Source organism: Papaver somniferum, chromosome 6, assembly GCF_003573695.1.
Source record: "Papaver somniferum cultivar HN1 chromosome 6, ASM357369v1, whole genome shotgun sequence".
Taxonomy (NCBI): Eukaryota; Viridiplantae; Streptophyta; class Magnoliopsida; order Ranunculales; family Papaveraceae; genus Papaver; species Papaver somniferum.
In genome coordinates this window covers 56,981,130-57,053,218 of record NC_039363.1, presented here as the reverse complement: position 1 = coordinate 57,053,218, position 72,089 = coordinate 56,981,130, and the positions used below count along the sequence as shown (strand labels likewise).

At 37.3% G+C, this 72,089-nt stretch overlaps 3 protein-coding genes, 1 non-coding gene and 2 pseudogenes across 5 annotated transcripts; 4 read left to right on the top strand and 2 right to left on the bottom strand.

Annotated features, from left to right (window-relative positions):
* Positions 1–219: 219 nt before the first annotated feature.
* Positions 220–1,670, top strand: LOC113290825. The gene is made up of 4 exons (XM_026540419.1): positions 220–324; positions 518–999; positions 1,141–1,295; positions 1,387–1,670. The coding sequence occupies exons 1-4, from the start codon at positions 220–222 to the stop codon at positions 1,668–1,670; spliced, it is 1,026 nt and encodes a 341-aa protein (XP_026396204.1).
* A 13,956-nt stretch (positions 1,671–15,626) lies between these two features.
* LOC113287642 (trafficking protein particle complex II-specific subunit 130 homolog) lies at positions 15,627–25,655 on the top strand. Of its 2 annotated transcripts, none has more exons than XM_026536441.1 (21): positions 15,627–15,870; positions 16,186–16,415; positions 16,767–16,948; positions 17,141–17,324; positions 17,631–17,721; positions 17,985–18,136; positions 18,711–18,800; positions 18,888–19,055; positions 19,642–19,703; positions 19,829–19,919; positions 20,238–20,401; positions 20,553–20,763; positions 20,878–21,423; positions 21,535–21,747; positions 22,448–22,838; positions 22,945–23,035; positions 23,124–23,208; positions 24,112–24,301; positions 24,634–24,923; positions 25,014–25,107; positions 25,187–25,655. In XM_026536441.1, exons 1-21 carry the CDS (start codon positions 15,807–15,809, stop codon positions 25,360–25,362), a joined length of 3,765 nt encoding a protein of 1,254 aa, XP_026392226.1. In that variant the 5' UTR covers positions 15,627–15,806; the 3' UTR covers positions 25,363–25,655. The 2 variants fall into 2 exon arrangements, with proteins under 2 accessions (XP_026392226.1, XP_026392225.1); XM_026536440.1 differs by having other exon boundaries at positions 17,973–18,136.
* A 344-nt stretch (positions 25,656–25,999) lies between these two features.
* Positions 26,000–26,617, bottom strand: LOC113285793 (annotated as a pseudogene).
* Positions 26,618–26,731: 114 nt separating this feature from the next.
* TRNAQ-CUG lies at positions 26,732–26,803 on the bottom strand. Its single transcript has one exon. It is a non-coding gene; the product is annotated as a tRNA-Gln (tRNA).
* Positions 26,804–26,896: 93 nt separating this feature from the next.
* Positions 26,897–28,946, top strand: LOC113287641 (pentatricopeptide repeat-containing protein At1g03560, mitochondrial-like). The gene has a single exon (XM_026536439.1). It carries the CDS (start codon positions 26,900–26,902, stop codon positions 28,805–28,807), a length of 1,908 nt encoding a protein of 635 aa, XP_026392224.1. The 5' UTR covers positions 26,897–26,899; the 3' UTR covers positions 28,808–28,946.
* Positions 28,947–47,759: 18,813 nt separating this feature from the next.
* Positions 47,760–50,077, top strand: LOC113285685 (annotated as a pseudogene).
* The last annotated feature ends 22,012 nt before the right edge of the window (positions 50,078–72,089 follow it).

Below are 72,089 nucleotides of genomic sequence, written 5' to 3'. Positions count from 1 at the left end.
ACGAGTTCGAAGCTAAATGATAATGATAGTCAAAATCTATGTTCTTCAAGATCATTTCACTCTATCTCAGAGAACAAACAGGATTGAACTACAAAATTGAATACCAAAATTGATGCTTAGCTAAGTTTCGATAAGAAATTGGGTATCTCGATTGATCATCCAAATATGAGATTAATAGTTCAATAACTCATTATCAGAGACTTAAGACCAGTAACGGATATGGAAATTCTCATGAAAGAAGACGTGGATGGGTTAGGATCTTTTGATCCAGAAGAAGCTACTGATAATAGTCGGTTACATAAGGATGATGAACAGATTGAAGCAGTACATGTTTCTTTTGAAACTGAGAATTTGGAATTGGATTCTGCGTTTAATCCAATTTCTTCTAGGGATTTTATTGATGCTGATGGATCATAAGATTTTGAGCTGGAACATAAGGGGTTTAGGTCATGATTCTAAACTAATTGCAATTCGAAATGTTATTTTGAAGCATAACCCAACTATTTGTACTATTCAGGAGTCCAAGACCGAGAAGGTTGATGATTGTCTCATTCGTTCTCTCTGGGGGAGCAATAGGTATAATTATATATACTTATCTTCAGAAGGTTCTTCAGGAGGGATAATAGTCATGTGGAAGGAAGGCATTGTTCATATGGAAGATCAATTGATAGGTGCTTTTTCAGTTTCCATTAAGTTTAGAAATGCTTCTGATAACTTTGTATGGTTGTTTACTTCAGTTTATGGTGCTTCTGATTCGGGATATTATAATCAATTCTGGCAAGAATTGAGAGACATTCGAATTCTTTTTGATGAACCATGGCTAATTGGAGGTGATTTTAATGCCATTCTATCTGAAGATGAGAGAAACATTCCTGGTGGTGCTATGAGGAATATAAGATCTTTTAGAGCCTTTGTTAACAAATATTCTCTAATAGATTTACCAATGGCAGGTGGAAGATTTACCTGGACTAATTTTCAACAACAACCTTTTCTTATCAGGTTAGATAGATTTCTCTTATCTCTTGATTTCAGTGAGCATTGTCCTGCACCAGTTCAGTTGAGATTTATAAGACCAGTCTCTGATCATACACCAATTTTATTGTGTTGTAACTCAGGTGATAAGTTTAAATCTCCTTTTAGGTTGGATAATTTCATATTATCTCACCCTGAATTTCTTATTAACCTAAAAATTTGGTGGAATTCTTTAATTTTCACTGGCAAACCTATTTTTATCTTTGCTAAGAAGCTCCAAGCTTTAAAAGTTTTCATTAAAAAATGGCAGAAAAGTACTTTTGGTAATTTGCATTCTCAGCTTGATAATTTAGAGTCTACCATTGATGTTCTGGATTCTTTAGAAGATGTTATGGGTCTTTCTGATGGATATAGTGGAGAGGGAGCAAGCCAAACAACATCATTCTTCAATTGCAATGAATATAGCTAGAAAAGCTAATCAGAGAGCAAAGGAGAAATGGTTTAAAGAAGGTGAATTGAATTCTGCTTACCTACATCAACTGGCTAATTTCAAATATAAGTGCAACACTATTTCTTGCCTGTCAGTTGATGGTGCTCTCACTTATGATAAGAAGCATATTGCTACTGAAGCAAAGAATTTATATTCTTCCTTATTTACTGAAAATCATAAAGTGAGACCAGGCTTTGTCAGCTTATAATGCCTACAATCTCAGTTGGAGACACTATAAAGTTGGAGAAACCTTTTACTGAAGAAGAAGTGTATTCTATGATTCAATATTTTGGAATTAACAAAAGTCCAGGGCCAGATGGTTTTACCATAGAATTTTATACGGTTGCTTGGAGTGTGATAAAACAAGATTTCATGTTGGTAGTGAAAGAATTTGAAGATACTTGTATGCTGGATTGGAGGATTAATTGCACTAATTTGACTCTCATTCCCAAATGCAATGGAGCTGTGTCTTTGCATAACTTTAGACCAATTAGTTTAATTGGGAGTGTTTATAAAGTTACATCTAAATTGCTTGCTGAGAGAATGAAACTGGTACTCCCTAATATAATTTCAGACTTTCAAGGGGCATTTATCCATGGAAGACAGATTCAAGATAATATTCTAATTTCTTCGGAACTTATTGATTCTAAAATAAGACAGCAAGATACTGGTTTAATATGCAAAGTTGATTTTGAGAAGTCTTTTGACAATTTTAACTGGAATTGTGTGGGTATCACTCTGGCAAGATTTGGCTTTGGGGTTAAGTGGAGGTCATGGATTAAATGGTGCATATCTACACCGATATTTGCAGTTCTTTTAAAAGGGGAAGCAACTGACATGTTTAAGAGTCAAAAAGGAATAAGAAAAGGTGATCCAATATCACCTTTCTTATTTATCTTAATAGCTGAGGTGCTTTCTTTATTGATAAAAAAAGCTGCAGATGAGGGTCTTATAGCTGGATTTTCTGTCTCCCAACAAGGTACTCTAATAACTCATCTTCAATTTGCTGATGACTTGATTGTTTGTCTTAAAGATGATGATACACAAATACAAAATTTGAGAAATGTTCTGATGGGTTTTGAGATTATTTCTGGTCTTAAAGTGAATTATAGAAAAATTACTATGGTGGGCTTAGGTCAATTACACAATGCTGGAGTTTGTGCTGACATTTTTGGATATTTTGTGTCTCAACTTCCACTGAACTACTTAGGTATTCCTCTTGGCAGTAAGTCCAAAAACAAAATTATTTGGAATGATATCATTAATAGACTGCAGCAAAAACTTTCAAGATGGAAAAGAAGATATTTATCAAACGGTCAAAGGCTAATAATGATTCAGAGTGTGCTCTCTAGCTTACCTATCTACTACCTCACAATGTTTCAAATTCTTGTGTTGGTTTCTAAAGAAATTGAGAAAATTATCAGAAATTTTCTTTGGGGATCAACCAATTCTACTAAAAAAAGAAACTGGGTATCTTGGGCAAGAACTTCCTTGCCTAAAAGTAGAGGTGGTATTGGTATTAAGAAGCTGCAGTTTATGAACTAGGCTTTGCACTCTAAATGGATTTGGAGATATGGTTAAGAGAAGTTTGCATTATGGAGAAGAATTATACATCAAAAATTTGGAGGTGTTGTGGAGGCTTTTTTTCCTTCTATGACAAGGAATTCAGTTTGTCACAATCTTTGGTCTGGAATTTTGAAAGCTAGAGACTTTGTGAAGGATGGAACAAAACTGAATATTGGTGCTGGTGTGTGTATGCGTTTATGGGAAGATGTGTGGATTTGGGAATTTCCATTGAAACAACTTTTTCCTTCACTCTTTCATATTACAAGACAGAAACATGCTATGGTAAATGATTTGATCCCTGTTGAAGGTGCCTGGATTCCAAACTTTTCTAGAACTTTAAATGAGCAGGAGGTGTTGGAGGTGGCAAATTTATTGCAGATTATTGGAGATCCTTCTAGGCCGGTGAATTAAGATTCAAGACAGTGGCGCTGTGGAGGAGAATTTTCAGCGGCTAATGCTTATGCTGCTCTTGAAACTGGTGGCTTGTTAACTTTCCCTGATAAATAGTTGTGGAATTCAAATGTGCCTTTAAAGGTATCTTTTCTTGTCTGGACTCTATGCTTCAATGGCGCATCAACATTTAATTATTTATACAATGCTGGATTAGTGCAAGATCCCACCTGTGTTCTGTGAAGCTTGTCTAGAAACAAATGAGCATCTGTTCTTGCACTGTAAGTTTGTCTTTGATATTTGGGTATATTTTCTTAAAAGCTTCAACATCAATTGGGTTTTAGCTAGAAATGTGAAGTCAAACCTTTGGGAATGGGGTGATAGATGCCAGACAAGATCTAGAAGCAGAAAAAAGAAAATCTGGAGTATCTTGCCATTTGCAATTTGGTGGTGTGTCTGGAATGAACGAAATGCAAGAATTCATAATAATGTGAAGAAAGATTTGGATTAGCTGATTAAGGAGATTAAATGTTTGATGTTCAATTGGGGTTTGAAGTCGCAATTTTTTTCAGGATTTTAATTATCCACTCTGCTATGTAATTGGAATGCAGTGATGCATTGACACTATTTGTAACTTTTTGTTTATCTTGTGTCACTGTTTTGGTGACATAAAGATCATTCTAATCTATTTTTCCCTTTAGTAAAAAAAAACCCTGTGAATCTAATATAAAACAAGAAGAAAAGTCATTAAATTCTTGAGGTTCGTCATTTATTGAAAATAGTAGCACCAGAAAGACTTTTAAAAACGTGGGGAATGAAGTATACTAAATGTATTCAGAACTGTATACAAAACAACAAAAACGACAAACCAAAGTGTAGGCCACAATCAACATCAAAAAGATCAGAATACATTTACAATGAAAAATAGCACGAGCACGGACAGTTATAATAATAAAAAAAAGAAAAACATGAATGGAGAAATAAAGAAAAAAATACAGAATTTGAATGAACAAATAACCGTTTATAAACATGTAAATAGATATCCAGAGTATTAATTTACCCTTCCATACAAAACCCAACTAATGCAAAGGGAAAGAATGAATGCAACATATATGAACAAATGCAAGAAAACAAACAAGCATGTACCAGACTTGAAGAACAAAACCGGGATCAGTTTTACCCCAATTTTTTATGTTTAGAGAAAAGTAAAAAAATAAATAAAAGAAAATATGGATACCATTATTCACATAAAGCATTAACGTGCCAAATCATCATAACTAACGCACACATAGTAAGAGTTGTAACATAGCGACCACGGTCTTTGAGATGTACTAGATCATGTAGGATTTGTCTTCATGATTACTATAAATATGAACCATTAGCCTCAAAGTTAGGTGGAGGTCAATCCTTGATTAGCACATGTTAGTTCTACTTTATAGTGTCTCTATTTAAGACTTTACTAGTTATAATCAGGTGTATGCTATCTAGATAATAACATCAACAAAGTCATTACGAATGAGAAAATCTTGTTATATGACGTTGACATCCTCACATCCTTGTTCAATTAATGATCTTCATAGTTGTTGACTTTGATCTTGGAATCACAACTTATGTTAGACGTCGTGAGTTGTACTTATGTGGTCATACTCCTGGAAGATATTCATATTCGACAATCATATTACGTTAGATAATACAAATTATCGTTACTTAAAAAACTACCTTCAAATTCATGTTGCATTCTCTGCAGTAAGGGCTGTCCCGTTGGTCTGCCTGTATTAACTAACTGGGTGTGTTTATCAATTTTGTTATTGGTTACTACTGTCTGTTTGATAGAGGACGCGTGCTCTTCATCCATTGTGTAAGAATTAGGTTTAATTATTGGTCATTTAAGTTGTAAGAGAACCCTGTGTTGAATCTATCTGAAAAGTTAATGAAACAAACCCGTTTGGCTGCTTTGCACAGAGTTTTGGCATGGATCTTCGATTCAGGAGGTGTTCAACACCATTTTATCCCATTTTTCTATCAATTTGTTGTCTAGTCGTTGTGTTATCACAACAATTGGCATCAAAGTTGTTCGAAATCCATTAAAGAAAAATTTCCAATGACTTTGAAGGCAGTTGAGGAAGACGTGGCTCAATTGAAAGCTTCTCAATCCAAACTACAATCAAATTTCGATACCTTCTCAACCGAGCTAGCAGCCAAGTTTAATTCTCTGGCAACCAATCTCAATAGCTCTTTACAGGAAAACAATCGCAATCTAGTGAGATTATTCAATAGACCTTACAACAACCAACATCAAGCTCATGCTAAAGATGCTAGTGGATATAATATACTTAATATTGATGATCAGGGTTTCGCTCATGATGAGCACGAAAGTGCGGCGCATTTTCACCCATAACTACATTAGCTGAGACTCATTTTATCACTAATAAACTTGTTTTAGTTGTTTTTGGAAGAATAAGCTCTTGTGGAGAATTGGCTCGAAAAATGTTATTTGCACCCGGAGAACACGTGTTATTCGGACTCTTAGTTTTGGATAAGGGCACCTCAATTACTAAGGGACACCTTTTTTTACTATTTTCACCCCAATGTGCCAACTGCTATTCGCACCCCTACTCTGGTTAGGAGGCCACCAATCTTCATCGTTCAAATTCCAAAATTGGCGGGAAATTGGTTGCAGTAAACTGCGTACTTTTTTCGAAGAATTTGGGAGAGTTTTAGTCAAACTCAATCACTGGAATTCATTGTGTTGACTCTATTCGGACAAACAGGGTTGGTAAGAGTGATAGAAACGGTTAAAATTGGCTGGATAGTCGGATAAATACAAACAGAGGAGTATGAGATATAATGGTTTAAATTTCCGTGATTTTCTGTGGATGATTTGTGGCTGATTCCGTGAGATTTTCTCGAGGATTTTAATTGGAGATATCCTGTTAAGATGAAAAAGGAACGGTAAGTCTGTTGGATTCAAGGAAAGAAGAATATTTTCACGGTTAGGAGAAAAACAGGACACGAGGATATCTCAAGTCTTTCATGAGTCAGTTGAGATATGTTTGGAGGATTTTGCGTGCTGAGGCGACTTATACTGGATAAACATACGTGCATAATCTTGTTGGGAGTGTGTTGAGCTGTAGAAGACGCGTGAAGATCAAATAAAAAGAAATTATTCCCATGCAGCAGCAGAAAGGAAAGAAGATCAGATAGAGTTATTATGTTTGATCTCTCAGCCCTCTTGAGTATAAATAAAGTGTTGAGGTCCATAGGAAAGATATCGAGAGTTGGGGAGAAGAACAAAGGGTTGCAAAGCAGATTTCTCTGCTGCTGCAGAGAAGAAGAAGAAGAAGAAGAACATTTGACGCCTACAGACTGTCGCAGAGAACTTTCGTTTATTAACAGTACTCGTAACAGTCAATTTGGCACGCTTGTTTTGAATTTGCAACAATTTCTTGTAACGGTGACGTCTGTAACGCCAATACAACGTTGCAGAGTCACTATATTATTACTCTTCTTCAATAAAAGCACCTTTTGATCTATGAATTATATTTTTGAGCGTGTTTCCAACCTAATGAGCTAAACCCCAACACTGGGACGACGGAGGAAGCCGAATTTCATACATGAATAAATTTATTTTATTTTCTATATGACTTTTGCACTAATTAAAATAGAATTATGATTTGAATTAATTAGTTATTATTTTATTTGATGGATCATGCTTGCTTAAATGTTTGATATTCCATGCTTACGATTTATAACTAATATTTTGAGAATCTACTTTGGCAAAATAAGAGTCTATGTTATTTTTATTGAGCGATAATTGTTGAGAATGAATAATTGAGCCTTATGATATGAATTCGGTGGAATCCTAGTCCCAGTAGCTATATTTTATTATTTTCATTAAACCTTTAAATTTAGTCTTCACAAATCTTAGAGTTTGAATCTTATATTACTACAACAACAATTAAAATCTGATCATCTCACCACCGTCAACCCATGTATTCACACCGTATTCCTAAGCTGGATTTCCCAAGATTTGATGGTGGCAATCCTCGGGGTTGGATTCAGAAAGCTGAGCGATATTTTCAACTCCATGGCATTGAAGAACACAAAAAGGTTGATATTGCTGCAATCTACCTTGAGGATAAGGCTGAAAAGTGGTTTTTAAACTTTCAAGTTAATAGACATAGAATAACTTGACATGATCTAGCTACACATCTATGTGCTCGTTTTGAAAATCCTGTGGATGAGAATTTTGTTGGTAGGTTTAACAAATTAGTACAACAATCATTTGTAGATGAATGTTATGAAGAGTTTGAATCACTCAAAGTATTGATGCTTAAAATGAATCCATCCCTTAATGAATCTTACTTCATTATGAGTTTATTAAGTGGCTTAAAGAATGAAATAGGTAAATATGTTTCTATGTTTCACCCTCAAACCCTATCAGATGCTTTTTCTCTAGCTATACTACAAGAACAAAAGCTATCTTTAACAGCTGCTGCCACCGAACCATTCACCAAGTCATTCAATAGACCATTTACTTCAAGTAGACAGTACCCTTCTACATATTTTGTACCCAAACCAATTCTTACTTCACCAAAATTTGCACCCACCACTCCCAAGTCAATTTTCACCCCTACACAAAAGTACAATCCACAAACCCCTATAGTTAAAAGACTTTCTTAAGAGGACATGGACAAAATAAGAGCTCATGGATTATGCTACAATCGTGATGATGTCTATAGACCTGGGCACTTTTGTAAGGGAAAGCAAAAGATTTACATGCTCAAATGGATACTTCTGAGTCTGTAGATACCGAGGAGGAAGAAAAAATATTTGAAGAAGCTAATGAATCTCTAGTTTAATCTGATGTAGAGATATCTCTTTATGCACTCACAGGAAATGCAACTAGGGAGACAATCAGAATCCTGGTGTTATCAACACACACAAAGTTTCCATTCTTATTGACACTGGTAGCACAACTAGTTTCATTTACAACAAGCTAGCAACTTCTCTCAAGTGCAACATTGAACCAACTGCTGCCATGATGGTCACAATTGCTAATGGTGACAAAACAGTGAGCACTGTAATTTGCTTAAATCTTCAATGGAGCATGCAGGGCCATAATTTTGTGGAAGATCTCAGAATCCTACCACTAGGAGGTTGTGACATAGTTCTTGGAGATGATTGGCTCAAGACTTTAGGTGACGTGCTCTTCAATTTTTCTAAATTAAGAATTTCTTTTAAATACAAAAATAAAAGGGTCACATTGTATGGGAGCTCCCCAAAACCTTTAGTGTTTATGACCAGTGGTGTTGCAATTAAGAGGTTCCTCTCTACAACCTCTCATGGCTTGGTGGGTCATTTTTTCTCAATCTCAACAACTACTGCACCACCCACTCCTGAAATAATACATCCCTTATTACAAGAATTCACAAACATATTTCAAGAACCTACTCAACTACCACCCAAAAGAAGCTTGGATCATAAAATCCCCTTACAACCCAACTCCGTTCCTATTAACCAAAGAGCTTACAAATGCCCATATGTTCAAAAGGAGTAGTCGAGAAGATTGTCTCATAAATGCTTCATTCTGGCATCATTCATCCAAGTCATAACCCTTTTGCTTCACCTATACTTTTAGTCAAGAAAAAAGATAATTCTCAGAGATTTTGTATGGATTATAGAAAACTCAATAACATCACCATCAAGGATAAATTTCCTATTCCCATTGTTGATGAACTATTAGATGAGATCAAAGGATTTAAATTCCTCTCCAGGATTGATCTTAGGGCTGGTTACCACCAGATCAGGGTCAGTGATTTGGATATCTTCAAGACAGCATTCACAACCCACCAAAGTCACTATGAGTTCAAGGTGATGCCATTTGGCCTCACAAAGGCCCCTGTTACATTCCAGGCTTTAATGAATGAGATATTTCAGCCATTTTTGAGGAAATTTGTATTAGTCTTCTTTGATGACATCCTCATTTACATATCTAGCATGGAGGAACACTTAGAGCATCTTAAAATTGTTTTCTCCCTGATCACAACATCAGCTTTTTGCAAAAATGTCAAAATACAGCTCTGGTCATTCCTCATTGGAGTATTTGGGTCACGTTATTACACATGAAGGAGTATGTGCTAATCCTAGTAAGATTTTTTGCATGCTCTCTTGGCCTTTACCTGAAACTATTAAAGAGTTAAGAGGTTTTTTGGGACTCACTGGCTACTACAGAAAATTTGTACAAGGATATGGCTCTATCAGCAAACCATTAACTGACCTACTTAAAAAGAATGCTTTTCTATGGAATTCAGCTGCTACAACTGCTTTTGAGCAACTCAAACAAGCCATGATCAACAATCGTATTTTGGCACTTCCTGATTTCACTAAGACATTTGTAGTGGAAAGTGATGCCAGTGATTCATGCATTGGTGCAGTATTACTTCAAGAAGACAAGCCTATTGCTTACTTCAGCGAGCCATTAGGCCCTAGAGAAATATATCTTTCTACTTATGAAAAAGAGTTTCTAGCCATTGTCCTAGTTGTTCTAAGGTGGAGGCATTATTTGCAGGGCAATAAGTTCATCATAAAGACTGACCACCAGAGTATTCAATATTTTCTTCAACAAAAAATCACTACTGCATTACAACAAAGGTGGCTGATCAAACTATGTGGTTTTGATTATGAGATACAATATAAAAAGGGAGCTGAAAATGTGGTTGTTGGTGCTATTTCTACAAGATCTCATGACTCAGTAACTTGCAATTATTTATATGTCTCTACTCCTTCTTGGGTGCAAGAGATTCTCCACAGCTATGCACAGAATCCAACATCAGACTCCCTCATATCTCAGTTACTTCTTAATGCTGCTAGTATGCCACATTTCACCTACAAGGAAGGCATTTTGAGATACAAAAATAGACTTTACATTGGCACTGGAGGTAATGTCAGGAAAACTCCTTTACAGTCATTCCATGCTTCATCTGTGGGAGGGAATTATGGCATGAATGCCACTTATGTTAGAGCCAAGAGCCATTTTTACTGGCCAGGAATGTTGATGGATATCTTACTCTTGTTGTCCCATTGTGACATTTTCCAAAGGAATAAAAGTAATCATACCAATGCTGCTGGCTTACTCCAACCACTGCCTATTCCTGACCAACCATGGAAACACATTACTATGGGTTTTATTAATGGCCTACCTGTCAGCAATAAAAAGAGTGTCATTTTGGTCATTGTTGATAGGATCAAAAAGTATGCTCATTTTGTTGCTCTGTAACACCCCTATACAACTGCTTCTGTGGATCAAGCATTTATCAATAATGTATTCAAGCTGCATGGGTTGCCCTCTTCTATTGTGTCTGACAGAGACAAGGTTTTTACAAGTCATTTTTGGAAGGATTTTTTCCAAGCCTTGGGCACTAACTTGAACTTGAGCACTGCCTATCACCCTCAAACAGATGGGAAAACTGAAAGGGTGAATGCATGCCTAGAGAATTACATGAGATGCCTCACTGGCTATAAACCAAGCAACTGGAGTCAATGGCCAGCACTAGATAAATGGTGGTATAACACAATATTTCACAAAGGGTTGCAACTTTCTCCATTTTAAGCTTTATATGGCTATGTTCCTCCACACATGGCTTTCCCTACTACTTCCACCACTTTTGTAGCCGCAGTGGAAACTTACTTAAGGGAAAGAGCCTCTATGCTAGACTTACTCAAAGAATCTCTTCAGAAGGCACAAGAAAGAATGAAGTTATATGCTGATGCTTCTAGAGTCGACAGAACATTTGAAGTGGGGGACTTGGTATACTCGAGGCTTCAACCTTACAGACAGGCCTCTGTTGCTTTAAGAAAGAACTTCAAGCTCCCAGCTAAGTTTGAAAGGTTGAATGCATGCCTAGAGAATTACCTGAGATGCCTCACTGGACATAAACCAAGCAACTGGAGTCAATGGCTAGCACTAGCTGAATGGTGGTATAACACAAGCTTTCACGGAGGGTTGCAAATGTCTCCATTTTAAGATTTATATGCCTATGTTCCTCCACACATGGCTTTCCCTACTACTGCCACCACTTCTGTAGCCGTAGTGGAAACTTACTTAAAGGAAAGAGCCTCTATGATAGACTTACTCAAAGAATCTCTTCAGAAGGAACAAGAAAGAATGAAGTTATATGCTGATGCTTCTAGAGTCGATATAACATTTGAAGTGGGGGACTTGGTATACTTGAGGCTTTAACCTTAGAGACAATCCTCTGTTGCTTTAAGAAAGAACTTCAAGCTCTGAGCTAAGTTCTATGGTCCATTTCCAATCTTGCAAAAGGTGGGTAAGGTAGCCTATAGATTGGAGTTTCCCTCTAACTCTCTCATTCACCTAGTGTTCCATGTTTCTTAGTTAAAGAAACACATTGGCCTCAGGTACACTCCTTCTCCTGCACTGTCTGTTGTTGATCTTACAAGAGATATAATCATGTTGCCAGAAAAGGTGTTGGGCCACAAAACTGTGCTCATAGGTAAAAAGCTCGTACCCCAAGTGTTCATCCAATGAACCAATTCTTCCCCAGAAGACGCTACTTGGAAGGCCACAACAAATATTAAAGCTCACTATCCACGGTTTATCCTTGAGGACAAGGATCTTCGGGGGTGGGGGGTGCGCAATGTTGCATTCTCTGCAGTAAGGGATGTCCTGTTGGTCTTCCTATAATAACTAACTGGGTGTGTTTATCAATTATGTTATTGGTTACTACTGTCCGTTTGATAGAGGGCGCGTGCCCTTTATCCATTGTGTAAGAATTAGGTCTAATTATTGGTCATTTAAGTTGTAAGAGAACCCCGTGTTAAATCTATCTGAAAAGTTAATGAAACAAACCCATTTAGCTGCACATATTTGCACAGAGTTTTGGCCTGGATCTTCGATTCAGGAGGTGTTCAACACCATTTTATCTCATTTTTCTATCAATATGTTGCCTAGTCGTTGTGTTATCACAACAATTCCACAATCACATTGGCCCTTTCAGTATGGAAAAACAAGCCTGAAGTATCCGAAATGCATGTTCCACATCTTCTCAATCAATGGTTTCAACTATAATTCACAAGTGGTAGATAAATTTCATTGGTTAAATAATAGGACTTTGCTAGAGACATGAATAAACCATTAAATAGTTGTATTTCATGAATCCAGATTCGGTACAGATTACATCATGTTTCCCTCGATTTATAAAAATGTACGTAGCTCATCGCTCTTACATCAATAAGATCTTGAAAATGTGCGATCTATTTAACACATTAATATCATTGTTGGATCCTGACATTACAAAGAAAGCATTCCACGTAATAAGAAATCACCTCTAATATTATAGTTGGGATTTTTCTTTGCCCATCATATACTTTTTCATATACCGATGGACAACTTTGTGATGCCCAATGCATATTATCATTGATGCTACCTAGTATGGCTAGATATCCTCATTGTTTATTCTCCTCGATTGTCAATGCAACATCTATTATAGTTGTTGGCCTTAGGTTTTCAATACCGAACATATTTCATTGTAATTTTATAAAACCTACGAGTTATTTGCAAGATTGTAGTTTCTCTTATATGTAAGTATTCATCCGATACCTTAGTAAGTTAATATTTAAATGGATACATTGTGTTTTTGATTGGGTTCAACGCAAGAACTCCAACTACATCTTTTTTTGAACCAAAATATGAATTATGCAATATTACGTCAATTAGAATTCGACTAAAGAGGTCTTGGAATCTCCTTGGAAACATTTTGGGGATAAAACTAAGATTCTTATCAAATTAGTATTTCCATAAATGTTCGCCATATCAATTTGATGGGTATTGCAATCCAACATATGATTTTGAAACTTTCTATAGTAGCGAGTATAATAGCAAGCTAGGTCTGTCCCGCAGTGATTGTGATCGAGTGATTATCGATTCTAATCGATATTTAACTGAAAGTTTAACAACCTATTAAGGAATCATTATCCATAAATAAAAACGAATAAAAACGCTGATCAAACGAAAATAGATTACTTATTTACCTGAAACCTTTTTCATAGAATGTAAAAGTAGTTAAATTAACATAATTTTATTGGATGTTCCATTCATCTAAGATTTGGATACTTTTCCCTAGGTTTTCAATCATACAATCCTTTATAATAATGATTTACGAATTATTTACCGATTAAGTTGTTGATTTCGGACGAATTAAACGATACGAGTTAAAAAATTAGTAAATTTAAACATAATTGAACAAAATTCTAACCTAGGTTAATAATATTTTAATGGGTTTTTAGTGAAAACGAAGAAGAAGACAAATTAGAGTGGTGACAATTATAGTCAGATTTAATTTGACTTTTGTAGGTGGTAATTAAGAAAAGTAGAATTGAAAGTAGATTTACTTTAGACATTCTGATGGAGTGGTAAATAGGAAAAGTGAGGGTGGCAAACAGGTGGAACCATTTTTTTCCATAAATTATTTAAACGAGTATAGTGAAGTAAGAGTCCGATCTCACATAGAGAGCAAGGAATTCTTGTTTGTTAATTGTTATATTTCACTTTCCAAAAAATATTTTTTGAGTTTTAAACCAACTTATTCCAATAAAAATAAAAATAAAATAAATAAATGGTTGTGACTGAAAAAATAAAATACTGGTTAAGGTTTTAATCTTCCATCACCAAACATGTTCATCAATTGATTTGAAGTAACATTTGATCTCTTCCACCAACAATCCTAGAGTATCTCATCACGAATTTCCTCCGAGCGATTCCCTACCTTATATTTCACAGTCTAAACAACATTGTTTATCTAAGTCTTCGTTGAGTAAACTCATACGGGAAGTAAAACTTCATTAACGACTAGACAAAAACGAAACTCACAAGAATTACGTGTCATGTTAAAAAAGTTGGAGCCTAAACTAAAAGGGGAAGAGCGAATAATGCTACAATGACCGGGAGAATCTACGGGGGATTCTCCAGTGTTTCACAAAAATAAGAGAGCCCCGGGGACCCACCACCAGGAATTATAGGGGGCCTAGTTTTTGTGGGAGACACGGGAGAATCCTCGGTAGATTCTTCCGGTCAACAAATCATTACTGTCCGTTAGGGGTGTGCAGAAAAACCGAAACCATGGTTTTCACCCGCAACCGTCCGCAAAATTGCGGATGAAAACCAATCCGCAAGAGTCTATGGATCGGACACGGTTGAGTTTTCAAATCCGCAAGGTTTAGCGGTTTGGTTGTGGTTGGACTTTGAAATCCGCGGATTCACCCGCACCCGAAAAAATTGAGTTTTAGATTTTAGATTAGATTAAATATCTCTAATTTAATTTACTAGGAATAAGAGGTTCGTCCTCTTCAGAGAACATTTCAAGATCTGCATAATCTTCTTGAAGAAACTAAAGGTTTTGAAGCTTCTCGATGCTTGCATGTGATCCACTCCGTGCATTGTGAGAACTACTGGAAAAAGAAGCTGTGCCCTCCTCTTGATACTGAATATAAACACAAAACAAGGTAGCAGTTAATTATCCGCCAAAGGTGGTCTACTGTGGACAAGGATCCTGCTAAAGTACTAATCCAGGAAATTTATCCTGTTGTTTGTCAATTCATAGAGGAAATTAAATTCGTTTTCAAAAACAAGGTGCTACATAAAATGATTAAAGATCACTACACTTATCAGTTGCAGTGTTAATTAAGATTACTACCTAGTAAGTATATATTGTACTCATAATGTTGTGCAACAAAACTTTGGCATTTGCTTTATTGTTAGTAATTTATTATCATGGGAGTGAGACAGTGAGTTAACATAAATAGAGATATCAATTACCCATACGAAGGGATTTTTTCAGATAGGCTGACTTTATTTTTTTTATTTTTATGTTAAATTCTAAATTCGCGGTTAATCCGCATCCGGTCCGCATCACCCGCTAATCCGTGGATGTCAAATCCGCGGGTGATTGAGCCGGTTACGGTTCAATTTTCCAAATCCGCAACTTTGACGGTTTGGTTGCGGGTGACCCCTAATCCACAACCGTCCGTCCGTTGCACACCCCTACTGGCGGTAGCCATACCAGACCCAGAGACCGTGTTACAAACCTGTTTCGATTGCCAATTGATGCATCCCATGGGCCCGTAGAGGGCACGGGCCGAGGTACTATCATACTAGTGCAATTCTAGTGCGGAAGAGTTTCCCACTGAAATTGTCTCCAGGACAGCAAATAATTCTCCCCGCTCCTCCTCTCTTCCCCTTCATAGATTGAACTGCAACTACTTCGATTTTCAGTTTCAGTACATTAATGAACTCTCTCAGTCCTCTTCCCAAACAGAAAAACCCCTAAAAATGTGTTTAAAATTCTAGATCTTTAGCACATGATCGATCATGGCGAATTACTTAGCTCAATTTCAAACAATCAAGAGTGTTTCTGATCACTTGGTTATTTCAGGTAATTCGTCATCTTCCGTTTCATAATTTTCGTTCAAATTTTTTGATTATTTATGTAATTTTTTAGCACCACATTTAGTATCTTCCGATCTTGACTCCATTATGAATTACTTGATGTTAAGGTCAAACCTAATTTTTAGATTGTGAACGAAAAGCTCATATTTTAATTGTAGAGACTTCAAATGCTACACTTCTATTAATAAGACGGTTAGATTCTTAATAGTGATAAAAAAAATGTAATTATGTACTCAAATGAGTGTTTGTGGATTCAAATTATGTAATTATAACTCTGTTTGGATAATGGACTACTGTACAGTTGAAGATGTGAGCGATTTGTGGAACGTGGTTAAAAAGGAATTTGAAGAGCGTTTGCCATTTAAAAGAGCTTGTTTAAACAACAAGGCTCGGAACCCCGTGTATGTGGAAAAATTACCTGCTGAGTTCATTTTAACAACTGATGCAAGACTCAGAAGCCGATTTCCTCAAGAGCAGTCAATATTTTGGTTTCGGGAGCCATATGCAACTGTGGTCCTAGTTAGTTGCGAGGTATGTTCTAACTACTTTGTTTTAGTTCTTGTAGCATTGCTCAGGGTTTTATCAATTATATGTAGCAATCTTCATGCCAAATGTTTACCCAATATCCTAATTTTTGATCATCTGACATTCTTGCCATATAACACATGCTCACCTGGATTACTGAATGTGTGCATCTTTATGCAAAATTTGTGTGAAAAATTTCACATAATTGAGCTACCAAACGTATATGTATGGAACTTCACATACATTTAAAGTTTGCTAGTGTTCCTTCTTTGTTCTATATATATGTATGGAACTTCACACACACACATATGTATTCTACTATCAACGCAATAAAGTAGATTATTTCTGTCTTGGCAGGATTTTGATGAATTCAAGAACATTCTAAAACCGCGTCTAAAGTTGATTGTGCAAAATGATGAAAGGGAGTGGTTTATTGTATTTGTGTCAAAAGCTCACCCCAGCAATGACTCGGCTACTAAGTTGGCAAAAAAGATATATTCGAAGCTTGAGGTGGATTTTAGCTCAAAAAAGAGAGAAAGGTAAATAACAAAATTTTAGCTTTTTGACATGTCGTGTTTTGAATAGCTGGTTTTGTTCTGTCACCAGATTCCATTAAAGTATTCATGCCAGTAATATTTTCCTTAAAATGCGTTCTTCTATTTATCTTAATCATTCTAAGTCATCACTGAAACTTTTAGTTCTTTGTGGTCATCTGATCCTAAATTACTCAGGTGCTGCAAACTAGATTTGCATGGGCCAGAAACAAATTTTTGGGAGGATTTGGACTCTAAGATCATGGAGTCTATAAGAAATACACTGGATAGACGTGTTCAGTTCTATGAAGAGGAAATTCGCAGGCAAAGTGAACAGCGCTTCATGCCAAGTTGGAATTTTTGTAACTTCTTCATTTTGAAGGTTTTTATTTTTGTCTCCCATAGCTTACTATTCTTGTCTCTATGCTGCTAAAGACATTTTAAACTAGGTGGTGTTTCAATTCAGGACACACAACTGAATCCTATAGAAGTGCAAGATATTTTCTCTTAACTTTAATGTTCCAGCGGGGGAGGGAGGAGGGGTGTGTTGGGTTGTAAGCATGGGCTTGGGACCGTTGGTGTTGTGAATTTCAGGAGCTATACCCCATTCTGTTATCCCTCCCCAAAAAGAGTCGCTTATCATATTTGCTTGCCGCTGACTCTAGCTTTTACTTAATTTGCTTTGCAGGAAAGCTTGGCTTTTATGTTTCAGATGGCTCATTTGCATGAGGATTCGTTACGCGAGTACGACGAATTGGAACTTTGCTATTTGGAAACAGGTTCGCACTTCCTAGAAATATTGCATTCATTAATTATGCATTCTTTTTATATACTTCCAGACTTCACTATCGCTGCAGTATCATATACAGGATCATGAACATCGAGTTTGACTTTTTCTTTCTTTTAAAATAATGGTAATTATGCATTGAGCACACTACCTGGATAACAGATACAGATACACGGATCAATGCATATATTAATATGTCTATTTTCAGTGCTCTGTAGAGTGATATATTTCTCATATTTGCAGTTAATACTTCAGCCTTGAGAAAGAGGGATTTGGGAGGAATGGACCAAGGAGATGATCAGGCAGCACTCCTAAAACCCGAATATAAACCACTATCGCAGATCGTCCAAGATGATTCATTTAGAGAATTTGAATTTCGGCAGTATCTGTTTGCCTGTCAATCCATGGTGTGTAAATGATCCATATAACTCCGATTTATCTTTTGCTGAAAAGAAACCAACCAACCAAAGTTAGGACTTTGTGTCTGACCATGATGTAACTCTTTCCTGTTTTACTGGTCATCTCTCAGTTACCAAGTTCCTGCTTGGATCATACCGCAGTTTCTAGTACTGTCGTAATTCATAATTCTGTTTGAAAGTTTTCTATCTTTTCTTTAACAGTGAGGGTTTTACTGATCTTACGTTGCCAAATAAACACACTTCGGTTAACAATAACACTCTTCTGGTATCATTAGATTTTTACATAAGTATCTATGTAGTGATTAGTGAGCATGTTGTTGGATACATAGCATGTTCTTGACATTGTAATTGAGATCCTTGTTCTGTAAGGTTTGATTCATCTAGCATGCAAAAATTCTTTTCCAAGTTGGCCTTTCCACCAAGTATCCTGCTCTTTTATGGTCAACCACGTGTATTTGCTAGAAGAGAAAACGTTTAACTGTTAATGGGGAAGTATCTCTACTTCACTGTTTAGACATTTATGTTATAGTTATCTAGGTGGCTCATTTGGTGCATTTTGCAGTTGTTGTTCAAGCTAAATCGTCCGGTTGAGGTTGCTTCAAGAGGTCATTCTTTTATAATCAGCTTCTCGAAGGCCTTGGCATCACGAGAAGTATGTATTTATTTATCTGCCAATTATTAGTTATCAATGTTTTCTTGTTGCAGTTCCTTACTCTTTTTTTGCTCGAGCTCCTTGCAGCATCTCTTACCCTTCTGTTTGCGTGAAGTATGGGTAATAACCGCATGCTTAGCTTTAATTGATGCAACCAGTTCCCATTATAAGGATAAGGATAGGCTTGTGGCGCCTGATGTTGAGAAGGAGTTCCACCGCCTTCAGGGTGATCTTTATTCACTAAGTAGGGTTAAGGTATGCTTCTATGTATTTAACTAGTAATTGTACAATTAAGTGTTTGATTTGATCTGGGCTAGGCTGGGATGGGTTAGGCTTGATGTTGTTGGATTGGTCAGCCACACAATGTCTACGAATGCAGTAATCCAAGTCGCTTCTAGGGTTCTTAAGTTCGGCACTTTAACAAAAGATACTACTAGGTCTAAGTTCTAAAGAACCACTTCCACTATTAAAAGATTTGTACCTAGGGTTGCAATAAAAAATTGCGAGTTAACATGTCTAAAAGTTAGTTTCACATACTAATGGCACTAGTTTTAGTTTGCCAATGGAATTTTTTTATGGTGGTCCCAATGGTTCGATAGTGGGTGTGACAGTGGGTTGAGGAGAGCAATCTGTTGTGATTTTGTAACCAATATTTGTGCACTTCAGAAGTCAAATTTGGACACTTTTTAGCCCTTGTGTAGTTCAGGATTAACTTCTGGGAAGTTAATTAGTTGACATTCTTTACTTCTTTTATATGTATGTAAGAGCATACTCTTTAGTATATCACCCTCAATGAATTATAGTTTGTCAGTTTCTCTAACTATTACTACATTGATGGCAGTTCATGAGGCTTGCATATTTAATTGGATATGGACCAGAAATCGAAAGGAGTCCTGTTAACAGGTAAGATCAGATCTATTTACCTCAATTCAGTGTAAAACATCTTGTTGGTCATCAGGGTTGGACTTTATTGCCATATATGTTTAGACTGTGAACATCTTTCTATTTTTAACCTCCCATTTGAGCAGTGCTGCATTAAGCATGCTACCTTGGCCCAAGCCAACAGTATGGCCTTCACTTCCGACTGACGCTTCAGCAGAAGTGCTTACAAAAGAAAAAGTAAGTACATCTGTATAATCTATGCTAAAATTACTGATGAGGTGACTGTGAGCAAAATTAGGGTTAAAAAAACGCTATGATGAATGCATTATTTCGTAGTTGATCTACTTGGCGCCGATGTCATGAACACGGAAAAGAAGGACCTTTATAAACAATCCAAACTTATTTAGGGTCTTTATTCAAGAATCATGAACAAAACCATTATTGTCAGTAAACTTCATGTTCGATTAAAATATCGTTTCTAAAAATAATGGATATTGGTGTTACATGCGATACATTATAGGCTTCTTTCTTCCATAAACGTTTGTATCATTGCAGATGATTCTTCAAACAAACCCCAGATCCAAGCACTTTGGTATACAGAGGAAACCATTGCCTCTGGAACCTTCTGTGCTTCTACGAGAGGCTAATAGGCGAAGGGCTTCTCTTTCTGGGGGAAATATGTTTGAAATGTTCGATAGTCACCCAAGTTTCATTGATGGGTAATTTCTTTCGTCTCTGCTTTAATTTTGGCCTTCGGGTAAATTCTAGTAATATCTGAATTCGATGCAGTACTACCTTTTCTTTTTCTTTTTAGTTAAAATGGCATCTGTTTATTTTCTTTATTTGGGTACTTGCATAATATGTTGACAGCTCAGGAGTGGATGCAGCTCTGGGGATGCCAGTATCAAATAAGGTTAATGCGGGTATGCCCAGAACCAACTCTATACCAGGAAATTTTGAGAGCTTAGTTGATCGGCCTATGCGAATATCAGAAATTCATGTCGCTGCAGAGCATGCCCTGCAGCGTACAATTTCTGATCCTGATTTGTGGAAGTTCTTATCATCTGTAAACGACTTTGAGGTAAGCATTCTACAGAATTATGGATTTTTTTATTTTCCATGCTTTGTCATTGCATTGTGTTAGCACATTTTCTCTAATCATTTTATACCAGACATCTAATGCTGTTCGTTGCAGCAAAAATATCTCGAGCTAACAAAAGGTGCAGCTGATAATTATCACCATTCTTGGTGGAAAAGACATGGTGTTGTCCTAGACGGCGAGATTGCTGCTGTTTACTATAAACATGGAAATTTTGACCTAGCAGCTAAGTCATATGAGAAGGTTTGTGCTCTTTATGCTGGTGAAGGATGGCAGGACTTGCTGGCTGAAGTTCTTCCCAATTTGGCCGAGTGTCAAAAGATACTGAATGATGAAGCTGGTTATCTATCTTCTTGTGTAAGGCTGCTGTCACTGGATAGTGGCTTATTTTTAACTAAAGAACGCCAATCATTTCAGTCAGAGGTTGTTCAGATTGCCCATAGTGAAATGAAGCATCCCGTTCCTTTGGATGTGTCATCATTAGTAACATTTTCTGGGAATCCTGGCCCACCACTCGAGTTGTGTGATGGGGATCCTGGTACCCTAACTGTAACAGTCTGGAGTGGATTTCCTGATGATATAACACTTGATGCACTCAGTCTGTCTCTGATGGCTACATATAATGCTGATGAAGGTGCAAAGGTATTCATGTTGTCAATGTTATTTACTCTCGATTATATCATTGTAGTAGAAAGCATATGATATTTGCTAAGGTATTTATCAACAGTTTCTTGTTTTTCTTTTAATTTTCAGCCCATAATAAGTTCCAAACCGACCATATTGAAGCCCGGCAGGAACTCCATTACTCTTGCCATACCCCCACAAAAACCGGGATCATACATCTTGGGGGTTCTCACTGGGCAGATTGGGCACCTAAGGTTTCGATCGCACAGCTTCTCTAAAGGCGGACCTGCAGACAGTGATGATTTTATGAGCTACGAGAAGCCAGCACGGCCAATCTTAAAGGTAGTATTCCTTAACCAAAAAAGAGATGTTCAGGTGTAGACTCTGTCTCTTTGGAACTAGTGACAAAGCAAACTTGTAAGCTACAATGAATCTCGTTTCTGTCAAATAGATGATTTCTCCTTGGCCCTCAAATATGTACTTATGATTTTCTTGACCCTAGTAAGAAAGGGGCTCGATATTTTGCTGCCATGTATGTTTAAATGACTTCTCACTTGACATGGCTCCCTTTTTGCTCACTTACTAGACGATTCAAGGTTGTTTTGATAAAGATTTAACATGGACTGATTTTTGACAATACAATGCATTTTGTTTTATTGACACTCTATTGTGGATCTAGGCATGCAAGCAGGGTAGAGGAGTCAGTTATATCTAGATTGTGTAGCTCTTGAATTGTTATAAAGTTTGACACTCTTGAGGCTTGGTTGTATTTTGGGTGTTTCTTTTGCTGCAGAGCACCATCCTGGTGTTTTGTATGGTTGATGAAGTCTCAGTGTTTTGTATGGTTGATGAATTTGCTTCTGTAATTTTTAAAGAAATGTTGCTAAACGATATGAATATGGATATCTTCTGTTGTGTATGTTTGTTTGCTTTTTGTTTCTATTTATTATTCATTTACAAGCCTGTTTAAGTATCTGTTGCAGTTTGTGACTAACTTAACTATCTTTTCAGTTTCGCATCTAATAAACTTTCTCCTTGGTAGGTCTTCAAGCCAAGACCTCTAGTTGATCTTACTGCTGCCATATCGTCTGCTTTGCTGATGAATGAACCACAATGGATTGGATTAATAGTAACGCCTATTAACTACTCCCTTCGAGGTGCTTCCTTGCATATTGATACTGGTCCTGGCCTGAAAATTGAGGATTCACATGCTATTGAGATGGAGAATCACAGTAAGGTACTACAGAACACTGCTCGGACAGGGAACTCTGACGATTCTAAAAATGAAAGTTCTTCTGTTTCTGAAGAATTTGCGCAGCTGATGCTTAAAGATGGTAAAATAGAGTTGCCAGATTGGTCTAGCAATTCCGCCTCTGTTTTGTGGTTTCCTGTACATGCGACTGACAGTAGGTCGGCAGATGGAATTTCATCAGGTTAGAGAGTTTCCGATTGTTTATTAGTTAGAAGTATAATATAAGTGCATCTTGTTGATGCATCTTTGGGTGTTTAACTATTGTGGTGTTTTCTGCTTATGGACAGTTGCTGCTCAGAGACAAAGTATAGTTGATGGCATGAGAACAATAGCGTTGAAACTTGAATTTGGAATTTCTCGGAACCAGACATTTGAAAGGCAACATCTCTTTCATTTTAGTCATACCTTTTTATGAAGCAATCATATTACCAAAATTTAGGCCTCAAACACCTGTCTCCATGTGCAGGACTCTTGCTCTGCATTTCACTGATCCTTTCCATGTGAGTACACGTGTAGCAGACAAGTGCAATAGTGGTACTTTACTTTTGCAGGTAATTTAACAATTCAAATTATTCATTTTTCTTCAGTAACTCCTATATCAACAAATCGGACAAAGCATGCCAAGTGTAAAATGTCAAGCAAAGGATATTAATGTTTATTTTCTTTTAAATTCCTGTTCCTATACAACTTTAGGATTGGCATATACATATATAGGTTGTGAGCTATTTGTCAAGAATCCGTTGTGCCCGGTTGAGTTTAAAGAATACATCCAGTAAACTATGCAGTATTGGTTTCACATTCGTTGGTATATTTTAAGTTTGTGAATGTGGTTTGACTGGTTTCTTTTCTGGTGTATCAAGATAATCTGCAAAACTAGCAAATCAAATAGGAAATGTAATGAGACTTCCTGTTTTCTTGTCAAAATGTTGAGATGTTAAATATTTGCTGGTCTTGAAATTGCACAATTTTCTGAACTTCATTTTTTTAATTGGAAAAGTGTTTATATTGATGATCAAGAGAAAAGGTGTACAATAATAACTTGACTCAGCGAACTGAAAAAGGATTTGAAACCAACCAACGCAACATAGGACAGACAAAAACGAAATGAAGAACTTAAGGAGGCATAAAAGGCAACCTTCCCACACAGCCACAACCCAATCAGCAGATAAGCCATTCATTTTTACTCTTGGTTCTGCCCAGAAAAAAAACTTGTTAATCGATCTTGTTGATGATATCGGTAACTAATCTCTCTCCCCCCTGCATGGTTTTTCAAACTACTATGAACCCTTATAAGGGAAAGGGGTGCTTAGGAACATGGGGCAGCTGGAAGAACAAAGTCTATTGAGTGACCTAGATATTTGGGGTCCATGAGTTTGTTGATTTGTTTGCCCTACCGGTTTACTGAGATTGATTTCAAAATCTTCCTTCCTATGCTGCTACTTTTGTTTTTCTAGGTCACTCTGCATTCCCAAGTGAAGGCCACATTGACCATATTTGATGTGTGGCTTGATCTGCAAGATGGATTTGCTCATACAGGGGAGGGTGATGGCAGGCCAACTTCAAGCTTCTTCCCACTTGTCATTTCCCCATCATCTAGAGCTGGAATCCTGTTTGGGATCTGCTTAGGGAATGCAACAAATGGAGGTAAGCCAGATTTGGTGCTATTTTCAGCTTTTTAACATGAAATGAACAAATGCTCTTAAGGAGATGGAGCACATAGAAAAAATGAAGCAAAAGAAGGCTGGGGGTTTTGTTTATTTGCTGCTTTTATAAATTCAATATTCTCTATCTCCATGGGTGATTTTTTCTCAATGATTGATCAGTTTGAATTTGGAACTTCTGATTCAGTTCTTCCGTATGGTTATGGATTCATTTATTGTGGTGGCTAGGCAGGTTCACTGTATTCTTTGTCCTCTACAGGGTAGTAAGGTGTGATTTTTCCATGACAAACATTCTTAATCCTCTTAATTTTGCAGATGAAACTGCAAGGATAAATTCTGATAGTATATTAAATATCAGATATGGAATCTTAGGTGATAGAACAGTTGGAGCACATAATCCTGTAGCCACTGAATCTGAAGGTGATAAAAAAGATTTGCTCTTCAGGAGTGCACTCGTTCTGCAAAGGCCTGTGCTTGATCCATGCCTGGCGGTTGGATTTCTTCCCCTCCCCTCAGGTAGTCTGAGAGTTGGTCAGCTTGTTAGCATGAGATGGAGAATTGAAAGGTTAAAGGAATTTGACGAAAACACAATTTCCCCTGACAATGTGAGTCTTGTTTTATCAAAGAATTTTTAGAATCTGAAATGCCAACTAAGCTGTTCGATCATCTTATTAACATTCGAAATACACATGCAGCAAGATGAAGTATTATATGAAGTGAACACAAATCCCACAAACTGGATGATAGCTGGAAGGAAGCGCGGCCATGTTTCACTATCTACGAAGCAAGGTTTGCGATAAGAGAACATGTCTGTTTAGTAAAACTGTGAAATGTCAGTGCCTGCTATTTACATATGCAACATTTTCAGGTTCGAGGATCGTTATATCAATTACATGTGTACCTTTGGTGTCTGGATATATTCGTCCTCCTCAACTGAGTCTACCAAATCTGGATGATGCTAATATAAGCTGCAATCCTGCTGGCCCACACCTGGTCTGCATTTTACCTCCAGCTCTCAGTTCCTCATTTTGTATCCCAGCATAAATTAAGTGAGCTTTATCCTTGTCGGCTTCAGTAGTTATTCTTTCCTCCTACCACAAATATCCACCTTAGAAACCTGTAAAGTTACAATTTTGGTAATTCTCTGGTAATCACATACTTTTTTATATATTTTTTTTCTTCTGAGGAGAGTCTATTCTTTCATATGTAGTCCTTGTAGTTCCACCTCGCTTTTCCTTGTTTTCGTCTTTCTTTACTTCTTTTGTAATTCAAACATTAGATTTTGCGTGATGTGTAACTGAATATTTGATTTGTTAAGAAAACATCAATTCTGGCGATTCTTATGATCTTTCAAAATGAACAAACTGTGGATTGTTCATTAGAAATAAGCCCTTATACTGGTAGTTGGTGAATTTATTTCCAGAGACCAATTGTTCAAGTTAAAATGTTAGTATAGTTTTGAGCTACTGACTCTACCAGAATAAAAAGTTCGAATATAATTTCGTATAACTTAAATGGCAAGGGAAAAAAAATAAAATAAAATACTAGGCTCTACCGAGACTACAATTCTTTGAATCCAAAATGGGTTATGCTTATTCGAGAACTGTTTGCATTACCATGAAATTTAAGAAATTGAAGGTAGAAAAGAAAAATAAGTTCTAGTTTCTACAGTTTCCTAAATTCCAAACGCTTTCAAGCTTCAAGCAGCGAAGAGGTTCCAGTCATGGACTTTGAATTTAGCAACAACAAGTCTAAAAACCTCAGACATCGGTGTACATCCAGACTGCGCCGCAGGGGCAGTCAATCCAGCTCCAACAGAATTTGCAGTTTCACTCAGGAGATTCATCACAAACGGTTCATAGGCAGTAATTAGAACATCAGTTCCAACTTCTTTAAGCCGTAAATTCGCAATATAAACCTTAACATGATTCTGCGCTTCCGGTCCTTGCCGTCCCTAAGAAATCTTCATCTCCCCAATTGCTGTTGTCACTAGCGCTGCCTTCGGGTACCGAATTCCATCTGCCGTGAAAACTCCTGATTGCTCAATCACCGTGGTTCCTTCAGCGTTTTGTTCACCAGCAAGGTCTTGTAGAAACCAAACAGCACTACCATTATCTCCTACATCATGTTTTAAATCTAATAACTCAATTATGATGCTTTCATCTCTTGCAGGATCCGCATAGGCTTCTTGATGATCAGGAACTTGGCGGACATCACTAACATCCCGAAATCTATAAGGGAAACAAGTAGAAATTGCACCACCAAACAATTGATGCTCAACACAATTATCTCCTGGCATCTTCTTATTGCAGTCTGTACTAGCAGTTACCTACTTATCTGACGGTTTGCGTTTTTAACGCAGGAAATCTGAAATGGCGAGGCAAAAAAAGAAAGGAAAATAGATAAAAATACTAGGTTCTACCGAGACTTGAACTCGGGTTACTGGATTCAGAGTCCAATGTCCTGACCACTAGACCATAGAACCGGTGATTGATTCATTTGCAAAGGATCCTATTGATATTGAAAATATAATTTCTGAAGTTAAAACCCTCTCTTGACCCTAAACCATAACGTGAATCTGATGAGAAAATTGCACAAATTTATCTCTGCAACTCAACTGACACCCCGTCGATTCTCCGTTTCATCTCACCACAATCTTCCCGGTAGGAATGATCAAGGGACGAATCAAATCTCCGACTCTATCTGGAGCAAAACATTCCCTCCTATTTCAAGGTTCGTTTCGACTTCCTTTCCTCCTCCCGAATGGATAGAACCTTTTAGAATACTCAATCTTTTAGATGATTCTCCAACAATGGAATCCAATTTAGATGATTACTGTCAAAATTTTCTCATCAAATTATCACCTCATTTTGTCACTCAACTACTTATGTCCTCTCAGCTTAAACAAAACCCAAAATTAGCTCTTAAATTCTTTTATTGGGCTGGCAAACAAAGGAATAACTATTCTCACAGTTTAGATTCTTATGTTACATTAATTGGTATACTAGCATCGGTTAGAGACATAGAGGGAGTTAAAAATTTAGTCGGAGAAGTTAGAGATAGAGGTTTTTTTATGACTATTTCAACTTCAAATGCTTTGATTAAGAGTTTTGGGGTTTTAGGAATGGTTGAGGAATTATTATGGATTTGGCGAAGAATGATAGAAAACGGAATTGAGCCAAATTTGTTTACTTACAATATTATGATGGATGTATTGGTAAATTCAATGTGTATAGAATCTGCTGAGAAGGTTTTTGATGTTATGGAAAAGGGAAGAGTTCGTCCTGATGTTGTTACTTACAATATTATGATCAAAGGGTATTGTAAGTCGGGGAAAACAAGGGATGCAAAAGGTAAATTAAGAGAGATGGAAATGAAAAGGGTCGGTCCTGATAAAATTACATATCTTACTTTGATACAAGCTTGTTATTCGGAAGAGGATATTGCTTCTTGTGTGAGTCTTTTCAATGAACTGGTGGAGAAGAGACTGGAAATTCCTTCACATGCTTACAGTTTAGTGATTAGTGGACTTGTTAAAGAAGGGAAATGCTATGAAGGATTTGCTGTTTTTGATTGTATGGTTAAGAATGGTTGTAAAGCTAATGTGGCAATTTATACGGCTTTGATTGATGCTTTGGCGAAAAGTGGGAATGGAGAGGAAGCTATGAAGTTTTTCGAGAGAATGAAGGATGAAGGGTGTGAACCTGATGAGGTTACTTATGGGGTTATTGTAAATTGTTTATGTAAAACGGGGAAGTTGGACTTGGCCTTGGAGTATTTGAAGTTTGGTCATGAGAAAAACATTAGGGTTAATGCAGTAGTATATTCAAGTATAATTGATGGTCTTGGAAAAGGTGGTAGGGTTGATGAAGCAGAGAAGCTTTATGAAGAAATGCTCGATAAGGGATGTACACCAGATTCCTATTGCTATAACACACTCATTGATGCATTTACAAAGTGTGGAAAAATTGATGAAGCAGTAACCTTGTTTAAACGGATGGAGGATGTAGGTTGTGATCAGACAGTTTATACATACACTATTCTCATTAGTGGGTTGTTCAAAGAACATAAAACTGACAAAGCGTTGGAGATGTGGGATATGATGATCGACAAGGGTATAACACCCACTCCAGCATCTTTTAGAGCTCTTTCAACAGGGCTTTGTTTGTCAGGAAAGGTTGCTAGGGCTTGTAAGATTTTGGATGAGTTGGCTTCAATGGGAGTTATTCCAGAGACTGCATTTGAAGACATGATCCACGTTTTATGTAAAGCAGGTCATATAAAGGAGGCTTGCGAATTGGCAGATGGCATTGTTGATAGGGATCATGAGACACCTGGGCGTGTACGCACAGTCCTAATAAACGCATTAAGAAAAGCAGGTAACGTTGATCTGGCCCTGAAACTAATGCAAAGTCTGATTGGTATGCAGTATGACAGATGGGGTAGTATTAAAACACGGGATAAGTTTCGAAATCTCTTTGAGAGCTGAATCTTAGGGGTTACTTGAAATTAGATGTATTTGTTCAATATTTCATTTCATAAAGATGAGTTACCATCTTCATTGAAAATGTGAACAGTTTGAAGATTCATCGAATTTGTAAGATGGTACATTGCCTTTTTCTTGCACGAAATTTCTGGAGGGTGCAATCTTAATTTTGGATTGGATGCGTTAGACACTCGCACCCATTAGGTTAAGAAATTTTGTTTTGGAAGGTGCGGAGTCGACTACAATGTGATTTTAGTTTAGACTGTAAGAGCAATTCCTATGGGATGCCCATTTTGATCTCACTATGGGATTGACCAAAAGAGAAAAACCGATGGGAAAATTAGTTAGTTTATTGGTTTTGCCCATTGCGGTCCAACAAGAGCCGCGTGCTTTTTCCTAATCCGCGCGGTTCAACACCAACCGTCAATTGATTCGCCTCGGCCGCGTCTCCCCACATAATCTGCTGGTGGTTTAACAATCTGTGCGGCTTTAGTTTGGACGACAACGAATATATCTGAACGGCTACAAAATTTAATCATCCAACGGCTCTTTTTGAATTTCCCATAAATACTCATTTCTCGCACCATATCAAATTATACTTTCTCCAAACCTCACATGTCACATAGAATCTTTTCATTCAGTATTATGCGCTCAAGCATGTCTCGACCATTGTTAGTTCGTCGACCTCACTATGCTCGAGAAGAAGATTAAGCTATTTACATAAACTATATGTTGTTACAAACTCAACTTTCTGAAACACACTATCCGGGTATGCATTTCTGGAGGGTTATTTACGAGAAGTTCTACAATGACACCCATAACCCCCTAGTGATGTTGCTATAAATGACCCACAATCTTGTTTTGAGGCATTTAAGAAAGATGTAAGTGAATTTGTAGCTTTGATCATGCAAGTCAATCGATTTAAACTGAGAGGTGAAACTGATGTCGATCTGGTAATCAAGAAGATCTTTAGATGAATGACGAAGATGGAAAAATATGATTTTTCGTTTCGAAGATCGTTTCGAAATGCTTAAGGTGTTGAAGAACTTCAACCTCTTCTTGTTAGTTGTTGTTCCACCGAGTACATCTCAGTGAAGATGGTCAATTACAAGTATTTCGATTGGTTAACTGAGTTAACAAATTGAATGGTTGTTTTTACTTTAAAACATATGTGATTTGATTTCAATACAAAGCCGTACTTTTCATTAATTAAAATTTGAAATACAAACGTAGCAGAAATAAAAGTTACAAGTTTCCTAATGTCGTTTGTCATTGGCTTCTTCCCCTTGATTCCATTCTCCAAGTTTCGGAATAGTCCCACCTGCCAACAAACTTGAGAATTGACCTATATCTCCATACTGCTAAAAACCAGAAGCGGGTGCTTGTAAACCAGGAGTGTTGCTATAAATGTAGAAGAGGTTGCTTGTGGTGGTGCAACAGTACAATAACCTTCATTCTGGTTCCAGGGCGAGAATAATATGAAATGCGTCTCGGATCTAGTTGAATTACTTGATGTTGGGAAATAGGGACAGATTGTGGTTCAGTTTCTGGAAATTGTATATCTCTCACTTGTGTAACTCCCACATTCTCGTGCCATGATGAATTGATCCTAGAAGTACTGCCAGAATTATCACGACCATCGGGATTTACAAATCGACTAAATCCAAACATGGTATCCGTCTGCCATTTCTGAAGAATATTCAAGTGCCTAGCCCTCATTTCTTGATTTAGCCAATACATATCGTTAATTCCGGTCTTCAATTGATCTTTACTGATATCCACATTGTAATATGGATAGGTACGTTTAGTAGCTGTCGAAACTATTGGGTTCGTGACTGGATCTCCTTGTAAAGGTATATTTGGAAACTCCCAACATATTTAAGGAAAATTTGATGAAGATGATGAAGAACTTCCATCTACGATGGGGTAAGTCATAAGGTGTGGGTTTTCTGAAGGTGTCTGGTTAAGAATGATTAACTTATCACGAAACGTACGACCTAACGTTGGAAAATCAAATCCATATATGTGCATGTGGTGAACACTAATTGTCGTACTCGTAATTGTCTGGTAACATTTGAGATGTTGTGCTTCAGTAATATGTATATCAGCATTTAATTCAAACCTCTCCCGTGGCGTCTGTCGCAACCTATCAAAGTGATGCAGAGATTTGAATCTGTTTTGACGGATTAATCGCATTTGCAGAAGTATTCTATAACTGGAAAAATAGTCTTTCTCCCCAATACTAAACACCTCTGCTCATCTCGGGTGTGGAAAAGAAAACTCTTCGGTATGGATAATCAAAAATAGCTTGTACGTCGGGTTCTCCGAACTCATAAAATCAATATAAGAATGAACAATAACATTTTGGTGACTAAGTGTCATTTGTTGATATCTTTGAACAAAACCGAAAAGCGCACCATTGTCACCACTGTCCCTAGCCCAGTTACTCTTGATGTACATGTTTATTATTGGAACTCTAGGGGTGTTAGTTTAAGAGCTGGTTTACTGACACATAAGTAGGTATACCACCAATACTGGAAATAAATTCATAATTTAGTATTTTGATCGTGTTTTTTTTCCAGAAAAATACTTAATTTAAAAAGAAGAAATTATATATTTACCTCTACGATGCCCCAGAAATAAGTGAAGTTGATTACACCTACGGATGCTGCATTGAGGCACCAATACACTTTTGCTAAAATTGCAGACCCCCAATTATAATATGGTGCACTATGAAGATCTTGTAAAGCTTCAATCCAACTAACATGAGCAACAATGGTTGAGTTAAGAAAGAACATCTTACCCAATAACCATAACACAAACACTCTTTCGAGTTCCTCATATTCAGCTATATTTATTGAGCATGCTTTGAGCATTACAAAAATCTTCAACGTTAAACAATATACTCCACATCCTCCTTTCAACTCTTTATGATCTTCTCGTACACGTGATCCTAAAAACAAGGGAAGAAACGTCATCCATCTATTATTTGACATCCATTCGTCTTAGTTGAATGGTGCAGGGGATCCCATCCCACTTGAAATTCCACAAATGAAATACAAATCAAGGGGGTAATTCCTATGACAAGAATGATATCATCTAATTAATTGTTTTGTATTAATCAACAATTGCTTAAAAGTAAGTTCTAATTTTAGTTTAACAAGTTTACCAATTAGAAAGTCCAAGAAATGGAACGTGTGCGTCGTAGATCACCACCTTTCTATCACTATTCTCGTAATAACGTTGTTGTGTTTCACCTTTTGATCAATATTATCGTAATGACGCCAGGGATATCTATCAACTCTCTTGAACTGGAGATGGTAGACCTAGATAAACATGATTTAAGCATATGTTCCCCTCATTTTATAATATCTGGACCGTTCTTGATGCCCCAACACATGACCTATGATCAAGTTTGGATCAACAACTATATTTGGCGAAGAAAACTCTGCATCACGATTTTGAGTATAATCGACATTTGCAGTATGCATTGGTATTCTTTCATCTTTTTTATATATTTTTATCCTTATACTATTGTGACATCCTTCATTTTGCGTACTTTATACTAAAATTGTAAATAACAAGTAAAAGATTCTGTTTAGAAAAATTATGAAGAAGAGAGTGGAGTGGTGTGAGTGAAAATAGAGGTATTTATATGGTTTGAGAGTTATAGCCATTGAGAATAGAGTCGTTGGGTTTACCGCTGTAGGATCTTTTCAACTGGCCCGATGTTGGCCACCCTATGCCCGCAGATCTTGTCTGCCTGCAGGAGGATCTTGTCTACCTGCGCGCTTCTTCATCTTTCGCTTATTACATTTCCCATAGTGGAAATCCATCTTTGCACATCCACATGTCTTTGCAAAATTTATTTTCTGTTCGCTTCCATAGAAACCGCCCTAGGTACATGTATATGGATGTTGAAATGACGAGGGTATCAAGTACACCACAATCTTTTCGATATCAACCTGTATGATAGATACCTTGTATGATCTAATATAGACAAAACATTGTCAAGAAGATAGCAACCATAATGTATACACTTGGTATATTTTACAAGTCCGGGACCGAACCTAACTATAGGGATCAACCCAAGTGTTTTGATTAACGTACAAGTGCAATTACTTTATTATAACTGTTGATACATGAAAAATAACACCCCTTAGCGGGATGGGGATGCCCCAAAGAGTAGGGATAAAACTTGGGTCAAGACGTAGGAGCTTGGGGATTAAACCCAAGCCCACATAAAAGATACCCATAAAGGGTGGAAGGACAAATGAGGAATTAACAAAGAAGGAAGAGGTTATGTTAAGGAATGACATTAGTGGTAATTAAGAAGGTTTAGGACATGTGGAATGATGTCATAAAAAGAGGGGTTTTTAGAAATTCCTATATAAGGAAGGACAAGGTACAATGGAAAGGCAACTCTCTCTCTTACTATTATTGGTATTGTGAGGTCATGTGCAATAGCTAGGACGGGTAGGACCTAAACCGAAATCTGGGTATTAACATTTGGCGACCAAACCCGGAGGCTCGTGCCTAGTTCACAATGACCCATACAGAAGGCGCTAACTCAGGCGCAGCCGGAAACCCAAGCAAACCCATGCTTAACCCAGAAGGAGAGAGAGTTGGTATAGTGACAGACCCGATTACGCAAGCGAAGAAATCAAGTGCTCCGCGTGAAGGAGATAAACAACACGAGAGCGAAGAAGTATCACCCACTCAGACCTCCCTCGAGAAGATGCAAAAAGAGTTGGAAGAGCATGTACGAAGGGAGCGAGAGCTGAAAAAACTCATGAAGATGGCCAACGCGGGAAAAAACGTCAAATAAACAACACAAGACGCGAAAGAAGAAGTAGAAGGCGAACCAATGGCTATGACTCAAGAGGCGATTGCAAGATACCTAGAATCGAATTAAAGAATTGTGAAGCAAGACAATTACAACTTCATGGAGAGCCCTTACTCCTCGGAAATCATAGAATACCAGTACCCGGAGGATTATACTTCATCGAAATTAAAAGTCTACAATGGCTAAGGTAATGCGAGAGAACACCTAAGTCGATTCCTGTTTACAATGAACGATCGCGCGGCAGATGGAAAGCTATGTTTGAGAGAGTTCCCGAAGTCATTGACTGATACGACATTCACCTGGTACGACAACCTCAAGCCAGGAAGTGTACATTCATGGTCCGCCATGTCGACACTTTTCCTCAGAAAGTTCTATTCAGCAAAAAGGAAGGTCACAACTATAGACTTGAGCAAGTGCAATCAACGCCTAGGTGAAGAGATAGGAAAATACATCGCCTGGTTCCGCCTTCTCACTCTCGATTTCCATGAAGATGTTAAAGAGGAAGCGCTAGTCTAAATTTGCGTTCGAGGAATGACCCTATCCTTCAAAAAGAATCTGGTGAACTTCCACTTCCCCACGTTCGTATGTTTAGAGGAGGCAGTGTCAAGGATCGCTGATTGTGTTGAAAAACCAAGCTCGGACTATGTTTGGCGGAACTCAGTTAATATTGCATCAACCGCGCCAAGAAACACTCGTCCAAACAATAGTCGCGACGGCTGGGGAGCACAAGCACTTCCACCACCTCTGCCTTGCAACAAGGAGCAGATTGTTGGACTGCTAGAACAATGGATAAAAAACAAGGAAACACAATTTCCTCCAACAAAGGTGGATGCTAGCACCCTCGATAAAAGTGATGTGCGCTATTGTCACTTCCATCGAAGGATACAACACCCTACAGTTGGCTGCTTTAACCTGCGAAGGATGTTTTAGAAGAAGCTGGAAATAGGGGAAATCGAAATGAACAAGGCGGAGGACAGCAAAGCAACCCAACATAATGTGATGATGGTGTATCATGACCCAAGCGGGGATGTCTGGAGACCCTAGATTGAAGACGAGAAAGCATGTGAATTGGATGTGGAAAACCCCACTTTCGCTAACACAGATAGCGTGGCTCATCAATTCGCTAAGATGGTACTGGCCAAATAATTTTTCGACTCACTCGGTTTTAGTGAGGATCAAATCAAGGAAGCGTCTAAAGCCATAGAAGCCATAGCAGCAGGAAGTCCCTGCGGTATCCTCCCCAAGGAAGCAATCGTATTCACCAATGAAGACACCTGCTAACCGGGAGAGCACCTCCGGCCACTATATCTCAATGTTTACATCAACAGACAGACGTTAAAGAGGGATTTTATTGACGGGGGTGCGTCCTTAAATTTAATTTCAACGCACACGCTCGATATTTTAGGCATACTACGTTCCATGATAAGAATGCGAGTCACCACGGTGAAGGGATTTGGAGGACATGCCCAAACAACTATTGAAATCGTTAACCTAGCAATGAAAATCGGTCATATCCTAGGGACCACGCCTTTTTATGTTCTAGAAGATGATACCACCTTCCACGTACTACTCGGGCGAGGCTGGCTACTCAATCACAAGGTGGTTGCGTCAACATACCATCAATGCGTAAAAACCAACATAGGAGGCAAGCAGTATCAAATCCCCGCCACGAGCAACCCTTTCGACCCGGAAGAAGCATATATGGCGGATGCAGTTTTCTATAATGAGCCGAGAAAGGAGGATGAAGTGCCTGAGGTCAAAATCACCCCACTGCCAAAGTGGGAAGAAGTTTAGAAAGCGGAACCAACCAAATTTGTGTTAAGCCCGTCAAGGATGGTGTTCCCAACAGAAAGGATGAGAAATCAGGGTGAAGAACCTAGTTTCTAACGCTTCTCCAAGCCTGATGGAGGATATGTGTATCGGTTATAGCAATTAATCGAGGGAATACCCGCGAGTGATCAAAACCATGCTGACGAGTTAATGAGTGAAGCGGAGATTCCCGATGAAGACGCAAACCAAAACCTGGACGAACTTCCCTACAACACGATTGATGACCAAGAATTATGCAATCAGTTAGCAAGAGTCACTATAAAGGCTGACGAAGAGCGAACACCAGAGAACTTCACTGTGGATGAGATGGAAGAAATTAACATAGGAACACAAGAAGACAAGCGTCCCATCATGTTAAGCAAAAGTCTGGATCAAAAGGAGAGAGAATCATTGATCACGTTACTCAAAGAATACAAGGATGTCTTCGCCTACGACTATGATGAAATGCCGGGTTTAGATAGCAACCTCGTGATGCATAGTCTGGGGGTATCGCCTGAGTTCAAGCCTGTGAAGCAAAGAAGTCGCGAGTTTCCTAGAGAAACCTCCCTCGCAATAAAGGAGGAAGTAGAACGGCTGCTCAAAGCCAAGTTCATAAAGCCGATACAACACCCCACTTGGTTGGATAACATCGTACCGGTAACCAAGAAAAATGGAAAAGTCAGGTGCTGTGTGGATTATAGAGATTTAAACTGTGCTCGCCCGAAAGATGACTTCCCATTGCCAAACATTGAAATGACGTTAGACGCAACTGGGAAAAAGAAGAGGTACTCTTTCATGGATGGCTTCAGCGGATATAACCAAGTGAAGATGGACCCAGTGGGTGCAAAGAATATCGCTTCCAAACCCCATATGGCAACTTCTATTACGTAGTAATGCCGTTTGGATTGAAGAACACCGACGCCACATACCAGCGCACCATGACTTCAATATTTCACTTCTGTTGCATCAAACAATAGAAGTATATGTTGATGACATCGTAGTGAAGAAACAGGAGGCATAGGACCACATCTCTCACCTAATGACGGCCTTCGAAAGGTGCTTAAAGTTCAAACTCAGAATGAACCCTCTCAAGTGCGCCTTTGGGGTCACATCTGCGAAATTCTTGGGCTTTTTAGTGAACAACGAAGGAATTCAAGTGGATCCAAGCAAGTTTGAAGCAATCGCAACAATGACTCCACCATCAAACACCAGAGAGTTGCAAGCTTTTATAGGACGAATATCGTACATACGCTGCTTCGTACCTGGTTTAGCATAACTGATGACTGCATTCCTTCCGTTGCTGAAAAAAGGTGCACCCTTCGAGTGGGGAGAAACGCAATGCGCCGCATTCGAAAAGCTGAAGCAATATCTTGTTAGCCCCAAGATCCTTAGACCTCCTATACGCGGGGTCCCTCTTTACCTCTACACAACGTTTACCAGCTCGGCGATCGGTGCAGTTATCGGCAAGACATGGGGGGGGGGACTGAACTATCATCCATCTATTACGTGAGTTGGGTCTTACGTGATGCGGAATTGAGATATCTGCGTGTAGATCAGGCCTGTTTAGCCTTCATATACGCGACCCAAAAACTGCGCCCCTATCTCTTAACACACGAAACCATTGTGGTGGCAGCAGCGAACCCGATAGCGTAGTTAGCTTCAAAGCCGGTCCTTACAGGGAGAACCACCCGATGTATGCTTCAATTGTCGGAATTCGAGATCAAATACCAGCGGCCAAACGCCGTAAGAGGACAAGCAATAACTGACCTTATGGCTATGTTCCCGGGAGCGGGAGACGATGAAGTACACGAGTATATACCCGGAAAAGTCGTGGCTGCCGACGCTGACAAACCTTGGGTCATGTTCTTTGATGGATATTCCCACAGATCTGTCAGAGGAGCGGGAGTGGTCTTCGAAACCCCACAGGGAGAACTATTCTTATATTCATTCAAGTTGGACTTCCCATGCAGTAATAATGTAGCAGAGTACGAAGCCGTAATTCTAGGACTCCAAATGGCAAAAGAGCTCAATCTCAGAAGTGTTGAAGTCAAAGGAGATTCTCGGCTTGCTACGAATCAAGTGAATGACGACTTTTGCGTCAAAGAACCACACCTGGCACCCTACCGAGCGGAAGCCCAAAGACTAATGAGTCAAACGGGATCAACTTTAGACCATACCGACAGGGCGGAAACAAACACGCGGATACCCTGGAAACAATGGCGAGCAAAGTACATTTAAAAGATGGATAAGAGAGGACGGTCATAATACGAAGAAGAGGGTTACCTAGAACGTGGAAGGAAGACTTGTCCTTCGAGGAGGAAGACGATTGGATAAAAGTATACATCGATGATTTGATGCAGATAAATGAAGAGCGGGTGATCCCCACCCAAGCTCTAAAACAATTTGTGATGATTCAAGGCGCGTTGTACTACCGGGCGGCCGGAGGATCCCTTGCAAGATGCGTAAATAAAAGGGAAGCAGAGAAGCTGCTGCAATGATTACACGCGAAGACATGTGGACAGACCGGTGCTGTCCACTTATACAGAAAGCTTCAGAGGATGGGCGTATATTGGCCAAGCTTGTCAGCTCAAGCAGCATCACCCCAGGATAGTTGTGCCGATTGTCAAGCTCCGCCACAACCTGCAAAAGTCTTAACGATCGAGGAAATAGACTGGAGACAGCGTTACATTGACTTCATCCAGCACAGGAAACTGCCTAGCGACAGACAAACGGCTCTAAAAATACAGAGGAAGGCGCCGCGTTTCTTCATCCATGAAGGCGTGCTCTACCGGAAAAGCTATGGTAACGTCGCGTTGCGATGCCTGTCGAATCAAGAAGCAATGGAAGTCATGACCCGATCTCATGATGCAGAACACCAAGGGATGCGAAAGTTGTTCCTACAACTGTATGAAGGAAGGTTTTACTAGCCTACCATGTAAAGTGACACCGCGGAACACGCTCGAAGATGCCTGCGGTGCAAGAAACATGAGAATTTAATCCAGGCGCCTCACGCACTATTGCATAGCATAGTAACGTCGTGGCCATTTCATAGTTGGGGGATCGATCTCATAGGTCCGATCAACCCAACATCCTCGAGACGACACAAGTACATAATCACCGCCACCAAATACGCGTCAAAATGGGTTGAAGCTATACCCCTCAAAGACTACGCTGGAGATACAATAGCCGCGTTCATCAAAGAGCACATCATTTGCAGATTCGGTGCACCTATGATAATCAAGGCATATAATGCAAAATCATTTGTGAATAAGGATGTGATCGATCTACTCCGCCAATACAATGTAAGACTTCACACGTCTACCCTTATTACCCAGAGGAAATGGGCAGGCAGAGGCAACGAACAATACGCTCATCCGCATCCTTAGTAGGCTAGTGCATGACCACCATAGGGAATGGCACGAACAGCTGTCGTTGGCACTTTGGGTATATAGAATCTCTAAACGAAGTTCCACCGGCGCATCCCCTTATTCACTGGTCTACGGAGAAGACACAATTCTACCTGCATAGATAGCAATCCCATCCGCGAGAGTAGCAATGGCTAGCCATACCACGCCATATGAAGTGAGCCGCTTTGCACATTTAGATACAATATAGGAAAGAAGAACGCGGGCATAAAGGTTCGCGGAAGCTTACAGAAAGCGCGCAACCAACTACTACAACCAGAACGTAAAAGAGAGGACATTCAAGGTCGGTGAGCTAGTCTTGAAAATCGCCCCGCACGTACAAAGGAATGCCAGTGCTAGAAAATTCGCGGCAAATTGGGAAGACCCTTTTACAATAAGAAAGGCGGCGGAAAGAGGATAGTACAAGCTTCGACGCATGAACGAAACTAAATTTAAGACGCCCATCAATGGCAAATGGTTGAATAAATTTTACGCACGAGTCATGCCATGTAAACACCATCCTCGATAAATAAAGTAAGTTGCAAAAAAAAAAATGCTTTCGCTTGACTAAAATTCTACAAAAGGTCTCAGGGCAGCCAAAGGCGCCTGATTGACTGAAAAATTCTACAAAAGGTCTCAGGACAGCCAAGGGCGCCTGATTGACTGACAAACTTTACAAAAAGTCTCAAGACAGCCAAAGGCCCCTGATTGACTGACAAATTCTACAAAAGGTCTCAGGGCAGCCAAGGGCGCCTGATTGACTGACAAACTTTACAAAAGGTCTCAGGGCAGCCAAGGGCGCCTGATCGACTGACAAAATCTACAAAAGGTCTCAGCGAAGCCAAAGACGCCTGATTGACTGATAAATTCTACAAAAGGTCTCAGGGCAGCCAAGGGTGCCTGATCGACTGACAAATTCTACAAAAGGTCTCAGGGCAGCCAAAGGCGCCTGATCGACTGACAAGATCTACAAAAGGTCTCAGGGCAGCCAAAGGCGCCTGATCGACTGACAAATTCTACAAAAAAGTCTCAGAACAGCCAAAGGCGCCTGATCGACTAACACATTATACAAATTCGCGGGACAGCCAAAGGCGCCCGATTGACTGTAAGTCTTCAAAAGAGTCTCAGGGCAGCCAAGGGCACCTGATCGACTGACAAATTCTACAAAAAGGTCTCAGGGCAGCCAAAGGCGCCTGATCGACTGAAAAAATCTACAAAAGGTCTCAGAGCAGCCAAAGGCGCCTGATCGACTAACACATTATACAAAGCCGCGGGACAGCCAAAAGCGCCCGATTGGATGTAAGTCTTCAAAAGAGTCCCAGGGAAGCCAAGGGCGCCTGATTGACTGGCAAACCCTGCAAAAGTCTCAAATTCTTCAAAAGAGTCTCAGGGAAGCCGAAGGCGCTTGGTTAACCGATAAATTTCGAGGAAAGAAAAGGAGGGGGGAGTAGGCGCGTTTAACCAACGCCTGCCCCACCCAGTATCCTTGAAACAAAGGAACAAGGGGGGGGGGGGGGGGGGGGGGGGGGAGGGTCGCCCCACCCAAAACCCTTGAGATAAAAGGACAAAAAGGGGGGGGGAGTAGGCGCGTTTAACCAACGCCCGCCCCACTCAAAACCCTTGAAACAAAAGAACAAAAACAAGGAGGGGGGGGGGGCCCACCCAAAACCCTTGAAACAAAAGAACAAAAACAAAAAGGGGGGGGGGGGGGAGTAGGCGCGTTTAACCAACGCCCGCCCCACCCAAAACCCTTGAAACAAAAAGACAAAATGGGGGGGGGGGAATAGGTGCGTTTAACCAACGTCCACCCCACCCAGTATCTTTGTAACAAAAGGACAAAAAAGGGGGGGGGGGAGTAGGCGCATTTAACCAATGCCCGCCCCACCCAGTATCCTTGAAATAAAGGAATCTCTGCATAAAAAGGAGGGGAAACAGTTGCGTTTAGAAAACTCCCATCTCACCATCCTCATAAAAAAAGAGAGGGGGAGAGGGGGAAGGAGTAAGCACATTCAACAAACATCCACTCCACCCAGTAACCCCTTGCTATACAAACATACAACAATATTTTCAAATTAAAAAGCGAAGATCACTTGCACCATTTCAAAAAAAAAACACAAACAACACACAAAAGAACTAGATAACTAAATACATCCCACAAAGGGACACACAACCTAACCAACTATCAACGTCCGACAACGAGCAATGTCCGCGTCCAAAGAATCCACCATCAAGCGGCCATTGTCGCATTGCGCAGTAGCCAAACGGAGATCCTAATCAGCTTAATTCACCAATTTAAGGATGTCCTTAATAACATTACTATCAGCCCCGGCCCCACATGCGACTTAAAGAGTATCTTCATGATCGTCGTATTCCTTGCGCACCTTATCCTGATGAATCAACCCGAGCGTCCGCAGTGGACCCGCTTCCTCCTTCAGAATCAATAAACGAGCCAACTCGTCCTCGAATGATCTTCCCCTTGGCCTTCGTCCCGCGATCCAATGCAAGAGTTCCCTCATGCTCATCACGATCCTGACGAGCCAAAGCAAGAGTGACCTCTTCCTCCTTAATGCCGACCTTCTGAAGCGCAGCAACATGATCAGGGTTAGAACGAATACGAGCTGCCCAATGTGTCCATACTGGATGAGTCTTGGACTTGAAACGAATATCAATAGAGGGAAGGTTGCAATCTCCACGATGAATGACCATTCGAGGAGCAGTTTTGAATATAAAGGAATACATGCTCTCCGATTCAGGTTGCATAAGACATCCAGGAGCAGCAGGGTAAGGCAGCACAGAAGGATTTAGGAGACGAGAAATTAAAACATCTTCTAGAGGGAAAGCGCATTTACCTCCGCGGAATTCCCTTAACCTTAGGGCGTGTTTAGAGCATGGGAAGAAAGAATAATGTTGAAAAAGGAAGAAGTTGACAGTCATATATAAGAAGGTCTCAAGGCCGAACGTGGCTGTTATGAGTAAGAATGACAACCGTCAGAAACTGAAAGGATTAAGGGTTTTGCACGATGAGGAGTCAAAACGTCGCCCACGATCACGGGTCCGACGAGATAACAAAGATCGTTGTGGACACAAGGAGACGTCCCAAAAAATCTTTTGACTATTGGATTAATCATCCAATGATTAATCCAATAGTCAGGGGACTAATGTTGATACATGAAAAATAACACCCCTTAGCGGAATGGGGATGCCCCAAAGAGTAGGGATAAAACTTGGGTCAAGGCGTAGAAGCTTGGGAGTAAACCCAAGACCACATAAAAGATACCCATAAAGGGTGGAAGGACAAAGGAGGAATTAACAAAGAAGGAAGATGTTATGTTAAGAAATGACATTAGTGGTAATTAAGAAGGTTTAAGACATGTGGAATGATGTCATAAAAAGCGGGGTTTTTAGAAAAGCCTATATAAGGAAGGACAAGGTACAATGGAAAGACAACTCTCTCTCTTACTATTATTGGTATTGTGAGGTCATGTGCAATAGCTAAGACGGGTAGGACCTAAACCGAAATTTGGGTATTAACAATAACTAAAACAATAATTATAATGCAAAAGGTTAAGTAAAAGCATACAACAAGATTTTTTCCACGAGGAAACCGCAAATGCAGAAATACCCTAGGACCTAGTCAAGTTTTGAATACTCTCAGAATTAAGCCACTATACAAAGACCACTACCAACTTCGTATAGTTGAGACCAAGTAAAATACCTCCAGTTACCTAGTTTCCTCAGTATCCTATGCCTACAACTAATCTGGCCAACATACATGAATCCTAAGATAGAGTCCACTATTGTAAGTTGCTTCACTAGCCGTGAAGACTTCTTGCACCAACTCCTTTGGATCTTATTCCGAAACAGTTAATGACTAAATTGTATTTGGTAACTGCTCTCTCAATCTCAAAGGCTCTCCCATTTAATCTATTAAACTCCTTCGTTTGGTAAAATCTACCAAGATCTAGATTATCGAGATATCCAGATCTAGGTATACAAACTACCAGATTTGGATACTGAAGCATACCACCAAATGATAGTTTGACGATTTCATACGACTAACAGTAAGATGTCTATCACAAGGTAAACAACGCTAAGCTGGATCCCAGCCGATCAAGTATGTGCACAGAATAAATCACAAAGATATGAAACTAATAAGAAATCTTATTGTCTTCAAATATCCGATGTCTTTAATGTGCCTGCACAAATAAACTTAATTCCACTTATGATCGACCACACACAAAATGGATTATGTTAACAATGGATGATCACAAGTCAACGTCGGATTTAAAGACAAATCTGAACCACCGTTAATATCTTGATATAGTTTGACTGGTCTTATGTCAGAAGAGAATGATCTCAAGAATAATCAAACCAGGTGCAATCAAGGTTTAACAACCGTTAAAAATCAAATCAATAATCGAAAACTAAAATAACAATGCAAATTATTCGTTTCCCACCAACGGTACTATCTAGACGCTTCTTGATCCAATATAAGTCTTTAAACTAGTGAATGTAAGAGATTTCGTCGAATTAGGTTACTCTCCTCCCCAATAAAGTCAAAAAAATAAAGTGCCCGCCTCAGGATAAGTTTGTAAGAAGAAAAAGCTTCATTATTTATAGACCAAGGTAGTTTGGACATCAAGGAATTTCCATAACCGAAAATATTCCCAAGATATGCAATAAGCACCAATATTTAGTTTTTCCTAATTTCAACAAATATCCAACTGTAATACCGAAATCCCCCATGGATGACAACTCAATATTAGTTGGTATACAAGTATACTTTATTAATATATCTTCTAGAGCTGTGTTTTACTGCTGGAAAAATAAAACATATATACTCGAAAATCTCAATAGAAGATTCTCAAACATTTAGGTTTGGGATCTCACCTTGAGTATTAAGGAATATCTTTGAACACTAAGATATAAAATTTTACACATTTTTAAATTACTCACTATATCAACATCTTGAACTTTCCTATTTAACAAACCAACTCCGAAAATCACACAAACCTTAAAGAATACGTGAAGCCGTAAATACGAGTTTGCTATGAGGATCAGTTCTGCTAGAGATCCCCAATAGGGATCGGTCCTGCAAGAGATCCCCAGTCGGAATCAGACCACCAATCCCATTGATTCCTTTCAACTGCTAAACAAGTTTTGCAAGTCTGCTTCTTTAAACTCATGTAATCAAACATAGTTTTCTAGGTATAAAATCAACCTTAAGTTCAATACATAATCTAGTAACAAGTTACAAAGATAGTGTCTATGTCGCAATTATGAAGTTCAAAAGATAAACATTATACTTCGTAATCCAATATACTAAAGTTGTGATACAACTTATATATTCTTCCTTGACACTTTGATCACAGTAGTATGACCAAGTCTCTAATACTAGAGGTTCATATATATAACTTTGCATGTTACGTAAATCTAGATGACTTGAAAGAAACAAGTCAAGTCTTGTATTAATAATCTCGAGCAGAAGGATAATGTGTTTGTTATTGTCGATATGTCTTCGGATTCTCCAAGTCTCCGGTGTAATACTTGTACGTCTCAACAATTCTAGACTTCCTAGTCTAACCAAACAAAGTTGACTCTAGTAATATAATCAGGCGATCTTGAGTTTTGGGATTAAAATATAACAATCAATCTCGGCATACCAAGGTAAAAAGACGAGGGTACCCAAATACACCAGAATATTAAACTTTTGATCACAACCTATACAAGGCCCACTGTGTTTAAACCTCTTGGAGCAGCAATCACTCAAAGAATATTTCAACACAGTGTCCACTTGAAATAGGGTTAATCCGGATTGGCCTAACACGTGAATAATTATATCAGACAAGTGGACAAATCCAATACACTTTGTGTGATCGTCTATGGATGTGAATCGAGACAATACAACAACAAAGTGTTCACTTGATAAAGGTATGGTAATAACCGAAACCAATAGGATTGATATCAAGTGCCCTGTTAACGTACAAGGTGCAAGTTACTTTAATTATAATAAAACAATTATAATGCGGAAATCTAAAGTAAATGGCACAACAACATTTTGTTAACGAGGAAACCGCAAATGCAAAAAAATCTCGGGACCTTGTCCAAAATTGAATGCTCTCAGGATTAAGCCGCTATACAAAATCTAAACCAACTTCGTATAGTTGAGACCAAGCAACTAAACCTATAGTTCACCTAGTTCCGTCTGTATCCCTGCGCCTCCAACTTGCAATAAGTCACACACTTGGAACAATTCCTTTGGTCCGTATCCCAAACAGTAAAGGAACAACAAATATGTTCGGTAACAACTCTTTTCAATCAAGTAATATAAGTATGACAAAAGGCTCTTCCGTTTATCCCAATAAACTCCTTTGTCAGGTCCTTAGATCTATCCAATAACAATTACCAAAGCAATTGTCAAGGTTTTGCAATCAATACTTTAAATCATAATGAATTGTATTGATGACGATCTACACAACTAATCAATCAAATCTATCACAAAGATAAACCGATTATAGTTGGATCCCCAGCCGAAACAAGTATTGTGCACGCCAAAGATTATGAACCCAAATCAGAAATCTTCTTTGTCTTCTTTGTCTTCAAATCTTCTTAGATCTTCAATAAACACCTTCACACAATCAACTTGAATCTCTTGTGATAAATCACACGCAGAACGGAGTCTGTTAATGTTGGATTATCACAAGACGTATTTAGATCTACAAACAGTCAAAAGATCCCCGTCGAAACTTCGATCTAGTTTAAGTGAATCTTATATCAGAAGAGAAGATTCTCAAGCATAAACAAACTAGGTGCAATCAAAGTTCAACCACCGTTAGTCAATCAAATCAATCGAAAACTAATAATAAAATGCAATTATCTAGTTTCCCACCAACGATACTAATAGAGCTTGTGTATGTTTTATTTTGTGTGGCATACTGGCATGGATTTAGAACTGGCTGTCTATGAGATGAAATTATGTTGGATTTCAGGTTTTTATGTGTTTTGTGAGATATCAGAACTTATCGAAAAAGTATCCGATATCTGATAAGTCCAACGTAACGGAACCGGAATTGAATTTCAGATTTTCGTCAGATATATCGAATATCAGATATCCGATAATTTCTTAACCTAACGGAAGCGGCTGGGACACTATCCGTTTCGTTAAGTGTCGTTGACATCCCTACAGATGGCACTACACTACATAGACCGTTAAGCGCTAAGATAGAGTGATGCGTACAGATGACGCTACACTATAGTCATTGACTAAGTGATGAAGCTTGTTGACTGACAAAATAAAGCTTCATTGAGGGAAGTCAAGACAGAGCCAAAGTGACAAATGCAACATGTGATATCGGCATTGAGGCATATCCATGGAATTGAGTATGATGCGAGAATATAAAATAGGGAAACAATTGGCTTATGCATTAAGTCAAGGTTGGCCAAAGCTTGGACAATGCAAGCAAGTTAGTAATGCAAGAGTAAGCATTGCTAATGCCGAGCAAATTGGCTAAGTGAAGCATATGACGCATGCATAACCAGAATGAGCTAAGAAAATGGCCAAGAGAATTGAAGCGCAATGTTGGACGTATGTTGCATTAGGCCAAGAAGTTTACAGGGCCATGTTGTCTGAGCATTGAAGGAATACCAAGTTCAGTAATGCGCAAAGTTGGTGCATTATGGCTCATGTGACGTTATAAGTTGGTTATTAGATTTACAAGCGTGCCAAAGGCGAGAGACAAGGGAGAACGGCTATAGAAGAAGTTTATAGCCTAAAAGGTGTGTCCATAACTATCTTGGTGTAGAAGGTTGGCTCGAGTTAGAGAAAAAACTGTCCAGTAGGCAATAATTATTGGCCGTTATAGAACTGCCTTATGGGACAGATGGCTGTCCCATGCGTGTAAAAGAGTTGTGCACGGTTTTTGGCCATTTTAATCACTGTATAAATAGTGCAAAGGTATTAGAAAATCGGTAGGCTTACATAGTAGATTGTAATACTCAAATTGAGAGAGTTTTGGTAAGGTTAAGGCTTGGTTCAAGAGGAACAAGTCTGTGTAAGTCCCTGAGTGGGCAAGTTTTGTATATCTTCCCTTTGATGCAATAAAATAAGTTAATTTTGTCATGTTCTTAGTGACCTTGGTTGACTGATTGTGTTAATGAATGTATGGCAATGTTTGAATGCTTTATTGTAAGCATTTGAGAAGAAAAAAGAAGTGAAAGAAGACTAAAGACTTCCGTTGTAGAACTGTGTAGTGTTGTTGTTTGTGTTGGTGCAAACTTGTAAAGCTAAAGTAATTGTAGGTAAAACTAAATTCGCTGAACTACGTTGTTGTGGGGCACATCTATCCCAGAAATTTACAGGGTGCATTTCCGGGTGTGAGAGTTCCCATGATGAGAAAAACGCCCCACAGGTATTTGATAATCCTTACGATGTGGAAGTTTTAACATCCATGCCATAAAACTTACCCTAAATGTAATGGAAAGAAGTGCAGCTCCCGCTTTGGCTCCAAAGGGACATTGCTTATAAAAGGTAATGGGATGGTACAATGGAATCCAATAACAAGTCGACCCAAACTTTTTGTCAGGGTTTTAATGCAACCAAACAGCTACATGACATGACAGTTGCCAACGTTTCCGGTGCAAATGGGGGTATTCAAGAATTAATTGATATGCCTACCACCGTGTGCTCCATCAAAATCTATTTGAGTAATATTTGCTGACAGTAAGTAAGAGAAAATAACAGGAAGTTATTGGGAACCAATAACTTTCGGCCACTTGGTGTAATTATGATAAAAGGTATAAATGGCACCAATTGCCTGAATGTGATTGAAATATAACTAGCCAACCGTAGAAATGGTTGGTGCCATTGCGAGAAATTCGAAATATGTCCAGCCAGCCTACAAATTAGAAAGAGACGGACTTTCCCGGAAGATGTGGCCATCAAATTTACCTTACATTCACCGTCTCTTCTTCCAAAGATTCTTCTCTCCTCTTTCTTTTTATCTGTAAGTATGATAACACTGTCGTGTGGTCTACATTCCATCGTCCCGAGTCTCTTAAGATAAAGATTAATGTTTCTGGAGATCAGGCCACCGGAGAGAGATGCATGTGTCTATGACAGAGAAATGTAGGAGTATATCTTAGTAGTTAATACTAAATTTACGATATATATATATAGAAAGAATAAAAATATATATATATATATATATTCTTTCTATATATATATATATATTCATCAAGAACGGATAGAGTTCTAGCTACCAGCAGGTCTAGCACCATATCAATATTACTATAATATGGAAGCAATAGTAAATAACAAAATTACATCAAATGATGATTATGAAATTATCAAATGGTTTGAAGATATATCAGAGAACGCTGGATTAGTTCAGACAGAATCTCTTCGACGTATTATCGAGATGAATATTGAAACGGAATATCTCAAGAAATGGCTTGGGAATGATTTGAATATTCAAGAAATGGATTCCAGTTCGCTTGAATCACTCTATACTTCTTTAGTTCCTCTTGTTTCTCATGCAGATTTAGAACCATATATTCTAAGGATTGCAGATGGAGATTTAACACCTGTTCTCACTCAAGAAGCTATTACTACCCTTTCTTTAAGGTGAGGACAACTACTAACCAGTATGCTCCTAGCGTCTCATGTAGATGAGGTTGAATTCTGGAACTTCATGATGATGAGCATTTACTCTTTTTCTTATTATTTTATCTTATAACGAGATTGAGTGAAAACCTATTTTGTTCCGAAGAAAAATGAACAAGATAGAGTGATTTGACGTGATAGGAAAAACAGTGAATTTTCCTGTGATCTTTTTGAATTTGAATTTGTTTGTCACTTGATTTACTTTTTTTTTACTGTTTTGTGATTTTCAGTTCAGGAACAACAGAAGGAAGACAAAAGTACGTTCCTTTCACTCGTCATAGTTCACAAACAACACTTCAGATGTTTAGATTGGCTGCTGCTTACAGATCAAGGTCCCAACTTTATATCATCAAAACTAGCTTCTTTTGTTCTCTTTTTTTTTTTTTTTTTTTTTTTTTTTTTTGATAGGATGTTCCCTCTTTTTTCTACTACTTCCCAATCTTTTTTCATTCATATAATTCACATTTCTCCCGAAAGCAAAAGGGGTACGTTCAAATTTTTACAATGTGCACGGGTTGTTTCAAGAACCCATGCAACAAGAATCCAAAATGTGCCTATTAATTTGCTCAGTGACCTCTGACTCTTGTTTATCTCATATTATAGGGTTTTTCCAATAAGGGAAGGAGGAAGGATACTTGAGTTCATTTACAGTAGTGCACAGTCAAAAACAAAAGGAGGAATAGCAGTAGGAACAGCAACAAGTCATTATTACGCGAGTGAAGAATTCAAAATCAAACAAACGAAAACGAAATCATTTACGTGTAGTCCACAAGAAGTAATTTCAGGTGGAGATTATAAAGAATCGACATATTGTCATCTTCTACTTGGTCTTATTTTCAGCCATCAAGTTGAATTCATCACTTCCACATTTGCTTATAGTATAGTACAAGCTTTCACAACATTTGAGGAAGTTTGGGAATGTATCGTCCAAGATATAAGAGAAAGGGACTTTGAATTCGGTAAAAGTCACTTCAAATAAGATGAGAAAAGCTGTTTTGGAAATCATATCTCCAAACCCATGTTTGGCTTCAAGGATTGAAGAGAAATGCAAGGAATTAGATGTGACGGATTGGTTTTCGGTAATATCGAAACTATGGCCTAACGCCAAGTACGTCTACTCAATAATGACAGGATCAATGCAACCTTATTTGAAAAAGCTGAGACATTATTCAGGAAGTTTGCCAATTGTTTGTGCCGATTATGGATCGACAGAAAGTTGGATTGGTGTCAATATTGAACCCTTTTGTCCACCTGACGATGTCAGTTTTACTATTGTACCCACATTTTCTTACTTTGAGTTTATACCTCTTCATAGAGATAAAAAAGGTTACATCAGTACCTCCTCAGCAGCTATTGATGACTTTATAGAAGATGAACCCGTACCACTTTCTAAAGTTAAGATTGGTCAAGAATACGAGCTGGTTCTTACAACTTTCACAGGTTGGTCTCTCCATCCCATCGCTATATCCTCCGTCTCTCTCGGCATTAATTTTGTTTATACGTAATTTACAACTATTGGTTCATTATTTCCATTAATAACATTAACAACAAAAGTACTCTTAACTAATTAACAAGTAACTGTGACTTAGATTTTAGGGAATAGTTATGTGATGTCTGGCCTTTTTGGACTCTTATTATTTTGATGGTGAGAGTTCTCCCAACTAAACAAAATAATTAGCAAAAATATAGTCAGGAGGAGGCAATATGAAATAGCAATCTACAAGTTTAATAACCTTAAATTTTCTACAAGCTATTGAAAAGGCCTTCAGGATTTGTAAGTCATAAACTGAACTCCACATTAAAACCAACATTCTGATAATACCATCATAGGTCAGATGAAGTACTTTGTGCTTCACTTTAGAATCCGAAGGAGACACTGTTTCAAATAACACTTTATTATCAGTGAACTAGATTTATGTCATCGTGTTGAAGCTGCTACTCTCCAAATATTCTAAAAAATAGGATTTTTATGCTTATTGAAGAGAAGTATGTCAGAAAAAGAAGTAGGATTCAAGAAGCTGAAAATCCCACATAACAACCCCAAGGTAACTAGCTGAAATTTCAGTACCACTATAAATGATCTAAAGTATCTTGATCAATCCCACATATATAACATTTCGAATATAACTGGACATCTTCCTTTTCTGCGTTTTTATTAGTTGCAGAATCCCATCTCTCCAGCTTCCAAATATTGCTTGATGCAGAAGGATGAATCCATGATCTCCGAATTTTTTTAAAGAAGTTACTGACGTGGCATTTAATTCTTACCTTATTATATGCATCAAGAACGGTTAAAATTCCTCTATGATAACTAGTCCATACTCTTTTATCCGTTCCTTTTTGTAAGACAGAAAAATCATTTACATATATAAAATCTAAAATTTCTCCAGGTATACACCATTGTCTATTATGAATAAGCTAACTCACCTTCAACTTTAGATTCTTATTAACGTATTTATTTTCAGTCCCCACCAAATCAATAAGAGAAGTGTCATTAAGCCATTTCTCATACCAAATAGGTACGTTATTCCATTTGCTAAAAATCTATTAATATCTTCATCAAGTTCTTTCAAAATCTGCTTGAGTCCCGGCCGTGTAGAGGATTATTTGTACTAACTAATCCGCCTTCCTTTAGTATCTTTATATTTTGCATCAAAATATCTAGCCCATTCACAATTTTCATTTTGAATCTTCCATAACATCTTCATCATTAATGTTTGTTAATGTCTTCACGTTTTTTAATACCCAAACCTCCTTCAACTGTTGGAATACGTACATCATTCCAATTCAATATAATGATTTTTCTCTCTTCAAAATTCCATACCATTAAAAAAATTCTGATAACTTTTGCACATTCTACAATGATGCTTTTAGGCCACTTATATAAACACATATTAAAATACGAATACTCGGTACATGTCTAATCAACACCACTCTTGAATGAAAATACATCAAGTTCCCTTTCTAAATAGCTAACTTATTCATACGCATCTCAACAAAAGCTTGAACGTGGAAATATTTTACTCTATCTGGTATAAGAACAACACCAAGATACTTATTTGTGAAGTTAGCTAATTCATTCGTACACTACTAGCAGTAGCTCCTCTTCTACAGTTAGGAACACTACCAACAAAACACTTGTTTTTGTTTTTCTTACCATTTGTCCAGAGGATTCTTGATGATATACCATCAACTTCATCAACTTATCTAGTCCTTTTTTATTTCCATTACAAAAGATAAAGATATCATTTGCAGATAGGAGATGTGTTGGTTGAATCCCTTTTTCATCTACTATGGCTTGAACCATTCTAAAATTAACAGCTTGAGTCAGTTTCCTACTTAAAACATCTTATGCAGTAACAAAGAGAACATGCGATATAAAAATTAAGCACAAGTTCATTTAGGAACTCTCCCCCATTTGAAGTCATTCCCAAGAGAACAAGATGAATGACCTTGCTTTATAAAAAGAAGAATTTTGTTGGACATTAACAAATCACATGGATTTGTATCCGAAAATCGAATTAAAATAATCTCCACGCCAGTTACGGACAAAAAGATAATTTTTAATCGCTATGACTCAACATAAGAAAACCTTACGGAGTGTGTCAATCTGTAATAAACACAGAAGTGTGATCACAAAAAGATCAATACTGCGAGAAAATTCTCAAAGAGTTTTTCTTATTCCCCGTTTATAAAAAACATAATAGATTTAACTTCTGAGCATATATGAAATATTATCTAATTCACGAAAACATAAAAGCACAAATAATTCATAAGACTCTTGCAATAATTAAACCAATAATGATTACATACTGCAAGTTCAACTCTAGAATTTAAATAAATAAATCTAAAAACATGTAAGATGAAAAATGTTGGAAATATCTTTGTGTAATCACAATTTTTTGTTATAACGAACCTTAGTTATCCTTCCAAAAAATAAGAATAAATTCTTACAAGAAGTTTCCTAGTATTTAAAATCTTTGAAAAATTCTTTGTCATCTCCAAACTCCTTATCAACTACTGGCATAGAAACATACGGTTCGTGAATGAAAGAGTTAGTTCCTGCAAACTTGTTGGGTTGTTGATTGACAAGTGATTCTTTTAGTTTGAGAGATTTCAGTCGTATCTTGTTTAGTCCTTGCACCTCCTTCTTGGTTTTCGTAAGTTCTACAAGAATATTTTCAAACCTTTTATGATTGGAGTAATCCGCTCTAGGTTTCTTCTGATTCTTCCTTTTCCTCTGAAGAGATGAGACAAAAGGAAAGGACACCTCTTCTTCCTTTTTGGTTGGAAAAGTATCAAAAATAATTGGATCATAGGTTTCACGAGAAGATGTTGTGCTTGGAGCCTCCAGGATTCGTAAGAATAAAATGGATTTGTGACACACAAATATATGGCTCAACAAGAGAAGATTCTTGTGAAAGAGATATGAATCTTGAAGAAAATGATATTTACCATGAAGGATTTCAGAACCATAAAAGTTCACGCACTAGAATACATAAAACCTACAATGGAATGAAATGTCATTTTTATCCCCCTATAGGTTTTGTGGATCAATATTTTCAATACCAGTACTTGAGACATAGATCCAGGTAATAATATTCAAATTTTGATCCAAAGCCACGTGTGCTCACTTCTTATCTCTTCTAAGGGCACATGAGATAAGATACACATTTCAACACAGTTAAATTGTGTTGAGGTGAGCGATATGTTGCTCACCACTAGATTTCTGCACGGCATTAATATCCTTCAATATGGAACGTTTAGTCCGTACTCTTCTCTTTAACTGACATTTTACCTTTTCCTTAGAATCAATCAATATTTTAGAAGAAGAAGAGTTAATTTGAGTACCTCAGGATTGGACTTTTGAACAAGTTTAAGCATATTTTCCAAATGACTAGCCCTCCGTTGCAGTTTATTGACATATCTTAGTTTATGTTTATACTAAACATTGTGTGAGTCTGTGACCCCCACTAGAGCAATAAGGACATGTCGATTTAGATATTGATTTAGGAATAACATTAGCAGCTAGACACAAGGTACTACATTGACAAAATTTTCATTAGTATATGAAAAATCCATTACATCCTTCATTGATTTTGATGAAGAGTCATAAATTAAATTATCAAGATTGATATGAGTATTGCTACAATTATCAAAATTGACAATTTCTTCCAAGAGTGCTACACTTGAATCATCTTCCTCTCCGAAATCACAATGATCAGATGTTTCATTAAGTGTTGCAGCAAGACTCTTGTTTCCAGTGTATTTCTTACGATTTGGACACTCATTAGCAAAGTGACCGAACCTTTTACACTTAAAGCATTGTGACGTATCTTCATCGTCAGTATCATTAGAATCTTTGCTTTTGACAGAAATATGATTATGTGGCTTAGATGACGTTGGAGGTTTATCTCTGGAGAATCGTTTACTTCTCTTCCTAATAAGTTCTCTAAGATGTCTTGTGATCAATGATACTGGGTTATCAATATCTTCATCTGAAAGATCAGGATCAACAAGATCATCTCCAGAGTTGTCAACATTTTCACTTTGAAGAGTTTTAGCGTTTTTCAGGGCCTTGAACGCAATATTCTTTCCATCTTTGGATTGCAGTTCATGATCAAAGATCTTCAACTTTCCAATAAGAGTATATTTCTGGAAAGAATTTCATGGTTATTCCCTTCCATGATGGCATGTTTCTTAGACTCGTATGGTAGAGATCGGAGAATTTTCATCAAAATTCCCTCTTGGGGAATAGTCTTCCCTAACGCATAACATGCATTAAAAATTCCAGACACCTTTTGATTAAAATCATCAAACGAATCTTCATCAGCTATATGAAGATTTTTCCAGTCAGAATTTAGGTTTTGAAGCCTAGCTTCTTTCTCTGAGGTATCTCCTTCGAATACGATTTTTAAGATATCTCAAGCATCTTTAGACTTAGTGTACGATGTCACACGGTGTTAAAGATCTGGTATTATGGCGTGGATTATAGCGTTTAACCCGTCAGAATTATGCTTTGCAGCACTTATCCCGGTTTTATTATATTTTCCTAATGGCTTCGCAACAGTATTTTCGTCTCTGATAACTGTCGGCGCATCGTATCCAATAATTACAAGTTTCCATGTCTCAAAGTCACGGGCTTGTAAAAAAGAACACATAACAATTTTCCACCATAAATAATTTGAGCCACCAAATGCCGGCGGTACATTTATCGAAATTACACTCCTGTCCATATAGTCAAACTGCTTCAAACATAGACTTGTTAGATCTTAGCGTGTTTGCCTGCTCTGATACCAATTGAAACCGCGGGGGTACCAGAATACACCACCACTTTTTTCTTAGGCAATATGCATGGAAAAACTCAATATAACTCCGAGAGATAAACTCAATCAAGGAATAATATCTAGAGTTATATCTCTTTCTCTTGTGATTAGAACGTTTACAGAAACAATTCCGTGAACCTAATCAAAAAGAGAATACTTGGACGGTACCAAAGACAAATTGTCCAAGAATCAATCTAGTCGTATCCAACAAACTAGGTCGGATGTATATACTAAGATTGATAATTGTACAACTTGTGATAGTTTAATTATAAAGATAAACAATACAATGCGGTAAAATAAATAACACAATCACCAGAAGTTTTGTTAACGAGGAAACCGCAAATGCAGAATATCCCCGGGACCTAGTCTAAATAGAACACCAAATTGTATTAAGACGCTACAGACACTAGCCTACTACCAATTAATTTCGGACTGGAATGTAGTTGAGCCCTAAAAGGTATCCCATCGATTAAGGTACATTTGCTTTTTTTACACCTCTTGAATCCCAGCAGGACTCCGCGCAATTGATTCCCTTAGATTATGTCACACCAACTAAGAGTTGCTTCAACTCAATTGAAGACTTTAAACCAAATCTGCCTCCCACAGATTAAACCTATAATTGATTTCCTGATTACTATTGAAACATTTGATCAAAATCAAACCTATGATCAAGGTGATGGAAATCGGTAGCAATTTGATAAAAGTCTAGATATCCTTAAAATCCAGACTTATGTAACCCGAAATGTGAAAAAACGGGGGTCGAACAACACCACCCAATATTTCGCTTAGCAATCTGTATGGACTAACTCCGAAATACTTTCCAGAGAATCAACTAGACAGTCAGACTCAATCTAGGTAAAAGTATCTCAAGGAGTTAATATCTCTCTCTTGTTTTGATTTACTCAAGCTAATAGAAATCAGCGAGTCTTTAATCAAACACAAGAAATAACTTGGATGGTACCAAAGACCAATATCCAAGGATCAATCAATGACAATCAACAACCAAAGGATTATTCTAATTGATGATCTAAACACACAACCTGTATTATTTCAATTATAAAGATAAAACAATATAATACGGAAATTGAAATAACACAGACACCAGAAATTTTGTTAACGAGGAAACCGCAAATGCAGAAAAACCCAGGGACCTAGTCCATATTCAACACACACTGTATTAAGCCGCTACAGACACTAGCCTACTCCAAGCTAACTTCGGACTTGATTATAGTTGAATCCCAATCATTCTCCCACTGATCCAAGGTACATTTGTACTCCCTACGCCTCTGATCCTAGCAGGATACTGCGCACTTGATTCCCTTAGCTGATCTCACCCACAACTAAGAGTTGCTACGACCCAAAATCGTAGGCTTTGACAATAAACAAATCTGTCTCACACAGACAAGTCTATCAAAGGATCAATCTGTCTCCCACAGATAAAACCTAAAGGTTTTGTTCCGTCTTTTGATAATAATCAAGGTGAACAGGAACCAATTGATAATCCGGTCTTATATTCCCGAAGAACAGCCTAGAGTTATCAATCACCTCACAACAATCTTAATCTTATGGTAGCGAAACAAGATGTTGCGGAATCACAAACAGTGAGACGAAGATGTTTGTGATTACTTTTTATATCTTGCCTATCGGAGATATCAATCTCAAGCCAATCAATCTGATTGTACTCGTACGATAGAAGATGCAAGATCAGATCACACAACTACGATAATAGTAGTATCAGTCTGGCTTCACAATCCCAATGAAGTCTTTAAGTCGTTAACCTAGTTTTAGAAGAAAAAAACCAAAGGTTAAAGGAGAATCGACTCTAGCACGCAAACTAGTATCATACATAAGGTGTGGGGATTAGTTTTGCACAATACTAGATGTCTCTTTTATATAGTCTTTCAAATCAGGGTTCGCAATCAATGTTAGCTTAGTAACAAAGCATTCAATATTCACCGTTAGATGAAAACCTGATTTAGATTCAAGTTAATATTTCTCAACCGTTATATCGAAAACTTAGCTTGTTATTCACACTTGACAATGCACGCTTCTAGGTTGTTAACTGTACCCAAACGTATGCACTTGTTGGTTAAATAATAGTTAACCAAATGGTTAGCCATATGAGCATTTCATATCAACCATGTTCTTCTTCACCATAACTAGTTCAAATGACTTCAAATGAACTAGTTAGAGAGTTGCTCAATTACAAGGAAATCTTATGTACTACACAAAACACAATTAAAGCAAAGATGATTTGATTCACTTGAATCGGTTCATGAACTTTTATAACCACGGTTTGCAAACTGCATTCCTTAGTCTTTTTAAGTTTAAGTTCAAAAATCATCTTCAGATATATAACCTTCTCAAGTTCGCAGACTAGGTTCGCGGACAAAAGTTACCGGGCAGAGTTTACAAACTCCAGCAGAAATTCTCGGGTATGAGAACTTCGTCGGTTCTCGGACTGGGTTCGCGGACTTAGCTTCACGCAAGTAGTTTGTCAACTCCAGAAGAAATTCTCGGGTTTGAGAACTTCGGCAGTTCACGGACTGAGTTCGCGGACTTGGCTCACGCCATTCTTCCGGTTCTCTTGATCAACAAAGTTCGTAAACTTTGGTTCAAGGAATGTGACTTATACATAAATGTGTTTCCGCAGCAATGCTTATGTCCACCATTGGTTATGTAATCTAAACTCTCATTTCAATTATTAAAACATTCTTAGAGGATGTTATATAATTGTTACACCATTTCTCGTCAAAGAAATTTTCAAGATGATTGAAATATATCATGACTTTCGTCACATGGTAAAGGTAAACTTGATCGAAGCGAAAAGCTTACCAACACATATTTAGAGATATAGATAGGAGAGGTATACTCGGCTCGAAATACCAAATGTGTATAATCCAAGTCTATATATATAGCATACGACTTCTTGTCTCAAAGATTAGGAGATAGAGTAGATAGACTTTTGAGTGATAGATAAGTTCAAGTCTTCACATACCTTTTTGTCGAGAAGTTCCACCGGTTCCTTGAGTAGTTCTTCTACTTGTATGATGAATCGCCATGAAGTCCTTGAGCTCAACTACGCTTTCTATCCTAGTCCGAGACTTAGCATAATAGACTAGAAATCAAGACTTATAGTTTTGATTACTAACATTGACAAACATGCTTGAGATAGCAACGCATGCGAGTTCGATCGAGCAATGCTCTAACAATCTCCTCCTTTGTCAATTTTAGTGACAAAACTATCAATATATGTGGAATACAAAAAAGATAAAGAAACTTTAATATCTCCTATTCCACATGTCTAATCTTCAATATTCCTCGAAATCTTCGTCACTTCCAAGTACTCCAATGATCCCAAAGGTTGTAAGTTTAGCATCACCGCTGTTGAAGATCCGTAGCTATAACAATGAGAAAACATAGTTCTCGATCATTTTTATACAATGTCATAGTATTACTACACAATGTCAATGTTCAATTGTATCACAACTTCAACAATAATACTATGGTGATATGTATCACTCCCCCTTAGTCAATACTCCATCTCACATGAAAACCACTCTCCCTTACACAATGATCCGAAAACTATATGTATTTGTAGTGTGAACTACATATTAATTCTCCCCCTTTTTTTGTCAATAAAATTGGCAAAGGTACAAGAACGGGATCATAATGAAATTTCCGAGAGAGACATTTCATGATACAAGGAAAAAATACATACCAACTAATTTAGATGTAATCTTAAAGCCGAAGCCAAATGTATTCATCAAGGAGTTTAAAGATACAAGATAACCCCTCTAAAATTCCACAGCCGCACACCCCTCAAGATATGACCATTAAGCTCAAGTTCAAAAGAACTCTCCCCCATTTGATGTCATTCCCGAAAGAACAACAAGAGCGACCTTAATTTCAAAAGAAAAGAAGGATTTTTATTGGACACCAAAAACCATAAGAATGATTTTTTACATCCAAAAACTCAATCAAATTAATCACAAGTAAACCCATGATTAATTTAATCAGAATTCGCAATCAAATTAAACACAAGAAGCGATCAATTCAATTGATTGTGCTCAACACAAGAGAACTTATGGAGACACGAAAATACTCAATTAGATTAATTACAAGAGAATCCATAATTAATCTAATTGGAATACACAACCAAACTAATCACAAAAGTAATCAATTTAATTATCATTTGTTTTGCTCGACATAAGAAAATTATAACTAAATAACCAAACAAGATGATTAAGTTAGTTCAATATGCTCGAAATAACATATCTCACGGAACACCAACTAAGCTAATAAATCAACTTGGTTGTATAGTGCTCAACATAAGGTGCATTACGGAGCCTCACAGTAATACATAAAAATATGGATCAGGGATGATCAATATTGCGGAATACACAAGGATTCATTCTATTTTCCATCACTATTTTCATAACGATATTAATAAACATAATCCTTGAAAACAAAAGATTTTAACCTATATTCCATCAAAATATTAGACAATATAGACTTAACTTTTGTATTTGTCAAAAGTCCATTCATTCTTTTACCAGTACGTGAATACCGAACATGAACGACTTTAGTTTTGACAAAGTATGCGACAAACGTAGGTCACGGACGTAAACACCAATATCCCATAAAAAATTGTAATATATCAAAATCATAAAGATTAATATTGCAAAAATATCATCCCCAAATATTTTTATTATTTAAACAAATAAATCTAAAAGAGAACAAGAAGATGAAAAATAATAGCTATGTGTAGTCACAATCATTGCTATTCCAAGCACTAGTTATTCTTCCAACTAAATCAAAAAGAAGACATACTAGTCAACATAAATAACACAAGCTAAAGGAAAACAGACTCCAGTACTATTCCGAACACGAACTAAGATCATATGGACGGTTCAGAATCCTCATGAGACAACGGGTCTTTGAGCTTGTGAACAACCGCATTCATTGCAACATTAGAGAGATGATTCTCTTTGCGAAGATCATTGATGTAAGACTTTATGAGACCGAGGTTAGCAGTAACCTTTTGCAACTCAGTTTTCAATGCATCAAGATTTTTCAGCGTAACAATGAGCTCTTGTTTTGCTTCCCCAAAGTACTTAAGAAAGTCATTAACAACTTCAGCAGAAATCATATCATCCTTTTCAGCATCCTCATGAATATAGGAAAAATAACATGAAGCATTAGGATGATCTTCATCTACAAGGGTTCTTTTCTTCTTGGACTCAACAACACCTTTGTCAAGGAATCCTCTTTCAAAACCACCATAGCAAGATGAAGAAGAAGACATTCTTGACAACCCAGAAACCAACCTAGAGTATGCGTACGTGACTTTTGCAACTCAATAGGTAAGTATATAAGGGTTTCCTAAGGAAGGGATTTTAGGGTTTAAACAGTTGACTCGTGCCAGAACATAAATACCCGTTCGAGTGCAACATTACCAAGAAAAGGAAGGCCCATAAACAAAACTTTTTTGCTACAAAAACAAGGTTTGAAAAACTCCATAGCACAGAAAAGCACTTTTGAGCATAGTTGTAGCAAGAAACAAGATTCAAAAGAAGACTTCCTAAAGATAATGAGAAGACACCTTAGACACAAACAATACTTTAAGCACAGTAAGTCTGCAATCAAGAAGCTTACTTATGGACGATAAGAAGATAGCTCAACTCAACAGACGCAGATGCCAAAAGTATACCTGATTATTAACACATCTTACTCAACATGATTTTTATGAGTAAGCTCTTCAATCCTTGTGATTAATTGCCACGAGTATGAGCTACATGCTCATCAAGAGATTTGTGTTTATGGTCAAGTATCTTTTTCCTCCTGAATCTAGAGAGGGATCTCTTTTTTTGTGAGAAATTATCATAAAACTTACTTTCATCAAAATACGAGACATAGTTGAGTTCTTACCAGAATAATTTTGGTTTGAGGAGGAAGACAACCTGTTTACGAATTCTTTATACCCTTCAATTATCTCTCATTTTATCAATTTTTCTTCTTTCTTCTGAACTTCCTTTCTCATCAGGGGCAGCGTTATTTCCAGATACCATGACTTGATATTCCTTTAGACGATGTTTATTAAGACGTATGTTTTGTTCTTGAGTGTTCGAGGAACTCAATGAACTGATTTCCTAGTAGTATACACAGGGTAGGTACGAAAACCAATTGGTTTAGTCATACGAATGTCAGTTACACCTTTAAGAATTAAATCTAGGGTGTGTTGAAGATGAACCATAGAGTTTTTCTTTAACCTAGAGGTTTCATTTCGCTTAACAGAACTCTTTGTCTCACAGACAAGACATACTTTCTGATCATCAGAATGATTAGATAGTACAGTCTTAATATCATCGTTAGAAGATATCTTCCATCCATTTGATGTGCAACATCCTTGAGTGATAGAGACTTCAGGCACATCCGTTTTACCAGAAGGGGCTTCCATTTTTACTTATGAGCATAAAGCCACTTTAGTTGTGTCAGAAGTACTTGGCGTATTGGATTGCTTTGAGCATCCTTGAATAGAGAGCTTACTCAAGTGATGTTCAATTTCCAAGGCATCCTTTTTGAGACTAGTCTCAAGAGTCGTGCACGAAGACTGATCTTCAGCATTACCTTTGGATTTGCACTCTCTTATTACACCAAGTAGGACATTTTGACATGGTGCTTTAACCGATTAAATTTATCAGCTTGGACTCTAACAAGATTTAGAATCAATTCACTCTCTTCGGATGAATCCCGTTCATTAATGGAGAAGCTCTCTTTTGAAGGGTAATCGGGATCACACATTTCGATGTTAGTCTGTCTCGTCAGAACACAAGGTTCGTCTATATTCGAGATTGAAGAAACTTTCTCTTTAATAAATTTGACGAGATAGATATTTTATTTCTGGCGATGCATTTATCAGAGATAGTACTCTTGTCCATAGAGTCAGATCGCTACAAATACAGACTTGTAAGGTATTAAATGTATTTGCCTGTTCTGATACCAATTGAAAAAGCGGGGGTCTAACAACACCACCCAATATTTCGCTTAGCAATTTGTATGGACTAACTCCAAAATAATTTATAGAGAATCAACTAGACAGTCAGACTCAATCTAGGTAAAAGTATCTCAAGAAGTTAATATCTCTCTCTTGTTTTGATTTACTCAAGCTAATGGAAATCAGCGAGTCTTTAATCAAACACAAGGAATAACTTGGATGGTACCAAAGACCAATATCTAAGGATCAATCAATGACAATCAACAACCAAAGGTTGGATTATTCTAATTAATGATTTAAACGGACAACCTGTATTATTTCAATCATAAAGATAAAACAATATAATGCGGAAATTGAAATAACACAGGCACCAGAAATTTTGTTAACGAGGAAACCGCAAATGCATAAAAAACCCGGGACCTAGTCCAGATTGAACACAGACTGTATTAAGCCGCTACAAACACTAGCCTACTCCAAGCTAACTTCGTACTGGACTGTAGTTGAATCCCAATCAGTCTCTCACTGATCCAAGGTACAGTTGTACTCCCTACGCCTCTGATCCCAGCAGGATACTGTGCATTTGATTCCCTTAGCTGATCTCACCCACAACTAAGAGTTGCTACGACCCAAAATCGCAGGCTTTGACAGTAAACAAATCTGTTATCAAAGGATCAATCTGTCTCCCACAAATAAACCCTAAAGGTTTTGTTTCGTCTTTTGATAATAATCAAGGTGATAAGGAACCAATTGATAAACCGGTCTTATATTCCCGAAGAACAGCCTAGAGTTATCAATCACCTCACAACAATCTTAATCGTATGGTAGCGAAACAAGACGTCGCGGAATCACAAACAATGAGACGAAGATGTTTCTAATTACTTTTTATATCTTGCCTATCGGAGATATCAATCTCAAGCCAATCAATCTGATTGTACTCGTACGATAGAAGATGCAAGATCAGATCACACAACTACGATAATAGTAGTATCAGTCTGGCTTCACAATCCCAATGAAGTCTTTAAGTCGTTAACCTGGTTTTAGAATAAGTAAACCAAAGGTTAAAGGAGAATCGACTCTAGCACGCAAACTAGTATCACACGTAAGGTGTGGGGATTAGTTTTGCACAATACTAGATGTCTCCTTTATATAATCTTTCAAATCAGGGTTTGCAATCAATGTTAGCTTAGTAACAAAGCATTCAATATTCACCGTTGGTTGAAAACCTGCTTTAGATTCAAGCTAATATTTCTCAACCGTTAGATCGAAAACTTATCTTGTTATACACACTTGACAATGCACGCTTCTAGGTTTGTTAACCGTACCCAAACGTATGCACTTGTTGGTTCAACAATAGTTAACCAAATGGTTAGCCATATGAGAATTTCATATCAACCATGTTCCTCTTCACCATAACTAGTTCAAATGACTTCAAATGAACTAGTTAGAGAGTTGTTCAATTGCAAGAAAATCTTATGTACTACAGAAGACACAATTGAAGCAAAGATGATTTGATTCACTTGAATCGGTTCATGAAATTTTATAGCCACGGTTTGCAAACTGCATTCCTTAGTCTTTTTAAGTTTAAGTTCAAAAATCATCTTCAGATATATAACCTTCTCAAGTTCGCAGACTAGGTTCGCGGACTTAAGTTACCGGTCAGAGTTTACAAACTCCAGCAAAAATTCTCGGGTATGAGAACTTCACCGGTTCGCGGACTTAGCTTCACGCAAGTAGTTTGTCAACTCCAGCGGAAATTCTCGAGTTTGAGAACTTCGGCAGTTCGCGGACTTGGCTCACGCCATTCTTCCGGTTCTCTTGATCAATAAAGTTCACAAACTTTGGTTCAAGCAATAGGACTTATGCATAAATGTGTTTCCACAACAATGCTTATGTCCACCATTGGTTATGTAATCTAAACTCTCATTTCAATTATTGAAACACTATTAGAGGACGCTATACAGTTGTTACACCATTTCTCGTCAAAGAAATTTTCAAGATGATTGAAACATATCATGACTTTCGTCACATGGTAAAGATAAGCTTGATCGAAGAGACAAGCTTACCAACACATATTTCGAGATATAAATAGGCGATACTCAGATCGAAATACCAAATGTGTATAATCCAAGTCTATATATATAGCATACGAATTCTTGTCTCAAAGAGTAGGAGATAGAGTAGATAGACTTTTGAGTGATAGATAAGTTCAAGTCTTCACATACCTTTTTGTCGAGAAGTTCCACCGGTTCCTTGAGTAGTTCTTCTACTTGTATGATGAATCACTATGAAGTCCTTGAGCTCAACTAAACTTTCTATCCTAGTCCGACACTTAGCTATAATAGACTAGAAATCAATACTTATAGTTTTGATCACTAACATTGACAAACATGCTTGCGATAGCAACGCATGCGAGCTCGACCGAGCAATGCTCTAACAAAATGCATCCTAGATTATTATTCACCTCACAAGTATAACTTCTGGAATCAATAAAGTTTGAGACGAAGAGAACTTTGATGATTTCTATCTATCTTGATCGATGGAGCAAGCTCTACTAACAATCAAGATCTGGATACTCAAGTTATCAACAAAAGATAAGTGGACTTGGCTTCACGAATCCCTATGAAGTCTTTATAGTCGCTAAACCCTAAAAGGGTTAGAAAGATAACAACTCTAGATACAACTAGGACACACAAAAAGTAGTGTTGGGATTCAAAGATCCCAATTTCTTGAAGTTCTCCTTTTATAGACATTCAAAGCATAGGTTCCTTTAGGTTTAAGCTAAGATAACTTTGGAACCAAGCAAACAATATCCACCGTTAGATGATCTATGAATATGATTTACATAAGCAATACATATACTCTGGTTAGGTGAAACCATAACCGAACCGTGAACAAAGACTATGTTCAACATGGTTAGTCGAAACTAGCCGGTTTGAACTTAAAAGATTAATCTTCATTATAATGAACACATAAGACATTAAATCTGAGTCACAGACATGCATGTGATCAATTAAGTATAGTGTTTATAGAGATTTAATCAAATGTTAATTATCTGTAAGTCGATATGTATAGCTACTCCGCTACGTGTACAAGTACATATAATACGGGTTCAGACGTATAAAAGTTTTCCCAGTTTGTAAGAATGATACCACTGTCTTGTATACGAATCTATATTAGTTCTATACTTTTCTCTAAATCGATTCGAAATATTCTTGAATAACGCAATGACACGTATCACTGTTCCGGGATATTTTCGACTGATGAAACTTGAATCATGATTTTGATTCCGAACAATGAATTGTCCTTAATAAAAATTCATCAAGCATGAACAAATGTTCATTAAGCTTAATCATTTAATTTTGAGAAATTATCAAGATAAACTTGACTCGAAATTCTTGTTTATGCATAGTAGTCTAATTAGTTATGTGACATCGTCTTAGATGATAGAAAAGTGAATACAACTTGAGATATAGGTGGTGCAGTCTTCACTTACCTTTTATTGATGAATTTCTCCAAAAGCTTCGGTTGATCTTCGCCTTCAAACGGTAGAATGCAATGAGGACTGTTGTAATCCTCTGTTTCTCAACTACATTTATATCCCAGTCCGAGACTTAACTAGACTAGAAATCAAAATATATTTTTGGCAACTAAATTTGAAAACAAGCTTGAGATAGCAACACTTGTGAGTTCGACCGAGTAATGCTCTAACAGTATACGAATCTATAGTAGTTTTATATTTCTCTCTAAATTGATTTGAAACATTCCCGAATAACATCAATGACACATATCACTGTTCCAGGTTATTTTCGAACGATGAAACTTGAATCATGGTTTTGATTCCGAACAATAAATTTTCCTTAACCGAAATTCATCAAGTATGGACAAATGTTCATTAAGCTTAGTCATTATATTTGGAGAACTAATTATCAAGATAAACTTGACTCGAAATTCTTGTTTATGCATAATAGTCTAACTAGTTATGCAACATCGTCTTAGATGATAGAAAAGTGAATATAACTTGAGAAATAGGTGGTTCAGTCTTCACTTACCTTTTGTTGATGAAGTTATCCAAAATATTCGATTGATCTTCGCCTTCAAACGGTAGAAGGCAATGATGACTGTCGTGATCCTCTGTTTCTCAACTACATTTATATCCTAGTCCGAGAATTAACTAATTGTAGACTAGAAATCAAGATATAGTTATGACAACTAAATTTGACAACAATCTTGAGATAGAAACACTTGTGAGTTCGATCGAGCAACGCTCTAACAGTATCTTCAACAACAAAGTGTTGAATGAACACATGCCTAACATTAGAAGAACTAGAAGTACAAAGAATTCAAGACGTGTGTTGAAGAACCAAGGAAATCAAGCATAGTGGATTGATCTGAAAAGTTTATTTATTGTATCCATATGTCTTGAATATTTTTATCACTAAAATTGACAAAGGGGAGATTGTTAGAGCATTTCTCGGTTGAACCCACAAGTTTTTTTTATCTCAAGCTTGTTGTCAATGTAAGGTGATCAAAACTATGTCTTGATTTTTAGTCTACTAAGTCAAGTTTCAGATAAGATAGAATTGTAGTTGAATCAATGTAATTAATATCGGATATCGGTTTGTCTCGGCTGGGGACCGATACACTGATCCAACTTTGTATCAGGGAGATCCCGGTTCCAAATATCGGTGCAATATCGGTCCAAATTTTATACAATTTAATGCTTAATACTCCCTCCGTCCTAGTTTACTTTCCTAATTTGAGTTTTTTTTAGTAAAAGTGTACCAATTTTTTTTAATGTTTCCCACTAAAATTTTGTAATTATCAAGAAAGAAATAAAAACTAGGATGTGAAAATTGGTATATATTAAACAAGCAATTTGGAAAATTGATGGTGTATGTGGAAGTAATTTGATTTTTTCTTTCAAGTTTTGCAAAATCTAATTTAGGCAAGTAAACTAGGACAGAGGGAGTAATATATACGTATAATATTTTGTCCATATGACACTTATTGAAGGTTGGAAGTGATAACATCCATCGACGTGCAGTAACAAAAAACTTTATGTTTTTCACAGCCTTGTAACATCCATCCACGTGCAGTAAAGAAAGAACTTCTTGGTTTTCCTTCTCATCAATACTGCTTCATATCCCCAGCATCTCTTCTCCCTATATTTCTATTTCTCATGCTCCAACGTGCTCCACAATCACCCAAAACTATCCAGAGAACTCTAGAGTTTTAATAAAGATCCATATTCCATTCAGCAGAATGAAAAGAAACATCAAATAATGACCAATTTAATCAACCATTAAGATATGAAGCAATTTTCGGTCGTTTCAATCATAATATGGGTTTATGCAGAATCACTTAATGGTGATCTTTTTATCTCATCAGAGATTGTTTTGATGATGTTTATTCTTCCTCACGTTGGAGTTGTTATCTCATAAAACGAAATTTCGGGCGATTTTTGACCGAATTAGACCGGTTTTGGCCGAGGCAGGCGATTTTTTTGGGCAGCATATCGTTTCGTGATAAGTTAGTTCTCGTCTCACTCCACTAGCGAGACCGAAATAATCAGCGATATCTCGACCGAGATGGACGAGATTAACTACGCTGATCAGAGATCACCCCTGAAGACTTAAGATCGACAAAAAAATTTGGAGAACTTCTGTATCAAGTATGTGAAGTCTGAACCATTCTATACTACTCATTATACCATCATTCTATCTATTCAGACTATGTTGTATGACTTATAGTAGAATTACAAAGAAAATGTTTCAAGTCAAGCTTGTCTTGTGAAAAATCTCGAAATATGATTTAGCAATTAGATGTTCAAGGTCCTTAACAATATTAGTTCTATGAATTAATTTGTGGATCAATTGAAAATCGTCCATGCAAATGATTATATCACTTGGGAATGTTTCAAACATCATAAGACAAAAACATGAACTTACTGGTATTTCTACTCAGGGTAGGTTGACGAACCAGTACACAAACCATAGATATATGAGGTACATAAATATAGGAAGGTTGGTAAACCAGTTCGCAAACCCCAAGTTCAGTTGGGAGCAGTTCACGAACCCGGTTGGCAAACCGTGGTGAACTAAATTGTAAAATTTAGATAAATAGGCTAGCAGTTGGCCTGGTCAACTGAGTTCGGTAGTATAGTAAGGTTTGCGAACCCGTTCACGAACCGTAGAACACTAACTCATAAACAAGCCCTACGGTTGGAAAATTGTTGTACCAACTGTCCCGACAATGTTTAGCATATGCTTAAAGATTTAATATTTTAATATGTTTAGCATTTCTAGAACTCTTTTAAACACTTCTAACACTTCATTGATTACTTAAACACTTATTTTTGTATCATGATTAATTTCTTAGGTGTTTAAATGAACATCAAATATATTTTAATTCTTTGGCTAACTTGCCAAACCGAACAGTCATTATACACGGTTCCGTAACCAAACCTATGTGTATAGTCTTATATTGTATTTTGAAGACCTAAATTGTTTGCTTGATTTTCAAGTTATCTTAGATTGAATTCTATTTAACCCTGGTCTTTGGAAACTATAAATAGAGTATCTCTGTCAACCTGGAAAATCAATCGCTAACATTTTATGTCCTAATTGATTCTAGAGTCGTCCTCAATTGACCTAGGTTTTCTCAGTGAAATGTTATTAGGTCTACGATTAAAAGGCTTCATTTTGGGGATTTGTGAATCCATGTCCGGCTATCTTTACCTTGATAGTTCGTGTATCCTGATCTTTCTCTTTTGTTATCGAGGTTCTCGTAATATTTTTCAGGCAAGATACATAGTAATTGCGAAGTTATCTTCGTATCAGACTTTGTGATTCCTCAAGATAGATATCTAAAGAATGATGTTATTTGATCTTTCGAAGATTGTTCTTGAGAGGTGGTTAAGAATCCAGGCTGCTCTTCGGCAGTCGTAAGTTCTTGATTTGTGAGGTTTGTTAGCTTTGTCTATTGCAAACAGATTTTCACTCCTTGATTGTTGATCTAAACGGAAATCAACTAGGCTTATATATTAGAGGAAGAAGAGTATCGGCTGAAGCAATTATTAGGCTGTAAAGGACGTCCGCTAAGGGAATCAAGTGCGTAGAACCTGGCAAGGTTCAGAAATAAGGAACGCGACTGTAACTTAATCACTTGGAGGGTGGATTCGGTCTCAATACATTCCAGTCCAAAGTCTGATAGTAGGCTAGTGTCTGTAGCGGCTTAATACAATATGATATTCAATCTGGACGAGGTCCCGGGGTTTTTCTGCTACTGCGGCTTCCTCGTTAAAAAAAATTAGGTGTCTTGTGTTTTTCCTTTTATGCGTTATATTGTTTATCTTTATAATTGGATTTACACAGGTTTGTACGTATTTAATCTAAGTAGAAAAGTCCACTTAATTATGATCTATTACGAGACTAGTTTCTTGTAGAATTTGTATCTTGAAAGATATATTACAAGTTTAATCACTTGGCAGAATTCCGATTAAATTATTTGGATACAACGATAAATTGATTTTGGATATTGATTTTTGAGATCGTCCAAGTACTCTGCTTAACAATCAGGTTCACAGACTTTGTGTCTATATCTAAGATACAAAACAAAGCTTGGATAAGTTTTTCAATGTAAGTGGTGGTCCAGATTTGTCTTGCGAGAAGATAAATCTATGGTCATGGTTTGTTCAACTTAAATATTAATTAATATAAGTGTTTGGTGTCTCATTAACTTCTCATAATAAATGATTTATTAATTTTACATCATAAATGTCCCTTAATTAATATTAATACATATCTCCATCAATAAATAATTTTGACAAAAATTATTTCAATAGATATTAGTGGTGGCGGTGGTATTAGAAGAAGTAGTAGGTGGTGGAAGCGGTGGAGGCGGTAACATTAGTTTTGGTGGAAGAAATAGTCCCTTGTATGGTTTTAATGGTGGTGGTATCAGTTTTTTCTTTTTGAATCAAAAATAATAGTAATTGTTTTTTACATGGCGGCCGGGTAACATTGTATTGTGAAAAATATAGTTGGTTGTTTTACACACGATCAATAAAGGCGGGTAATAAATATTTTTGGTATGATATCAAATCTTATAAGACAAAATGGATGTTTTTGGTACCACTGTTATCTTTGGTAACCGTTCGTACGCATGATTTTCAGTATTAAAAAAGAATATATAGTTGAATAAATTAATTGACGACCTAAATTTGTTAAACATAAACTTTATACATGACGTCTGGGATTAAAAGGTATAAGTGTTCCCAATATTCTACGAGGGATGTGCAATGGTGGTGGTGGATAAAGAAGTGACATCTAGTGGTTTTGTGGTGCTTGAGGCTATTGATGAGTAGTAATTGACAATGTTAATTATATATGTGCCGCTACAAAAAGGTAACGTTATAAAGTAGAAATGTGGGTGATCGTCCTAATGCTAATATAAACTCGGTAAAAATACATGCAAATTAAGAAGAAGAAAAAAACATTTGGATGTCACGTTATATAATAAATAATATTAAAAACTAAATATTTAGTATCAAGGTTTCTCCCTCCAATAGATAAATCTAAGGTTGTATTGAGATCCCGTAAGCAGAGTGCGAGTTGGTTTTGGATTTCTGAATGATAATGAATATAATGAAACGCTCCCTCTCGGTTGCTCCAATGAAAACCGAAACCTTCTAAAAAAATGATCAATCGAACAAAACTTAGATGGAGCGCATCACCACCAGGGTAAACTTCTCTGAATTGCTACATATCGAGTGAAATTTCCACATATTGATCTGGTGATTTCGTCCTACAATAATTTTTAACGAGGCATGCAATTAAATCTCTAATAATGATTTTAAAGGTATTTAATAATTACGAAATTCTCTTATAAGTTTTGTTTATGCAAGTATTGATTTAACTTGAGTTCTTTTATATTTTGTGTTAAGTTGATGACTTTTTAAATTGAATACATGTTTGGTTAACAAAATTTGATACATATAAGGTATTTTCTTTGTAGCACTGATGTTAGTCTCTCATTTTTCCCGTTAGCACTTTGTTTCGATCTCGTATTTGTGTACATTATTGGATAATATTAGAGTATTTGTTTAATCTCAAGGCCGATTAAACCCAGTGTGTTCTACACATTGAAGGCGACAGAAGTTTGTGTCGGTTCTACCTTGAAACTAATAATTTTTTTCAAAAGGTTAGTTGAATTTATGTAGATACAAATATCAATATGACTATGCTCTTCATTGCTCCAAATTACTTGAGTAACATTAGATGTGAGAATGCCATTCATGCATTATTTAGCATAGGTTGTGTGAAATCGTTCCACAATTTTCTTCAATTTTATGTTATCAATATGATTGAGAAAGAATCTTACACGTGTTTTGATTTACTTTTATAAGTTTATTTTTTCAGCTCACATGTGTATATTTTAGCCCTCCAATAGCCAAGGGTTCTTCATTTTTATAACTCTCACATTTGCAAAAAATAAATGAATAATTTTTATCTATATTAGGGAAAATATTATGGGTTTTTGCTTCACTTCTTAGAGCCTTGGTTATCAATAATTTCGGAACCAATTATAGTCATAAAAATCATGGAGTTGGATTGCCAGTTTAAGTATATGTACTGTTCGATAAAATATTCTTTTTGAAATTTAAAATTATGGTGTAATGGAACAATAAATGGGGAAAATATCTATTTACTGTATTTTTTATTTTTTTCATGTTGGCACAACATTATTACTCCGTCCAGATAATACATTGAAATAACATGCTTAAGTAAAAAAACAAAAATATCAGGTAACCCATTATTTTTCTGCCCAAAACCTATTTGAATATCTGTAGATGGTGGATTTTCGACAAGGGTTAAAATCGTAAAACCATAATTATACATGCTCCTGATCCAGCAATCAAATGAGTATTGAGGCTCATATCTCTCATTGAAGCATGAAAGCTCATGCCATAAAATCTTTGACTGAGAATATTGTCTCTCAGAGTATATGTAGATGTGTAGTCTCTCAGCTGAGGCAACGACACATTTCATGAATACTGAGCAATTTCGGTAATTACTTCTATATAGAATCGAAAGATTGGACGGCTCCTAAAAAGCTTGTCTATTAGTATAGAGCAATAACGCATTTAGGATGCAACAAGGTTTTTCCTGACTATATAAAGAAAATATGACGCTTCAACAAGCTCATGTTACTCAACTCTCAGATAATTAATGCTCATAGACA

Bases quoted from the DNA above. Each gene is read 5' to 3' on its own strand.
- LOC113290825 (XM_026540419.1), top strand. From the start codon at position 220: ATGGAAATTCTCATGAAAGAAGACGTGGATGGGTTAGGATCTTTTGAT. The intron at 325-517 runs GTACATGTTTCT...TGTACTATTCAG, and splicing joins ATGATGAACAGATTGAAGCA to GAGTCCAAGACCGAGAAGGT. The intron at 1,296-1,386 runs GTAATTTGCATT...TGATGGATATAG, and splicing joins ATGGCAGAAAAGTACTTTTG to TGGAGAGGGAGCAAGCCAAA.
- LOC113287642 (XM_026536440.1), top strand. From the start codon at position 15,807: ATGGCGAATTACTTAGCTCAATTTCAAACAATCAAGAGTGTTTCTGAT. The intron at 20,402-20,552 runs GTAATTTCTTTC...ATATGTTGACAG, and splicing joins CACCCAAGTTTCATTGATGG to CTCAGGAGTGGATGCAGCTC. The intron at 24,302-24,633 runs GTAAGCCAGATT...TTAATTTTGCAG, and splicing joins AGGGAATGCAACAAATGGAG to ATGAAACTGCAAGGATAAAT.
- LOC113287641 (XM_026536439.1), top strand. From the start codon at position 26,900: ATGAGAAAATTGCACAAATTTATCTCTGCAACTCAACTGACACCCCGT.